Below are 72,089 nucleotides of genomic sequence, written 5' to 3'. Positions count from 1 at the left end.
ATGCATGTTTTTTTATATAAATTAAATTTGATATAAATTCATATATATATACTTATGTATGTTTATGAATCCCTAATTATTTGCTCATGGCACTGTTTTAAGAACATGCTAGAGCACCAGAGTCAACTCATAATTTACCGTTGTTTCTGAATGTTGTTTTTTTCACTCTCTCCAGCCTCAGGAGCCTCCGAGCTCTTTAAAGTCGATGGCAGAGAGGGTTGCCCAGGGCTCAGGGTTAGAAGAGGAGCTGTCTGCACTACATATCTCAAGTGGTAAGTATCAACAAGTTCTCATTACTTTCAGCTTATCTTGCACTATTCTCTGTTGTTGGCTGCATTCTTTCTTTCATCGTCTTCTAGATATATTTCCCAGCTCCACGGCCCCTTCAGGCACTCCTGCAGCTCCTCAGTCTGCTCTGTCGGAGGTGAGCATCCCCCCATCATTGGGCGTGTGTCCACTGGGCCCCGTCCCCCTCTCCAAAGAGCAACTCTACCAGCAAGCCATGCAGGAGTCCGCCTGGACGCACATGCCTCACCCGTCCGACTCTGAGAGGATCAGGTGAGCACACACACAAAAACAAACACAATTCCTTAGTGTTCACTGATTCTGACACATGCATCCAAGTCTGGGAAATTCCTGGAAACTTGCTCTCTGATGTGACCATGTTTTGCCTTACTTTGTTGTCATTTAAAAAAAATCTGTTTTATTCTACTGTATCTAATGCAATGTTATGTTTGGGGGCATTGCAGAATGAGGTGTATTTGCATTGTTTCTGTTCACCTTTTTGGCACTTAAAAAAGCCATAGTGCTCAGAATTAAATAAGTAAATTTAATATTAATAATAATAATAATATTTCAATGTACCATTTCCTTTGATAATGTTCTTGCACAAACATTTCATAATATTGGCTTTCACAAAACTGGTACTGAAATGAATGAGTGAGTGAATGAATGAATGAAGTTTAAAATATATATATTTTAAATTTATAAACTATATAAAATTTGTTTCCACCTGTCACTTCAATGGCTGTGATTTAATTAATCAGAGTGATTTAATTATTTAAAAAGAGGTGCATTTAATCGGTTTACATATTATTGATTTACCAAAATGTGCCTATTAGTCCATTTACTTGTTTGTTTGTTTTTATTTGAATTATAATTTTTTTAATTTTTATTTGCATGTATTTTTTTTATTTTAAATGTATGTGTTTGTTTTTAAAGGTATGTTGAATGCAAAAATGTACTTAATTAGTAAATTATTAATTAAAAACTAATAAATAAATTAAATGTACCTTTTTTTAATATCTTATTTTTGAATTATATATTAAATTCACAAAAAAATACTGTCTCATCCTATCCTATTCCAGTTTATCGGGGTTGTTTGACTTGTTTTGATTGTATTCTCATCAATAATTTTTTAATTGTTTACTCTGTTTTGGACATATAGGCAGTACCTGATGAGGAACCCCTGCCCAACACTGCCTTTTCACCACCAGGTGCCACCTCCTCACGCTGACACTGTGGAGTTCTACCAGAGACTGTCTACAGAGACCCTCTTCTTCGTCTTTTACTACTTAGAGGTGTGTGCGTGTGTGCCCAGTGAAGCCTCAGTAATTGCAAACAGGTTGTTTCGTTCTTCAGTAAGCACATATGGCTTGCATTTGATTGATAGATAGTGGTCCTATTGATCTCTGAGTGTGATGTCAGGATTACGCTCAGATTACAGCCCCTTTTTATTAGTGTATTTCTGGTGAATGACAGATTGTTCCTTTACACCCCCTAGGGTACAAAAGCGCAGTATCTAGCAGCCAAGGCCTTGAAAAAACAGTCATGGAGGTTCCACACCAAGTACATGATGTGGTTCCAGAGGCACGAGGAGCCCAAGACCATCACTGATGAGTTTGAGCAAGTGAGTCACACTATAACACAGGCTGTAGCTTGGAATTCTATCCTGTTTATTTTTTATTTTTTTTTATAATCATATTTTGGCAAAGAAAAGCTTACTTAGACAGGAATATGCCTGACCACAATATGTTGAGTGTCCCACCACAGTTCATTTTGTTTTTATGAAATTAACTACTTTTATTCACCAGGGATGCATTTAATTGAGGAAAAGTGATAGTCAAGACTTTTGCATTGTTAAAAAAAAATTCAAATAGATGCTGTACTTTTGAACTTTTCATTCATCAAAGAATTCTGAAAAAAATTTTTTATCATGGTTTCCACAAAAATATTAAGCAGCACAACTGTTTTCAAACTTGATATATTTCTGAAGGATAATGTGACACTGAATATTGGAGTAATTGATGCTGAAAAAAATATATTTTGCTATCACAGGAATAAATTATATATTAAAATAGAAAATAATTACTGTAAATTGCTATAATATTTCACAATATTACTATTTTGTACTATATTTTTGACCTTGGTGAGCATAAGAGACTTTTCAAAAACATAAAAAAATCTAACTGATCCCAAACTTTTAAAGGGGTCATATGATGCTATTTTAAAGATCATTTCTTTCTTTGCGTGCATATTTGGGCGGCATTATGCAAATATTTCCTCATAGTGAGTTAGATATGTGGGGGCGTTTTAGAATGAGCCGTTTTAGGGGGGGCATGGCAGACTCTTAACTTTGATAAAGAATATCTCTTTGGTTTTGAGACTTTAGTCTTTGCAACTTCAGGGATCTTATCTATGCACAATCAGCTTGTAACACTCCAAAGAGAAAGGAAAACTTGAAATCGCATCATATGACCCCTTTAAACAGTAGTGTATATGTGAATAAAACTTAATTTTGCTGAACATTTCATTACTTCTGTCTTTCTACAGGGGACATATATTTACTTTGACTATGAGAAATGGGGCCAGAGGAAAAAGGAAGGATTTACATTTGAGTACAGGTACCTTGAAGACCGGGACCTCCAGTGACGGATGGTCAACTAGAACGGAGGACTACTGTCGACATTCCGGACTGAATCAACACACACATGTACTCTCTCTTTCATTCATCAGGGAGGAGACCCAGATGCACGTGCGAGGCTGTTTTATGTCTCGCTGGTGCATAATGCATCTGGAGCCCCTACCACTTTACTATACCCCCCCAGCCGCTCCCTTTGTGACTCTGCCCTCTCATTCAATCAGACTTAACGCCGGTAAATCACCCATTTCTGGAACATTTTTGCACCAAAGAAGAAGTTGAATTTGGTCAAATAAAGCATTCACCCTGTCAGGAGGATGACAAATACAAATCAGTGTGGATGAATTATTTAGCCATGGCTAAAAAACTGAAGTTCTGCTATAATAATGATAACGTAAAGCCAAATAATCCAAATTCTATGAGCTACAGTGGTGTTATTCAGAAAATTATTTGTTTAAAGTAAACATAAGCAATTAAATTTTTATGCACAACCGTTTTCTTGCATATACCTGTCCACCATAGCTGTAACATCTGCTGTTTTCTTTTATGAAGCTTGTTTTTTGACTAGTTACACCTTTGTCTTGTTAGCTCCGATCAAAGCACAGGTTTTAATTAATACAGATAAGCTTGCAAGTAAATGTTCTAAACTCTAATATTGATATTCATAATTGTGCTATCACTGCGGCGCCAAATAATGAGTCTGAATGAGTCTCTTGCACCAGTTCAAGCACACTATTTTTTTGTTTATAGACAACAAACAACAGGAGATCGAGTACACATAATTCAGTTTGCGACTCATCAAAAAAAGAGGTTTTATTTAGTCTCAGAAAGGGAATTAATGAATATGTTCATTTATTAGGATAAATGTGCATCTCCAGCTGAAATTCTTTTGAGAGCCTCAGTAGACTTGCATGTCTTACAGATTTCACTAAAACTTCACCGATTCATTTCAGAGTGGCACTCATACATTTTACAGGATTTTATTCCCCATATTTGTTTGTGCTGTGTAGATTAACAACCACAGAAATAATTTTAATAAGAAGGAAATGCTGTAGAGGTGAATGTAGTCAGTCATTTTGAAATTTCTTTACAGTTCAGCAAGAATGGGGCGTTAAGTACCCAACCTTACGAGATGCCCATGCACACAACCTTGTTTTTATCTTAACCTTTATCTTTCCAGATGAGTGTGTGGAAGAGAGCAGAAATGTGAATTATATATATATTTTTTCCTAACTGGAAAAGTGTTGTACAGAACATTTGTTCTCCTTCTGTTGACCCCCCCCCCCTCTTCCATTTAAATGGCATGGAAAATTACACTTGCAAAGTGGACTGGAGTAAAAAAACATAGTAAATAAAGTAAAGACTGTAAAATATAAATAAAATAACTACTTTTCAAAAAGAGGGTGTCTGGGTTTTCATCATCGCCGAGCATCTGTTTTGAATTACATTGTTCTCATGAGACTGTCTAACGTAATTTATTGACTGCCTCGTGAAGAAATTGATTATCATTTTAATTTAGTCTCATTATAATTCAGTTAGTTCCAGTCCTCGAGTGCTGTTCCAAGAGTGTTGATATACAGTACAACAGCACTGGGACTTTTCACTGTTCGTATGCTTCTGCTTGAATTCTTTGCAGGGTGGAAGCAGGGCGAAGGCCGGTTTTGAAATCAGAGCATCCGTGTTTTCTCTTGGTTCATGTTGCTTAAGGTTTCTCAGTAAGGAAATGGAGCTGAAGCAGCAAAACTTAAGAGTGCAGAGGAGAAATCTGTCACTCCACATAAGCTGTTCTAGACTGGCTTTCAGTCTGTGCACTGGTCAGTGAGCGACGCTCAAGTCTCTGGCTCATTAAGAAAAAAGGCAAGTTGGTTAAATGTAGAAATCATTTGCATTGCTGGTTAATTACAAAAAAACTTGGGTCAATGCTCTGTTTATTAGCATAAAAAGTTTGGTGTCAGAAGCTTTTTAAAATATTTTATTTAATATTTTAAGGATGCAATAAATTGATGAAAAGTGACAGTAAAGACATTTATAATGTTCTTTTTTTATTATTTAAAGAATGCCAAAAAATGGCACAATTTCCACAAAAATATTAAGTAGCATAACTGTTTTTAAAATGTATAATAAGAAGAAATGCCGATAACACTTTACAATACGGTTCATTAGTTTACAATAGTTAACTACTTTAGTTAACATGAACTAAGCATGAACAATACTTCTACAGCATTTATTATGCATTTATAATGATTGTTAACATAAGTTAATGCACTGTGAATTAACAAACTAACAATGAAACACTATTTTCATTAATTAACATGAATAAATATTGTAATAAATGTATTGTTCATTGTTGGTTCATGTTAGTTAATACATCAACTAACATTAACTAACGGAACCTTATTTTAAAGTGTTACCGAAATGTCTTAAGACATATTAGAGTGATTTGTGACCCTGGACCACAAAACCAGTCTCAAGTGTCAATTTTTCGAAATTGAGATTTATACATCATCTGAAAGCTAAAATAAATAAGCTTTCCATTGATGTATGGTTTGTTAGGATCTGACAATATTTGGCCGAGATACAACTATTTGAAAATCTGGAATCTGAGGGTGCAAAAAAATCAAAATATTGAGAAAATCGCCTTTAAAGCTGTCCAAGTGAAGACCTTAGCAATGCATATTACTAATCAAAAATGAAGTTTTTATATATTTATGGTAGGACATTTACAAAATATCTTCATGGAACATGATCTTTACTTAATATTCTAATTATTTTTGGCATAAAAGAAAAATTTATAATTTTGACCCATACAATTACTACAAATATACCCCAGCGACTTAAGACATGTCTGAAGGCTCGTGATGCTGAAAACTGAGTAATGGCTGCAGAAAATCCAGCTTTGCCATCACAGGAATAAATTAATAAAATTACAAATTTATTAAAATTGAAAAATATTTAAAATTGTTATATTTCCACAATATTACTGTTTTACTGTATTTTTGATCAAATAAATGCAACCTTGAAAATTCTTGAATTTTCTTGAAAATGTTATCAACACAAAGATATTTTGAAGAATATTGGTAACCAAACAGTTAACAGTAGCCACCGACTTCCACATTATTTATTATTTACTATTTACTAAATACTATAGAAGTCATGCTATAGCTACCAACATTATTCAAACAAAAAAAACAACTTTTGTATTCAACAGAAGAAACAAACTCATACAGGTTTGGAATAAGTGAAGGGTAAGTAATGGCAGAAATTTCATTTTGGGGTGAACGGTCCCTTTAAACCACAGTTAAAATTGTTATTACATTAGAAAACAAAATATGAAACCAAGTGGTATCTGCAAACAAATGTTGAGCTTTTCTCAGACCTAACTTCTTTTCAGTTCACTTTTCTTCACTTTTAAACCTTAAATCTGATGTTTTCATTGAAATGTTTAAAACATTTCAAACCTAACACTTTTTGTGATAATGAAAAAAAATCCTTTATTTTGTTATCTAATGCAATGACATTTGTACATTTCTTAGAGTGGCTTAGAAGTCCAAGCTCTTTTGAGGGCCACTGTACTTTAATAGTATTCATTGTGTAAAAGATGTATTTCAGGCAAGTACACCAATGCATTGACACCTGGCAAAATCTTGCAGTAGCATCCCTATTCTTTAGGCTTTGTGCTGCTTTATGCACCATCTTTGAACTTGTCCCACACCTGAACCTGTTTTTCACATTTTTCATCTGTTAACGCATGTGTGAGCGTGTGATTCCATGTTTTTGTGTCTGATTATTTTTGTGTGTGGCTCTGTGACGCATTTGGTTTGGGCCAGCGGCTGCAGGAGTGTTTGAGTCATCTGGCTGTGTGTGAGAGCGCGTTTGTGTATGTTTACATGTGTGTGCGAAGACTATGAGCACTTCTGGCAGGTTCACTACCATGAAGCACCCACAGCGACAAGACTGACCCCACCATTGCCTCCAGCAACACAGGGAGTCATGTCATGCCCCAAATACAAACATTCGCTCTCACGTCACTGCAGATCGGAATGTTCATACCCCCAATGTCCTAAAGTGTGTTGCCTTCAGACTGCTGTATGTTACTTGAGAACAATGCTGTCTCCTTCAGAAAGCCTCCTAAACCATCTTGCCTTTTCCACGATGTTAGATAACCAATGCCAGCTCCTGAGGACTTCACATGCATGCAGCCTGGCATCTCTGCTACTGCTAGAACCACTTTAATACATTCACTTTAGGCTAAGTGACTTTAAAATCACAATCAACATTCAATTATTTTAATTACTTAGGAGGAAACATTCTTCAGTAACACAGGTAGTAGTAGGTAATATATATCAAATATATATTAAAAACAGAATGTGAAAATTAATAATTATCATTTATCATTTTAATGACCTTTTTGCTGTTTTGCAGGTCATTTAAATAGTCCTGTGTGGGGGATTTTTTTCCCCCAGGAAGTTTCTCAATATGATAAAACAGAAAAAAAATTTATAAAGCAGGAGGAGTAATTATGATACAATATTTAGTAAAAACAATATAGTTGAAAATGGTTTTAGATATGTATCATGTCACATTGCTTTTACCGCTTGACATGTTGACTAGCTATATGCAGTGCTTTTTTATTGTCTAATTTTGTCTGAAGAATAGCTTGATAGTTTAATCATAATATAATAATAATTACTAAATAGTAATAAAAATAATAAATTGTATATCATCTTTTTAATAATAATAATGACAACAACAGTAAAAATAAAAATATTTTTAAAATAAAAATATAAAAGAGACAGTTTGTTATATCTAATATATATATATATATCGGTTTGTTTCACCGCCCACCCCCAATTATCATGTTTTAAGATTTGTAATTTTATTTTACTATTTTTTTTTTCTCATTTTCATTAAAATAATTTTCGTTAATGCAATTATGTCATACTGTCATAAAAGCAATCTTAATAGTCAAAAGCAAAATATCTATAATGTCTTCTTTTTTTATTTGATTTAGACTCAAATCTGACCAGGACATATTCTTCCCTTACAAAAATTATCCATGGTTTTACTACAAATAAAATAAAAACAACATGGTAACCACAAATTAACCATGGTTTTGCTACACTAACCATAGTTTGACCATGGCATTTGTAGTAAAACTGTGGTTATACAAATGATATTCAATACACTAAAATATGCCCTGGTTACTAATGTAACCTCGGTTCCCTGAGATAAGGGAATGAGCGTTGCATCAAGGACGCTTATGGGGAAACTCCTGTTTTCTTTCGTCTGATAGCGACAGTCATCGACTCACGTGCAGCCTTATAGCATGGCAGCCTACACAATGCTCTTTCCCTTATCTCAGGGAACCCAGGTTACATTAGTAACTGGAGCGTTCCCTATCTAACGGTCTCTCCCATTGCGTCAAGGACACTTATGGGGAAATAGCACCATGCTGTAAGCAAGTGCAGAACAAAGCTGCTCTGTAAGCCCAGCCCCGGGGCGCCTGTAATGAGAGCTCCTAAAAAACATGAGCCAAATATGAGGCCCCAAAGCGAAGGGTAATGACTTGTGCTCTGAACGGAGTGGAAAGCACTTTAGGCACATAGCCGTGTCTTGGTTTGAGGACGACTTTACAGTCATTAGGCCCAAGCTCAAGGTATGAAGCACTGAGCTCATGATCTCCGAGCTCCCCTCAAAAACTTTACGATAAGGTAGTTTCTGTCGACTGACTGGCCAGCCATGAGAGCATGGTTCGCCGCGATGGCTGCCACATATACTTTGAGCATGGAAGGGGTGGACCCCTTATACAGCAGCTCTTGCAGAAAGGTTAACACGGATGACAGGTCACAAGAGCATAGTTGTCCTGTACCGAAGTTTGAATAATACCTATGAAGTTGAGGTGACCTGTGATCGAACTAGAGTGATTAACCTCATTCTATGGTTTTAAGAGCCCAGCTTGACACATCCGGAATGGCTTTCCAAGCCTGGAGCTGGATGGCAAGTGGTCTGAGTTTCTCGAGTGGCAGGTGGCCGCACAGGGGTGGGGAGCTGACAATCACAGTACTACTCTTTTGAGTAAGTAGTTCTGCTATTACAGTGGTAATTTGCTTGGGTATGCACTGAGTGGGAAGGATGGGCCCAGCATGAACAACACTTCCATTTCTCAGGGCTAGACAGGGAACTGGAAAGCGAGCACGAGCGTTTAGACACCTGAGGGCACTGACGGAGCCTAGGCTTTGATTTTAGACAAGGCCAAGCAGGAGACAGCGAGGGCATCGCAGGCTGCTAGGAAGACGGAGCCTTCTGGCAACCTGAATCAGCCGCAGAGCTGGAGCACTTAGGTAAGAAGAGGCGCATAAATCTGCGATGACTTCTGTGCTGCAGTGAAGCACTTTGCAAATCCGTCCACGGCAGGGCCGAATAACCCCGTAGGAGAGATGAGTCAAGGAAGGTGACTTTTTCTGCGTCCTAGATCTTCTTCAAATCCAGTCAAAGGTGATGCTCAAGCACCACCAAGCTGGCCATGGCCCTGCTGATTACTTACACAATAGCCTTAGTAGTGCGCAGATCCAGGTCTGTGCGCAGCTCCTTAAAAGCATCAATAATAGGGCCGGACGTCGGTACCTATAGCCTTGTGGGCAGCGTGCCGACATACAGCGCTGTTGTGCTACAGGCATCCAGAGTTCGAGTCCCGACTCGAGGACCTTTCCCAATTCTGCCCCCCATCTCTCTCCCTCTTCGCTTCCTGGCAGTTATGATCTGTCCTATCGTAATATGGGCGAAAAATGCCAATAATTAATTAAAAAAAAAATAAATATAGGGCCAGACTCGTCCAATTCATGGAGGAGTTTGGCTTTAAACACTTGAAGCACCACCACCAAGCTCTGAGCCACTCTTACCTTCAAAAATAAGCGAGGCGCATATCTTTAGCGAAGAGGCGCGGAGAGCCGCTTCTGGGACGCTTCTGAAATGTGCTGCGGCTCCGCTGGTGTGTAAACAAGCATTGACTAGAGTGGCCATGTCGGAGCCATAAGTAACGCGCCACGTCCAGTGTAAATAAGGGGTAAGTCACTCTTGTTGTATTTTAATGTCATACACCGATCGGTCTGCTTCAAGTCGAGCACACAGCTGCTTCTGCCACTTTATGACAATAGATTTACACTTCAAATTAGGTAGTCTGTCATTGATGACAGTAGCTCATTGGAAAAGGATGGAAAATGCCCTTCATTTTGTTTGCACCTCTACTGCCCACTAGAGCCAAAATGGTCCTTTATGGGCCTGGATGGGTGCACAACATTGGCTGTTAGTCCCAGGGCAGATGGTGTGCAGAGATGTGCAGCAACTTCCTCTTCCAGAGGGGTGAGCTTGCCATATCCCTTTTCTTTAGCGGCATCAATAGAGGTCAGGGTGGCAGAATTAGAAAAGTGGACACGTGCCGAGTAAGGGACACACCACGCCTTGGTAAGTTTATCGTGAACCTCAGGGAGGTTCATTGACGACAGCCCAGTGGGCACCGATCGTCTAAGCTGCTGCAGGCAGGCTCTTCCCAAGCCATTCTAAATCGAGATTCTCCACAGCTTTGGTGAAGATGCGAATCAGTTCGCTATCTGCGCCGGCCCATGATAACTCATTAGGGAGAAGGGTGCCAGGATCCTCTCCAGGGCATGCCCAATCCTCCGAATCTAAAGCTGTCAGTCATATAGAGTCATCAGTGACAGCATTCTCCTCTGATCTGTCTTAAAATATCAAACCACTCGTTGCAGACAAGGGGCGCTGATCCTCACATGTAAAAGACACTGGCAGATCAAAGTTCTGTGGGGAGAGTGAAGCACGCGGGACCTGTGCCGGAGTGAGATCACTCGAACCTGGTTGCTCAGCCCTGTGACTCCACTGTTCCTTCCGCCGAGGCAGCTGGAAGGGGAGAAACGGGAGAGTGGGAAGGGTGGGGACACCCTAATTGAAGAAGGCGATCCGTGAACGAAGAAGGGCGAGACTCGTGCACTCGCAGTGAGAGCAGTCCGTCTCAGAAGAACGCAGCCTCAGCGTGGCATTTGCAACAACGCAGAGGAAATTTACTCTAGAAAATGTGCTCTTTGTGATTGCTGGATAGCCGCAGGGGAGAAGGTGCTGAAGAGGAGTGTCTTCCCGCTGCCGCGGCTCTTTGATGGCGAGTAGTAGGCTTCGAGAGTCCAGCGAGGAGATGATCTTCACACTGAAGGAGAAAAATTCTGACGAATGGTGCTCTGAGCTGACTTATATAGCAGTCGGCTCTACCACTTCTGGAGGGCTGAAGCGCCTTTTGTTCGTGCAGCTACACAAACATGAACAAATCAGGCTTCAGTATCAGAGTAAACAGGAGTTTCCCCATAAGCGTCCCTGACGCAACGGGAGAAACCGTTTGATAGTGAACCATGGCTACTACACTTTTACTATAATAAAATCATGGTTAGTTTTCGTAAGGGTAGACAGATTTCGTGAGATTCAGCCTAAAAAGAGACATCAATCCAGATCCATTATTGCCAAGGGATGCTGTTGTTACCACAGCAACCAATGGCACAACTCTTGTTATATACATTTCTGTTGCGCAAATGGAAGAGCTAAACCCTATTAGTTTAACTCATCCTGTTCTTCATTTCTCTCGGACACAAAATAAGTTAAAATCTAAGCCCGTGTTAAGGAGTTCTATGAATTCTCGCGCGCTATAGAATCTGTGAGCGCGTGCCAGTCTGCGCACGAGCGTCAGTTGATTTTCCCTAAAAACCCAGCGCGCGTAGAAAACACGTTCTCGGCCAATAACGCGTGCCAGCGATTGGCAGATCATTGCCAACATTTAGCAAATGAAACCACGTGCAAGCATCTGTTCGCTCCAATCAATTGATGTAAACTGGGGACCTTTGTGGGAGCAATTGCGTTTCCGTGGCGCGGAGGTAGATCTCTATTAGTGAGCGTGGAGCCCATTGAATTTGTGTTGAAAGCGGAATAATACGGTCATATAAATAGTAGGGAAACGGATATTACCGGGCGCGTCTAATTAATCAGCCGTTTAATGCTTATTTGGCAAAATACGGATTAGACTGTGCTTAGTAGCGTTTTATATGAAAAAGTATCTATTTTTACCTGGATGCATGGAGTATTATGCGTTTTCTTTTCTCATTGGACTGTAAATTACGCATGGTTGATATTTTTTGCTCATATTTGGACGTCCACGTATTCCTTTCGTCTTTTTGTGACTCAACGAAAACTATATTTTGAAACACGTTTTTTTTAGTAGACCACCCAGGACGAGTGAAGATTTTATTCGCCTTTAAATGAGATACTCTCCCATCGCCAATGCCACAAAACTGCGTCTTTTTCTACCAACCAAGAGCTGTAAAGAAACGCAAGACCCCATCTCTGTGAATACTGCGCGTGCTTCATCATCTCATTCAATCTGCTGTCAGCCAAGAGAGGGGCAACAATAACTTTGAACGGTTATTGTGTCATATTTCCGCATCATTTTCCACGGATTCCAAGCGGGCAGCTGTTGCAGGTGAGACGTGCCTTCATTTTGTTCCCATCTGATGCGGCTACTGCTGCAACGTGCGCGAGGATCGCATACAGCATAGGTCGCGCGCTCATTATAGCCTTTGCTTTTCCGTTTTTGCTTGATTGCTGTGTGTGAAGATATTTATTATGAGCTAAATAGAGAATATTCATAACGAACATGAGATTTGGAAGTGGATACATGTTATAGGGATTGGTGTCGCACAAGCGTGTGTCGTCCGCCACTGGAATTTTAATTTCCTCGCTGAGATCTGCCATGATGCTGCTGTGTGTAGTGTTTGCTTGTGGAAGGGGGTTTAGGATTTCTAGACTGAATAACGTCTAAATGAAAACCTAAAACTGCAAATAGGTGTCCTAAAAAGATAAGTTTAGGGGGTGGTGGGCTGAAAATGTAATTATGTCAGTGTAACAACAACAATAGAAGTCAATGGAAAGTCCTCACCGTGATGGAAAAACAAGCATGTTTGTTTGTTAACGGCTTGTGTTACTTCTAAATGTGGCGCATTGTCAACACCAGCATCCAAATGCTGCAAAATGCACATAATTAAGCAAATCCCTTAATTTGTTCGCTTATCAAATGACAGTTAGATGTGTTTGTTCATTTCTTTTGTTTGTGTCCATCTGTAAATGACAGCACAACGCTTTTTTGTACTAGGACTTGTTGCTAACTAACAGACTTTTAAAATCCTAAGCTACTTTAATTTTGTCTCCCAAGGCCTACTGCCCTCTTTCTGCCCTTCATCCCTCCTTCCCAATTTCGGTGTGTGCTCGCTAGTAAAATGGGAATGGGCTGCATATTGGCCTGACATCTGTCATCTCCACCTGTTTGTAGATGGGACAGATGCCTCCCATCCTCCTGAGTCAGAGAAATTATGATGATGATGAGGAGGACGAAGGGGGTGGGGAATGGAGAGGAAGAGGTGGCTGAGTTGAGATGTGTATTGTGCTCGCTTATAGGAAGAAGTATGTAGGATATTTACCGCAAAGGGAGGATGAAACGAGCAAACTAAGCGAGGTGATCCATCTGCCCATCTCAATGTCACATCCTTCTCTATCTCACTCACTGCAGCAGAGCTATTCTAAGAGAACACATTCGACCCACGCTCTGACAAACAGATCGAGAAAAATAAAAAGTGTATGAGAGAGAAGGAAGGACGAGAGCCTGTAGTGTGGCAGGCCGTCTTTGGAGAGTTAGTGTGCATGTGTGTCAGAGGAGTATGTGCAGATGCTGTAGCGCACATCTGTAAGGCAGCCCGTGCTTCCAGGACCCTGTCCCTTCTCTTAACATCATTAGCCACACAAGGCATTGCCGATGGCAACTCCAGAAAAGAGGCGACTCGGTGAGCGTAAAGCACGTTTTAAAATGAAAGGGCATAAGATGCATTTGGTTGCTGCATGTGAGGGGCCGTTGAAAGGTGCGTAGCCTTGCTCTTTTTCCCTCATCCCCTTCTTCCATAAGGGTCCTTGGTCCCAAAGACCCTTCCTCCCCCATCCCTGCATCCTTCCTGTCTTCTCTTCTCCTCTCAATAGGGTCTCTCTCTGCCCTGCCAACCCCCCACTCAGCACACATCTGTGGCTGTGTCACCCCCCCGCTTCCTCTCTCCCTTCGTCCAAAACTGCACCTCTTTGAATGTATTAAGCCTAAAGTATGTTCCCACAAGCCTTTTTAGTGGCACTTACACTGTTTTGTACTGCTTTTTTGTGCCTGGTGCTGTCATTAAGGGTTTTAAGATTCACTGTATTGCATCAGTTATGCTAACATGTGCATGTTATTCACTGCCATAACGTGTGACTCAGTATGTGAGAAAGCTGAGGTCGCACTACTATATGCAGGAAATATGGTGTGCATATTGCATACGCTTTGCACCTTGTCGATCGTGGAGGATGATGTGATTCAAAACCATATGATTTTGGATGACTTTGATTTTGTTGTAAAGAAACAACATACAAATATAATCGAACCTGAATGCACAAATTTGATATTATTGTTTAAATAGTTTATTGATGGTTGTAATTTCATGGTTGAATGTGTACGTATATGTCAGTGTCAGAATAATAATCTCAAAATCTCATATCACAGAGTGAGTAATTTTATATCACTGTTATGGTGTATATATAGCTATTTTATTGTACAGTACAGTTATTTTTAAAGAGAAATATAAGAAAAATGGTTTATGTATTAAATAACAATATTGAGAAATATAAAAAAAATGGTTTATATATTAAATAACAATATTGTAATACAGTGTATAATTTTGGATACTTCAGTAAATTACATTAAAAAACAACTTCATTTAATTTTTATAATTTTCACTTTTATATTTAAAATGTGAAAAAACTAAGATTATTCATAACAAATGAATAAATCTGGCATCAGTCCAACAGCTGCTTCATGCAATATCTGAGTTAAAGCGTAAAACTATTTCTTCTGACTTTAAATTTTAAGAGGATGAGTTATGTTTAAAGGACGATTAATGCACATTGTGACGTAGATTGGCACTTGCAAACAATGCATTGCTTTGTGTTGTGCCCAAGACTCCTTAATAACAAGATATTTTTCATTTCTCATCCTCCAAGTTTCTGATGGACATATGAGCTCATTGCAGATTAGATATTTGATTCATTCTTAACTTTCTTTTGTCTTTCAGTGAAAATCCAAGACTAACAAAGGAAAACAGAAGCCAAGACAAAAAGCCATCAGCCTGGATGAAAACGAATGGAGTCCTGGCCAGGAATACAAGTCGTCTTCTTTTCTAAAGCAGATGAACTATCACTGTTTTTGTGAGCCAGAGGCTTTTTGAAAGGATGTTGATTTGCACAGATTGAAGATTTTCTCTTTGACTTTTTGCTACCGAAACCAGTGCCAAACACTAACCGTGCCAACCAGAAGCAAGAATTTATTTCACTAGTATTTTTGCATTTTTGTTGATCCATTTAAGCCATTGAAACTCAATTTACACCAACATTAGTTCACAATTTTTACCTTATCTTCACTACTAGTCTTTTTCACTATAATAGCATGTAACGGTTCCCAAGGTGAAAAGTTTATATGTCCATCACTTAGTTTAAGTCAAAAACAACAAGCAGCTTTTGATCCCCAAAATAGGGAGAACAGTGCATTATTGGTTAAACATGCTTTATGTAAGAGTGGCCTATACGAATGCATTAACCTGAAAGAGTTTGGCTCCTGATCGATTGATCGATGGATGGATGGGCTTATGGATGGCTGGCACAAGCCTCATTAAACTTTCCAAAGTGAGCTGCTGCTAATTCTGTTGATTAACCGTCTGTTCCTTGTTTAACTCTTTCTCTCCATCAGACCTCTTTAGTCATCCATCTTGTTTGCTCCTCCCTCTTCTACAGACTCTGCACATTTAGAGCAGAACCCTCAGAAGTCTCTGAAGGGTTTAGATACTGAAGCCATACGTCTCATAGCCATACTAACGTCAAGATCCTTGCCATCATTGCAAGGATTCAGCTTGGTCATTCGGAAAGAACAGGTGCATGGGTATATTCAGGAATATCTTTAGAGCTGTGCATGTTCAACGGTGGTCCAGGTTTGACGTTCCGTAATCTGCCATATTCACCAGCGAGCCATTGACGCATTTACTGTGTTGACAGTGGGACGACGTTTAAAATTGTCACACTACTTGAAAAGACACTCTTTAACACTTAGGATAGGTCTTTGGTGTGTCTGCTTGACGATTTCCACGTGTTCCACATTGACGGATGAATCCTGACTTCATGCCTGTTCAGTGGGCTCAACCATGCTGTCCTGCCAGAACTGGGCCCAAGCCCCCATTCGTTTTATTCTGTTGGGTTGAGCTAAATCCAGAGCAGAGACACTCACGCAAGAGGGTCCAACACACATAGACCCTCAAACTTTTTCAAGTTCAACCTTCCATTTCCTCTCTTCCTTTCCTGAACACTTCTTCCTTTCTGGCCTGACTTGTGTCATCAAACCAGGAACTAATATTTACCTGCTGTTTGTTACACTTTGTGAGTGCCCTAACCGACCTACACTCTTCTATAGCCTTCGTAATGAGCCTTTGTCCCGTGGTGCCACCTTTAGAGAAAAGATCAGCTGTTCCCAATTTCTGAACACTTGCTCATTCATTGCTTCGTCTTACCTTTATCTCTAGCCACAATGGCTTCCTTCTGAAACTCGAAAAGATGAAGTACTTAGTATTTTTCTTGAGAACTGACACTGTTAGCCTGATTATGTGGACTGCACAACAGAACCTCAGTGACCTTGAAAGGTATTCTTGTTAGTCTCACAAGACATTCTCATTGCAAAGCAGCAACCAACTGAGATTTGTTTACAAGACAACATCAGTTCTTAGAGCTGATAATGACAATTGTTTACAAGTCCATGGAATAGATTCTTTCTATACGGTTGTTTAGTGAGTTGACAACTGAAGTGCCAACCAGAATAGAGAACATTTGGTGAGATATAGTTTACACTCGAACAGAAATGTTTACATGTTGCCCATAAGGTGAACTCCGATTGAGTCTTGAATTAATAGTTAGTGCCATAGATCAGTTCAGTTACACAGTCTTAAACAAACCACCTTTAAGAAGAAGCTGTACCCATGACATTCTGACACTTTAAAAGGTTTACATTGTTAAAATATACATTTTGTTTACAGGACTAAATTGCTTGCAACAAAAGTCAAGATTCAAATATTTGTTCCTTTTGTTTCTCATTTGAGCCATTTTCATATATTTAAATAGAATTTGTTCATTGAGAAGATTCAACATTTTTAATTTTGTGCCAAATCAAAATTTAAAAAAATTTCAGCTCTCACACATTAAAGCGTAAAATTGTATATAGATTTACCTCATTCTTTGAGGTTTATAATTTCCTCAGAAATATGTTTACACCCTAACTGAGTCTCATACTATTTTCTTTAACCCAAACTCCTGCACTTGGATGCGCATTCTGCATATTAAATAATTTGCATACTAGTGTATGCACAGTCAAAGAGATTAACTTTGTCTTATATATCGCCACACTGACTTGCAACTTTTGATAGACATCAGCTTTTTGTAGGCCTCAGAAGTCTTTTGTACTAAGGCTTCACATTTTTTTTTCATCTTTGATATTTTCTTTAACCCAAACTCCTGCACTTGGATGCGCATTCTGCATATTAAATAATTTGCATACTAGTGTATGCACAGTCAAAGAGATTAACTTGTCTACATGTCTTATATATCGCCACACTGACTTGCAACTTTTGATAGACATCAGCTTTTTGTAGGCCTCAGAAGTCTTTTGTACTAAGGCTTCACATTTTTTTTTCATCTTTGATCGATGCTTTTCATTTTCCCCAAACAGTGTAGTTAAAGTGAATTTAAACGTAAATGTTATTTAGACCTAAAAACACGTTCACACTACATGTTCAAAAGTTTGAGGTATGTAAGATTTTTAAATGTTTTTAAAAGAAGTATATTATGCTCGCCAAGGCAGCATTTTGTTTTTATCACAAATACAGTCAAAACAGTAATATTGTGAAATGTTATTAAAGCGTGAAATAACTTTTTCAATCAAACCACCTTTAAGAAGAAGCTGTACCCATGACATTCTGACACTTTAAAAGGTTTACATTGTTAAAATATACATTTTGTTTACAGGACTAAATTGCTTGCAACAAAAGTCAAGATTCAAATATTTGTTCCTTTTGTTTCTCATTTGAGCCATTTTCATATATTTAAATAGAATTTGTTCATTGAGAAGATTCAACATTTTTAATTTTGTGCCAAATCAAAATTTTAAAAAATTTCAGCTCTCACACATTAAAGCGTAAAATTGTATATAGATTTACCTCATTCTTTGAGGTTTATAATTTCCTCAGAAATATGTTTACACCCTAACTGAGTCTCATACTATTTTCTTTAACCCAAACTCCTGCACTTGGATGCGCATTCTGCATATTAAATAATTTGCATACTAGTGTATGCACAGTCAAAGAGATTAACTTGTCTACATGTCTTATATATCGCCACACTGACTTGCAACTTTTGATAGACATCAGCTTTTTGTAGGCCTCAGAAGTCTTTTGTACTAAGGCTTCACATTTTTTTTTCATCTTTGATAAAATAAAGCCCCTTGTATCAAGATGCCACCCTCTGCCATCTTGCTTTTCTTCCTGTTTGGCCCTGTGGTCTCCACAGTGACTATTACCTCTGAACGCTCCTCTGTGAATGGGGGCCCGTTGCTGCTTCTGTTGCGGGGACGCAGCCGTAAGTTCCCTCAGCCCGATGTGCGGGGCAAGGAGGAAGCTGCCATGGCAGCAGATCCAGAGGCAGCCGAGATCCCTCCGAGACCCCTGCCGCAGATTATGCTACCCCGCAACGTGACGGCCGATGCCCTGAAGCCCCCACTGGGTGCAGCGCAGGTCGCCCCTCCTCCTCGGCGACTGGTAGACGTGGACGTGTGTCAGGGCTACTACGATGTGATGGGACAGTTTGACATCACTTTCAACTGCACCAAGGGCACCTACATCTACTGCTGCGGCACCTGCCATTATCGCTTCTGCTGCGAGCACCAGCGCAACCGTCTAGACCAAGACTCCTGCACTAATTACCGCTCACCCGACTGGGCCGTCACGACGGGACCTATCACCCAGCCTCCCATCCGACACGACCCAGATTTCGACCCGCTGCAGCAACAGAACAACAACACGGCTTACGTCATTGGAGGAGTCATCTCTTTTACCATGGCTATGGCCATTGGGGTTAAAGTGGCCTTCCATAAACTGTCTCGACGACCGAGGAACAGAGACATCAACATGCCTAGGTGAGTGAAAGGCCCATTATGACCGGGCTCATGATGTGGAAGGAGACAATGCTGTACACATCTGAGTCTGCATCAGTGACTGCCATCTGAAGAGATCTGTAGTGATTTTGATGTCAGACTCTTTCAGCTTTCGCCTTTTGATTCCGTCATGCACTCATCCTTTATTTTTACTGTTTATATCTCTCTCTTCAGAGCGCTGGTGGACATTCTGCGTCACCAGTCCAGTCCAGTTCAGCAAGGAGAGAGGAACAACAGCACGGTCCTAACAACCGCCACCTCCAGCGAGGGCACGCTGGGGCGGACGTCGAAAAACTTCTACGCTCCCATCCTCCAGAGCAAAGACAACCGGAGTAAGTCTATCTCACCCACTCATAAGAGTTTTAGAACGAATAAAAAGCTAATTTGTATGCAAAGGGCATAATTGATGTAGTCACAACGTGTATAAATTTGTAGGGGTATGTATAATCAGATATAAGTAGAAAGGGGGTTTGAATTGTAGAAACAACAGGGCAGAAATGAAGTCTGGAGGCATGATTTAGTTGACAGATCGACTGTGTGAGATTATGAGGTAATGTAGAACAGAGAATGTGTCAGAAATGAGTCAGATTAATTCTGTTTCAGAGGCAAATGATGCTATGTAACCACATGAAACTAGAGCAGCAAGTAAAGTAGGAGGTGTTTTCCACCTTTAAAGCTAAAGTGTTATCGACTAACATCCAAAATAGGAATGCTCAAAAGTATAAAACTCGGGGGCAACTTTCAGGAAGTGAGGAGTAGTCAGCGGCCAGTAAACAAAATAGAAAAATCTTGTAGTAATGCTAGTTGTTTATCAGCTGGTTTTGAGGAATGCAGTAACCAACAATTACACATATGTCTTAGACTGGTTAAGTGATGTTTTTAAAAGATGCTTTTCATTTTCCCCAAACAGTGTAGTTAAAGTGAATTTAAACGTAAATGTTATTTAGACCTAAAAACACATTCACACTACATGTTCAAAAGTTTGAGGTATGTAAGATTTTTTAATGTTTTTAAAAGAAGTATATTATGCTCGCCAAGGCAGCATTTTGTTTTTATCACAAATACTGTCAAAACAGTAATATTGTGAAATGTTATTAAAGCGTGAAATAACTTTTTCAATTATAATACATTTTAAAATAAAACTTACCCATTACTCCAGTCTTTAGTGTCACATGATCCTTTAGGAATATTTAGGCATATTATTTTCAATGTTGAAAACATTTGTGCTGCTTACAGTAATATTTTAAAACCATGATCCAATGTTTTAGGATTCTTTGAAAATAAGTTCAAAAGAACAGCAATAGAAATATTTTGTAACATTATACATTTCTTTAATGTCACTTTTAGCTATTTATTTCATCTTTGCTTAAAAGTTTTGAACAGTAGTGTATATGCTTTTGTAAAATTCATAAATCTATCGTTCTATCTATCTATCGTTCTATCTATCGTTCTATCTATTGTTCTATCATTTTGTCTCTTTCTATCTATCGTTCTATCATTCTGTCTATCGTTCTATCATTCTGTCTATCGTTCTATCTATTGTTCTATGTTTTATCGTTCTATCATTCTGTCTATAGTTCTATCATTCTATCTATTGTTCTATGTTTTATCATTCTATCATTCTGTCTATCGTTCTATCTATTGTTCTGTTTTATCATATTATCTTTCTGTCTATCGTTCTATGTTCTATCATTCTATCTATCTATGATCTGCTAATCTTCAATGCCCTTTATTTTTTTCAAGTTGAAATGATCTATCTATCTATCTATCTATCTATCTATCTATCTATCTATCTATCTATCTATCTATCTATCTATCGTTCTAACTATCGTTCTATCTATCGTTCAATCTATCTATCGTTCTATCATTTTGTCTCTTTCTATCTATCGTTCTATCATTCTGTCTATCGTTCTATCATTCTGTCTATCGTTCTATCTATTGTTCTATGTTTTATCGTTCTATCATTCTGTCTATAGTTCTATCATTCTGTCTATCATTCTATCTATTGTTCTATGTTTTATCATTCTATCATTCTGTCTATCGTTCTATCTATTGTTCTGTTTTATCATATTATCTTTCTGTCTATCGTTCTATGTTCTATCATTCTATCTATCTATGATCTGCTAATCTTCAAGGCCCTTTATTTTTTTCAAGTTGAAATGTTTAATTTCTTTAAATGCTACCTCAATTCAAATTCATACAAAAAAATTGAATTTGAATTTAAAATGCATTGTCATTTCAGTTTCTAAATGGTTCACATCCCAGATATTTTGTCTGTTACTTTTTTAATTTCTTTTCTTTTCTTTTATTATTTTGCTTCTGGGAGGGTGGGTGGTGGAAAGAAATTTGTAAAGCCAAAAGAGGAATTTTGTTTATTAACACATCTTGTATAATGTACATTTTTCAGTTCTTCCTCTTCTTTGGATGGATGGATGGATAGAATATTTATATGCCACTTATATCATTAAATATAGTATATGTATATATATATATGAAGAGTTCAGATTTGATGTTTTTCTTTAAAATTAGCATTTCTTTCTGGCTACTATGTATAGGTTTCTATGTAAGTACTGGTACTTCTGAATGGGTTGAGGCTGGGATTTAGCGCATTTGAAGTGAAAGTACTTGATAAACATATATATGTGGAGAGCATTCACTCAGTATTGTTATCTCATTTTTGACCAAGATGGCTTTTAGAGGCTTTTGCATTGGAACTCTTCATATATATTGTATGTATATTATACACAATATTATGTATGATATTTACATACAATATTTTGTAACATATATGTGAGAATCATAACAGTTTTATTCTGAAGTAATATTAAAAGCCTTTAACTTCATGAGACACAATAACACAAATTGCATGCCAGGGTGAATTTGGGCTGGTGGGCTGAACTGGACTGCTAACTTCAAGGTACCTAAGTTGTAAATCTCAGCAAGATGATCTATGAACTGGAGAGTTGCTGAGATCCCCTTGTGACCCTTGACTACATTTAATCTGCAGTGCTTAACCCAAGGTTGCTCCGGGGGGACTCTCCCTGTAGTACGTGCAGAGCAAATTACTTATAAAAGTGTCAGTGGAACAAATTACTACATGAATAAGGATATTATCATTACATAATGATATAATAAATTTGGTGGAACGACGAATAAGACAATATTCTAGTCACATATCTCTACACAAATACTCCAGTTCCATTGTATTCTAGGTAATTATTAGACATCTGCGTTTGAAACATTCAGAGACTCGGGATACAGCTTCAGTGTAATCAGACACATATATCATTTAAATCATTTTTAGGCACATAAATCATTTAATCTATATTCTACATTCGACCCAGATAGATATGCTTTGAACACATCAGTTGTTGGTGTTTGTCTTATTGTCTTTTGTTCTTCTCTCTTAGAGAGAGTTCCACGCATAAACAACACCCAGCTGGCCTCCACAGGAACACTGCAGTCCAGCAAGCACAATAATTCTGGCTTTCACCCTTCCTTCTCTCACTCCTTCCACAACCTTGCCCAGCTACCTCCATCATACGAAACCGTCATGAAACCAGAGCTCAACCGCTACAGTTCCCTCAAGAGACTAGGTGAGTGTGCGTCTGAAAAAGAGTGTGTAGTTTCAGAACTGCTACTACTCAAGAGGGTCTTTGTGAGGGAGTGTAGCATGGGGTCAACTGCTGCTGTTTTAGGAAGGATGTCCTGTGGCATTGTAGATTTTTTACATGTATAATTTCATCAGCATGTTGGGGAACAAATATTTCAGTTTGATCATATTTATATTCAATCAATGCTTGAAAACTATAATTGAAAGAATTTGGGAATTACTGCAACAAAAAGGTGACTTACAGTCAAAATGAAAGTGGGATAAAAATCCCAGGATGCCGAGGTCACACCTCTACTCTTTTCGAAAGACATCCTGGGATTTTTAATGACCACAGAGAGTCAGGACCTCGGTTTAGGTGCTTTTTGACAGTATAGTGTCCCCGTCACTATACTGGGGCGTTAGGACCCACACAGACCACAGGGTGAGCACCCCCTGCTGGCATCACTAACAGCTCTTCCAGCAGCAACCTAGTTTTCCCAGGAGGTCTCCCATCCAGGTACTGACCAGGCTCAGCCCTGCTTAGCTTCAGTAGGTAACCAGTCTTGGGCTACAGTGTGATATGGCTGCCGGCCCTTAATGCCGGGCATTAAGAATCATGAACTAAAAATGAACCATTTTTACAGCATCTAGTTTAAAATGAATTCATAAATATATATACTTGTTCTTTGTTATTAAAACATTAAGATATGTTAACATATACTTCGTTAATTTTAAAATATATGCTTTATTTACATTAAATATTAAGTATTTAAATATAAAAAAATAGTAGTACAAGTAAATTAACATTAACCACCATGAATAAATGCTGTAAAAGTAATGTTCATTGTTTGTTCATAAGGCCTAATGCATGATCTGTTTACGAACTGAACCTAATTGTGAGGTGTTACCAAAGAATCTGCAATGCAGCGTTTTTAGCGATTATTTTTACCATTGCATATTACATGCATAGCTGAATGCAGAAAACACATTTGCTTGTTACACCTTCATTAAATGTGGTTTACATCTGTCCCAGACCAGAGGTTCAATCACATTGCATCATTTACAGTTTTTCTCAGTTGCTTTGGTGCATTTCTCGAGTCATCCTTAATATTTGCAAAGAAGTATGTGCATTTCTCAAAACAATTTGTACAAACAGCGCCACACAATGGATTACCTGCAAAAGCCTGTAACTTTCTCAAAATGTTTAGTTCATCTCTTAAAAGTAAGTATTTATGACAATGAACATATCAGTGCCATCAGAATGAATGTGAAGTCCTTGTGTCATTGTTCACAAACAAGCTTAGTCATGTTGTCAATATAACAATGCAATCTGTTAGTATCACCTGATGTAAACTATATGGCAACAGTTTGGATGACAGTTACTATTACTTTAAATACAAAATTAGAAATGCAAACACAGGAAACACCAGAACGTTGCTTTTGCATGCAGCACTGTATGAGGAATTGCAGTGCAGTCTGTCTACACCTCCTGACGTGCCAGTCTGTCGGCCTACAGATTTTCATCTACATCACAACGAATATCTTTGCAACGTGGAATTGGAGTCATGTGAACCATCTCACAACTTCATATATGTGGCTAAGGCTGGCTTCAACCTGACCAAAAGCAGAAGGCATGGTTGAAATGTCATCGGCCACAGAGCTTCTGTTGATTTACCAGGCCAACAGGGAGGAAATATCCATTGTCAGAATTTGTAAATCTTGTGTTGTCCTCTGTCTATATATGCTTCTCAATTGAAGGTTCATGAGATGCACCTTTGAGCTACTTCAGAGAACTGGTTTATCATTAGCTGATCTACATTCTCTTCATTAGTGAAAGTCAAGATTCCCCTGCACAATTCATGGCAAATTTACAAAAAGTCTAATAGAAATGTCTAGAAAATATACTTGACAATTTATGACAACTAGATCAACCATTTTGCATTTAATGACTTATACGATGAACTAATGACTAGATGTTTTGGGGGGTAAGACTATTGCACAGAGAACAATTTAATACATTTTGAGCAACATGACATTAGCAACTGATAATGTAGGAAACAGCAGACAGATGTACATAATCAATTGCATGAATGTACCAAAGCAATCGCAACTTGTTCAAAAGAATGAGAAACTGCTTTTTTTGATGTGCACAAGTGACTAGATGATGTGGAGGTTGAACAAGTAGTTTTGAGAATTTCATTTCTAATCTGAGAAATGCACCAAATCAACTGAGTAAATGTGTCAAACTGTAAATGTGGTCAAGTGAAATCTGATCACCAAAATGCTTGTTAATGGCAGGTGTAATGGGTGAAATTTATGAAAGAAACTAATTTTCATATTTCCTAACTACAGAGAAAAACTTGGATGAATATTCCGGATATTACACCTCCAGGCGAAGGCCAGACAATGCACCACCCAGCTTCCACTCCTCCCAGCACCACCTGCCCTGGGGTGGTGACTTCACACTGGGTGCCCGAGGTACCCTCCCGCTAAACACTTCCCACACGCGCATCCACGTGCCCAGTTCCACTTCCACCCCCAACCCCTACCCATTACCCCAGATGCAGTACAACCCCACATTCGACACGATGAGTAAACCGCCTCGCCGGGTGATGTCCCAAGACCAGCTTCTGGCGCTGGGGGAGGGGAACACTCTCTCACGCCTCTCCAGGAACCAGCAGCATCTGTATTACAAACCCATGGCCACCAGCAAGAGCTCCAACACCCAGACTTTGCGCAAGTCTCACGAACGCCTCCTGGTGTCTCCGGACCGCCTGGAGGAGCGAATGATGGGTGATTACGGCGGGATGGTGCCCACCATGTCCCGTCTCACCCACCACCATAAAGCGCAATCCCAGCAGAACGTGTGTGTGACGCCCTCGCTCGACCGCCATCACATGATCAAAATGAATTCGCACCCTACCTCCGGCCGCGAGCAAGACCACACAGTCGCCACTATGTCCTCCGGTCATGGGGCCGGGAGTTTGGGATGGGGGGAGGTCCACGGCTCCGGAGGAGGACCCGGAGCGATGGTGCACAGCGCTCGACGGATGGCCTTCGCCTCAAAACGCCAGAACACCATTGAACAGCTGCATTTCCTCCCCGGGGGAAGTGGGGGAGGGGGCGTAGGGGGTGGAAGTCAGGCGCTGAGGACGGGGAGCAAGAACGAAGTAACCGTGTGAGCGCAAAAAGAAAGATAGTAAGGAGATGATGGATAGATGAGATGATGGATAGATGAGGTGTGATCCAAACTGAAGGGTGGGAAGATGGAACAAAGAATGGAAAGGAGCAAGGAAATAAGAAAGGGGTCAGAAATTAGGCCCATATGAAGGGAATACACAATGTATTGCTATTGAGAGAAAGAGGGATGTAAAAACTATAGCATAAGTGATTCTGTAGATCCCTAAATTGTCAAATTCTCAATAAATAGAAATGTGAAGAAGGGCCCAGGTCTCCTCTGACCTGTGAGTAGCAAATAGTGTTTCCATGGCACTATTCAGACATGATCTGGGGAGATACCAAAAGGAAAAGATTAATTATTAGAATAGGCCATGTTTTCTATAGTTAGTACATTCCAGCTGATGTAAAAAATAGTTTTAGGCGTTAATTTGTTTTTTTCCTGAATCCAATGATACAGTTGACCTTGCCTCCAAATTTTTGGTTTCATTCAACGCAAAGTCATTCGCAAAGAGGTGTGTCACATTCATCAGAAAAACAAGGGAACAATGAGATATACTGGATGAAACTGACAAGTGTCCAGTAGTACACTGAATTACCTCACGGAAACAATGATTTGACCAGTCTCAAATCTTATATGACTTACCTTGGCAATGGATTGTGACTTGGGGAGTATTGTGCACATTAAGCAGTTTGCCATCAAGTGAAGAAAATACTGGTAATTCATCAGAGAGAAGAACTTGAGGACTTGAAAAATGTCACTCGTTTTGTGACCTGACACTTTAGTCTGCACTGTTAATATAAATCCAAATGTCATCAGCCATATTAGAGCTTATTCATATGGAGTATAATGGAGGAAAACAGTCATTGAGAGACGGGTGTTATACTGATGATCAGAGATTTTTAGCCTCTTATACTGAGACTGTACATCAAAGCTGACAAGAATACTTGTGGTTTTGATTTTTTTTTTGCATTGTGGATAACATTTTGGCTGTTTTATGATATGATCAAAAGGCTGTCAGATTGATGGGTAAATCAGGTCTGGACTAAAAATGCTCGAGCAGACAGACATTTGGAAGTTTAATTCAGCCATTGAAATCTGATAGAAGTCATGCCTCTTTATTGCATGTTTGACCAATCAGAGAACAGCTTTATATGACGTCTTGGAGTCATTACAGATGTTCTGTTATTTATAAGCATTAAGAGCTGAGATTTAATCATGGGCATGCAGTAATGTCAAATAAGACAGCATACTCTTCATACTTAATTTGCAACTCGAGCTGTTGTATTGAAGGGTGAAAGGGGAAAGGGTTTGGTTATACAATGGACAATTTATTCCAAGGGCTATTCTGAAACTTCATGTGTGTCTGTGCTTCCGTGTTCTGACGGCTTTTTATCTTTTCCCTTGACACGGCTGTGCGGAACATAGGCTATATGCCAATGAGTGTACAAAACAGAAAAACAGAACAAAATCTGCAAAGCTACTTCAAACACTCGGTGTCACACTAGGATGCATTATTATCTAACCGATGAGTTAGGATTTAGGATTAAAAGGTGTCTTGTTTATCTATATTATATTTAAAAAAAAAATGTATTTTTTGTTAGCAATTTCTGTGTTTTTCAGCTGTCTCCACATCAAATGGACACTGTTGTGGTGGAATGTCTGAGAATGACCTGGCTGAGCAAGATTATTGGGCCATAATATAGTTTTTTAGATCACTCTGCAATGTTTAACTTTTATTAACTTTAACTGAATTTAAATACGTTAAAAAAGGTTTTTAAAAAATCAGTTAAATCCCGAATGTTCAAATATGTACACATGCCAATTTATGTGCATATATATATATATATATATATAGTCATCAATATTATTCATATTCTTAATTATAAACATTGTTTTGTTTATTCTCTCTGACTTTAGAAATTGTTTTTATTCTTGTTTTCTGTTTATATGAGTTTCCAGTGGATTCTAACCTTTGTAACTCTACAAAAAAAAGCAGATGCAATCATAGTGAAAAGACAAAACGCATGAAGATGTCAAAGCCAGTGTTGATGATGTCATATTGCTGACTTCTGATGTCAAGGTGTGTGTGTCCAGTTTGTGTGTCTGTATTTGTGTGCTTGTGTGTATTTCAGTGTCTATTTTGGAATGCTTTATCTCGCATTTTATCTGACTTTTGCTTTGTGTGAAGTCAGAGAATGTGCATTTCAGAAAACCCAAATTATAATTCATTTTTTTAAGTGAGTGTCTCTTTGAATGCAAAACAAAAACAAATAATAATAATAATAATAAAAACATTTTCCATTGCTGCATTCACCAAAGTTACGGAAAACTAAATAATCACAAGAGTGTTTAAGACTATTTTTATTTTATTTATTTTTTTAATATAATTGTTTTTTTGCCATGAGATACATAAACCTTGTTGTAAATTTTCTGGGGGGTAATGCCAAAATGCCATGCATAAAATATTAAAACTTAAATTATTATTATTATTTTTAAATAAAATCCTCGCCATTAAGAAATACATTTCCTGGAGATTGATGTGTACTTGTGTATTTTTTCCCTCATGAATTATTAAACATGTTGGTTGGTTTTACATGTTTTTGAGATGTTTACATCCTAATATAGTATCCCCCGGTTTCACAGACCAGGCTTGAGCCTATTCCCAGACTAAAATGTAAGTCTGAGCTGTTTCAACTGAAAGAAACTTGCACTGACTGATGTTAAAATATATCAGTGCCTTTGTTTTGTCTCAAGATGCACACCAGTAATGTTTTTTTCTAAGGCACGTTTATAAAAATTACTTAAATGTCCTAATTGAACTATGGCCTAATCCTGGCTTAGTTTAAGCCCCGTCTGTGAAACCGGGCATATGTGCTGAGTATTTTGATCTTGTATTAGATTAATTGTTTGTTTACACTGGGTGAAACAGCCAGTGATCTGTTAAACAGATGCAACTCTGTTTATAGATTTGACCGCTATAATGACTTAGGGTCAATTTGGATTAGTATTTGTGGATGGACGTTAACGAGAGAGAGAGAGAGAGAGAGAGAGAACTACGTAATGGCTGATGTATTGTCTCAAGGTTCAAAGTTGGTTCCGCACATTTGCATACCATCAATCTCAGCTTCTCATTCACTTGCATTCATTCATGTTTTTCATTTTCTTTATATTTGGTGGTCTAAAATTGTGTTTACTTAACTTTTTTTATTTATGTATTTAGTTTTCCATTGCTATGATGTAAATTATAATTTTATTTGACATCAAATCCTTTTTTCTGCAGTATAATATTCGGTTTTATTGTATTTATTGATCCAAACTAGGCCGTTTCAGGTTCTTAAATGGTTCCTGAGGGAGACGGACGAGGCATCACCGGCATTCGCCATTTTGAGGGGCAGGGTGGGCGAGGACCTTATGTTCGAGTAGGGTGGGGGGAGACGGCGGCGGCATGTTGGTAAAATGGCTTCAGAGAGGTGCTGTGCCCTGCATCCTTTCCAAAATATATGTGCGGTCTAAAAATGCTGCGCGCATTCTCTCTCTGTCGTTCTCTCTCAAGGTGACATAATTGTTCTAATTACTCTGGCTCGCATATGTGCGGAACAGCTGTTCCGACTGCTATTTTGCATTAGTCAACGCGCAGCGCGAGAGAGATGAAATGTGTTAGAGGGAGACGGACGAGGCATCACCGGCATTCGCCATTTTGAGGGGCAGGGTGGGCGAGGACCTTATGTTCGAGTAGGGTGGGGGGGAGACGGCGGCGGCATGTTGGTAAAATGGCTTCAGAGAGGTGCTGTGCCCTGCATCCTTTCCAAAATATATGTGCTGTCTAAAAATGCTGCGCGCATTCTCTCTCTGTCGTTCTCTCTCAAGGTGACATAATTGTTCTAATTACTCTGGCTCGCATATGTGCGGAACAGCTGTTCCGACTGCTATTTTGCATTAGTCAACGCGCAGCGCGAGAGAGATGAAATGTGTTGGTTTTGAGTCTCGCGCGGGCAGCTCGTGAAATGTGTGCTTTGAAAATGTGTTACTACGTCACACAACACTGGGACATTTAGACGCGCCGCGCGCCATTTGTTTTCGACGCGTTTAGACTCTGGTTTACTAACCCGTAACATTTACGAGACTACGAATTCCGTAAAATACAAACTTCTGACCATGTCCCTGTCATCCAACTTCAATAAACTCAAACAAATTACAGCCTGAACTCACGAATGAAAAAGCCTTTCTTTGACCCCACTTCATCTCGAACTGATTTCAGTGCGCTAAGCAGGATAATGTCGGACGGTTTAACGTGTAACACCACCCGGAACTTGTATAACTGCCCGGAAACGACCACTGTGAGGCGAACAGAAGTACCCGAAGGAAGACGGGGGCACTAGAAATTGACACGGGGCGGAAAATATTTGGCCGACCATAATCCGCATAAAAATTAAGCGGAAAACGGCCTGGAAGAGCAGTTTCAGTCGAAATCTTATGGTGAGAACGCCATCGCGCGAGGTTGAGCGTCAGCGAGCGGAAACTGGGGTTTGTTTAACGGATCGAAAGCGATGGAGAGGCCTGCGAGAGTGTTTTTCCACGGGATGAGTAAAAATGACCTGCTAAACTGAAATCGGAAACCGCCTTTGTGCACGTCTACGCTTTCGGCGCCCTTTTTAGCATTATTATTTTCACGCATTGCTCTTCAAGAGGACTTTCTCCGTTCACGAGCAGGTGGGATACCAATGCTTTTGAATGCATTCTTTTGCAGTGTAAAAGGGTACGACGTCTTTATTTCGCTAGCTAAGAGACTAGCAGAGTGAAGTGGGTTTATAGCCTGGATTCATCTGACGGGCTGTCTGCACTCACAGACACTTTCTTGTTTCTGTTTGTTTTTCTGTCATGTTGTTCCTCTACGCAACGCGTAGCATGCGGACGTTTGAACCAAAATCAGTGCATGATAACGCCAAGTTGTTTGTAATTTTAACCGCTCTGATTTTGCTCTAATTTATTATTTTGAAACTTTTTGCTGTGCCATAGAGGGATGTGATTGAAAAAGGGAATTCGGCTCTTCCCCTCTCCCTCATCCCCTCTTCACAGTCCGCACAACCATCCCGGAGAACAATCGGCGCTTTTCTTTCAACCAAAAAGCATTTGGTAAGTTTAATTTCAGTTATTTAATTCAATTTAATTGTAGTTGCGTGGATATTTTGTCCGTTGTCTCTGATGTTGACATTGTGCCGTCATTTGATTTTCTTTGCTGAGCCCTTGATTTTTATGTTTTTTTTTCTTCTTCAGTGAATTGCTGATTATTGATCATTTTGCCATGCATGTTCTCGTATTAGAGTTATTGGTATTGGAGTCACCAGTGTTTTGGGTGCATTTCAGTTACTTTTGTCAGGTGTGAAGGCTTGACAGATATAAGGATTTGATTAAAGCCCCGTTCACACCAAGACCGATAACTATAAAGATAATGATATTAGCGTCCACACCAGCGAACGATATCGCCTGTTTATGCGTCTGCCGCTTTAAATGCTTGAGCTCGTTACAGCAGGACGGATTCTGATTGGCTGTCAGTGTTTCATCGGTTCGTCAGCTGAAAAAAAAAATCGTTTTGAAAGTGATTCCAACGATATCGTTATAGTTGTGGCGTGAACTATGCTATTCTTTAATATTGAGAACGATTTTTTGAACTATATCTTTATAGTTATCATTCTAGGTGTGAACGGGGCTTTAGTCATGTTTAAGGACTTCTAAAAACCAGATTGTATTGGAATGTGTGGATGAATGTCTGGTTGGTGTATTTTTTTATTATTATAGCTCAGTATGTATCTGTCTGTCTTTAAATTTGTATTAGTATATTTATATGTAATTTTAAAATATATTTATTCAAGGTGAAAACAATGTAAATTGATTCACTTTTGACAGCTGTTTGTTTAATACATAAATAGCTATACAAGTGTGAATTTGGGTACTTTTTGTTTATGCTGAGAAACAACCAGTGGTATTTTTAAGTAGTTTCAGCTCAGTTACTTTTGTTTTGACTGATATAAGGATTTTATTTGTGCAGATAAAAGCATTTGATATTGACCGATTTAAGGACTTGTAATGACCAGTTTGTATTGGAATGTGTGGCTGAACTGTTTTGCCTCGGTATTTATTTATCTACCTGTCTGTCTTTTAGAAATCTATTGAAGGTAAATTCAGGAAAATTGGGTCTTTTACATTGAGTAAATCAACCAGTGGTCATTTAGTTTAAGCTCAGTTACTTTTGACAAATATAATATCTATCAAAATATGTCCTTATTAGAATTTCTAAGGACCACTTTGTTGGGAATGTATGAATGTGGACAGTTTATTTATTATTGAAGATACGTATTGGCTTAGATCTTAAGTTATGTATATTATGAAGTATACTTAATATTATGAAGTTGCTTAGAATAAATTTGGCTTGTGTCATAACAAAGCTTGCATATCTGACAATGTGATGCACAGTTCATCTCAGACCTAGATGCACCTGATAACGTCACACTGATTTTAACCTGCTAACATGTTATTTGGCTTAGTCCTCAGATATTATGGTTTAGTTAATCTGTCATATATATATGTCATATACATAATTATTAAAACGTACTCAAATTTACATTGAGCAAAGCAACCAGTGGTATTTTAAATAGTTGGAGCATCTTTCCTTTTGAAAGCTGTAAGGACTTCTAAGGACTCATTTAGGTTTGAGTGTGTGTGAGCTGGTCTATTTATCTATCTGCTTCATCTACACTAAAGACTGTAATGTTGTGAAATATTATTACAGTTTAAAATATCTGTTTTCTATTTTAATGTTTTGTAAAAGAATGTATTCCTGTGATGGTAGAGCTGAATTTTCAGTAGCCATTACTCCAGTTTTCATGATCCTTCAGAAATCATTCTAATATGCTGTTTTGGTTTTCAAGAAACGTTTATTATCAATGGTGAAAACAGTTGCATTTTTTTTATTTGGGTTTTTTTTTTTTTTGGTGGAAATTGTGATACATTTTTCCAGGATTCTTTGAGTAGAAATTTCAAAGGAATTTATTAACTTGCAAAAGTGTAAAATGTATGCTTTCTGTTTGCATTGAATAAAATGTAAAATAAATAAATACCTAAAAACAGCTGAAGCTCAGTTACCTTACAGGAATGTATGAATGAATGTGGACAGTTTATATTAATGAAGGTGCTTTTTATTTGTGTTGATATAAGGATTTTATTTGTGCAGATAAAAGCATTTGATATTGACCGATTTAAGGACTTGTAATGACCAGTTTGTATTGGAATGTGTGGCTGAACTGTTTTGCCTCGGTATTTATTTATCTACCTGTCTGTCTTTTAGAAATCTATTGAAGGTAAATTCAGGAAAATTGGGTCTTTTACATTGAGTAAATCAACCAGTGGTCATTTAGTTTAAGCTCAGTTACTTTTGACAAATATAATATCTATCAAAATATGTCCTTATTAGAATTTCTAAGGACCACTTTGTTGGGAATGTATGAATGTGGACAGTTTATTTATTATTGAAGATACGTATTTGCTTAGATCTTAAGTTATGTATATTATGAAGTATACTTAATATTATGAAGTTGCTTAGAATAAATTTGGCTTGTGTCATAACAAAGCTTGCATACCTGACAATGTGATGCACAGTTCATCTCAGACCTAGATGCACCTGATAACGTCACACTGATTTTAACCTGCTAACATGTTATTTGGCTTAGTCCTCAGATATTATGGTTTAGTTAATCTGTCATATATATATGTCATATACATAATTATTAAAACGTACTTTTTCCAGGATTCTTTGAGTAGAAATTTCAAAGGAATTTATTAACTTGCAAAAGTGTAAAATGTATGCTTTCTGTTTGCATTGAATAAAATGTAAAATAAATAAATACCTAAAAACAGCTGAAGCTCAGTTACCTTACAGGAGTGTATGAATGAATGTGGACAGTTTATATTCATGAAGGTGCTTTTTATTTGCTTAGTTCTCAAGTTATCGTGTGTATGTTATACATGAATAATGTTTGCATGTCATAACGCTATTTGGCAACATAGATGGAGTTATTAGCCTCATACAGATTTAAAAATTATAAAAAAAATTGTCTTAGATGTCAGGTGTTTATCTGTCAATACTATTTTATTGGTAACAATATTGAACTATTGAAAAATTACATTTAACATGCTCCTTTATGTAAGTAGTTATTAAAGCTAAATATTAATGTACATATTTAAAAATTAAATTGAACTGCTATAAGTTTTTTCTGAGTAATTAATTTTGGTATTATTGTAATACCAAAGTAATAGAACTTGTGATATCCCGGTTTTAAGATTTTAAGTGTTTTTTATAGTATAACTGCTCATGCTTCTTTTTGGTAAAAATCTATTAAGATTGTTTTATCTCTGTGTTATCTTATGATGTATGTCTTTTATCTGTCTTTAGGATTTTTTGTGGTAGAATGTGATATATTTGTTGAATTGTGTTAGAAAGTTATGTTTTGCTTTGCTTTGTGAGTCAGTGCTTCTCATCTCTTGTGCCAATCTTTTGATATTGTTTTGAAATATTTATCCTTCGATTTAAAAAATCTTCTTACTATTTTTGATCTCTCTTTTCTTTAAATCAGGCCTGACAGGGTTCCCACAGCAGAGAGGAGGAAGAACTACTTGGTCATACAACTGTGCTGTGTTTGTGGTTTTCCAGCAGCGGTTCTATCGACAGAGGTTGGATACACCCTGTGGACTATCTGACCTTTCACTCCAACTTGGAACAATTGAAAAAAAAAAATTGCTCACCAGAATTTTCCATTTAAATGAAGACATTACTGAGGAAATCAAAAAGTGGGACCATTTTATTCAGAAGTTGTCGAAGGAATACACCAATATAAAGAAAGAAAGACATTCCCTCATTGCTTTAGTTTTAAATGGCTTTCAACACTAAATTATTTGCTTTGTAGTGATGAACGCATTTTTTGAAGCAAATTTTCATATGGTATTAGTACATGTATTAGTAGATTAATACGTGGTATTAGGACATGTTTTTACCGTTTTAACTGTAGATATAGTGATATTGAAAGACTAATGCAGACCTGTGTTTATTGCATGATATTGTAAATCACCTTTTACCCTTTTTTATATTTATAGATTATTATTTAATCCAAGACTTCCAGAGTTTTATCACATGTAGTGGCCCACTATTATAGCCAAAACTCTGTTTGTTTGGGATGGACAGTCACAACATCTGACAAATTACTCCCACACAGGCATTTTTTTTAACTGGAGCTGCTAGCAGATTTCTTTAAAGCTTTATATTGATTATTAGTGGCCCTAGTGCCAGATTTGTTAGGTTAGATTAGGTTAGATTGTCCACTTTATTGCAGTAACAAGTGAACAGGGGGGGGAAATCCTAGGATCACCCCTCAACAGTGAGAGGGAGATGTTCCAGTTTGGAAAGTACCCTATGGACATTTTAGAAATGCTCAGTGGACACCAGGCTCACCAGTTCAAAGGACTGGGGCTGGAAAGACAACTGCAGCACCAACAGCAGGTCCAACTTCAGCACCAGCAGCAGCTTCAACAGCAGCAGCAACAACAGAGCGAGGCATCTGGTGGCCTCCTGTCTGGGCTTAGCCTTGGTTCCCTTCAAGGATCTAGAAGTAATGCATTTGCGGATTCTTCATCCTTATTTGCCAAAATGAGTGCACCCCCCCCACCTCTTCCACAACAAACTCAATCCACATCCTCACAAAGCACACGTAAATCAAGCAAGATGAGCAGCAGCAGTGGGAGTGGCAGTTCTGCCTCTGGCTATCCACAGTTCTTACGCACATTTCACCCTGCTGAGGCTGCACTAGCGCAGGAGCAGCTTCACTCAGGAATGGGGCGTTTTGATTTTGCAGGAGGAAGTACTGGAGGAGGCTCTGGGGTAATTGGAGGAGTTGTAACATCAGCACCACCGCCACCACCCTTGCACCCTGGCCTCTCTGTTCCTCAGCCATCTCCTGGGCCATCCTCATCATCGCCCTCCCCTTCGAGTTCAACCACCACTTCTAATAATACCCCCAGCAGTAGCAGCTCAGTGGCTGGATTAGTCGGAGCCCAGTCTGATGCAAGAAGTTTGCACCAGCAGTTCAGTTGCATGCTCGCTGCAAACCAATACCTGTTTTCTGGAGTGCCCACAAATGCTAGTTTAGAACAGTTTCTAGTTCAGCAGGGTCCCCATAATCATCTCGGTCTTGCAGATTCAAATACAGGTCTTGCTCCTCCTCCAGCCCTCCATCCTTCCCACACCCATGGCCATCCAACTCCCCAGCCCCAACAACAGCAGCAGCAGTTGCCACCTCATGCGTTGTCCCACCCTCACAGTCATGCGCATCCACACCACCCCCTACACCCTGCCCCCCAACCTTCACCTCTTGGTGGTTTTGATTTCCAAGGTATTCCTGTTCTTTCGTCTAATCAACTGGCTTCCCTAATGCAACAAGAAGCAGGCTTGCCTTTGCCACTCCCACTCCATCTCTCCATACTAAAAGATGATGGGAAAGGAGATAGCGGATCTGGGGCTGGAGGAAGTGGAGGTAGTGGCAGCAGGAGAAAGAAAGCCATGGCTGGCTACCTGCCCCAGAGGAAGACAGATAATAACAGTAGCAGCAGTACAAGCAGTGCTAACTGCCATGCCAGCTCTGGGGCACATGGTCATGATGGGTCCTCTGGTCTTGTGGGAGGAGGTGGAGGGGTTGGAATGAGGGGTCTTGGTGGTGACCCCTCCTCCATCCTCTCTTCGTCAACACCGTCCTCCTCTTCTTCAACTGTCTCCTCCTCTTCTTCCTCTGCCCCAGCTTCAAATTCTGCTTCTGTGCTGGTATCAAATATCTCTCAAAACCCCAAGCCCGAAAATCAGCAATCAATGACTCCCAATATCACACAGCCTGAGCAAGAACCTCTCTTTCATTGTGGAGAGTGTGGCAAGACTTTTACCCACCTCCCAAGCCTTCGCCGACACATACGCTGCCATGAAGAAGATGGTGGTGGTCCCAACAGCAGCACAAACCCAAGTCATCAGCATCAGTCAGATCATCCTCACTCAACACAAGATGGAATTTCACAAAATGCTCACCATCAGCATGAGAATACAGACCCCATGTCTTCCACTTGCTCAAGTCCAAATAAGTCATACTGTTGCAATGAATGTGGAAAGGGGTTCAAGAAGAGAGGACACCTCCTTCAGCATGGCGTTATCCACTCTGGAGCTCGACCATATGCCTGCTCTGTCTGTGAGCGTTCATTCAACCGCAGAGAATCTCTCACTCGACATGAGAAAATTCATGAAGAGAAGCCCTACCGCTGCCCTGCTTGTGGCCGCTGCTTTAGAGAGAGCACTTCTTTGCTTAACCATGCTGCATCAGGTAACTGTGGCAAGCCAGGGAGGAGATCTAGAAGCAGTGATGGTAGCTCAATAAGTTCAGTAGAGGGCAAGGTTGAAAGTGAATTTCCAGGTGGACAAATGGATGACACAAAAGAATTGGTATTCTGCAAAAATGAGGATGGCACAGCAGGGATGTCTTGTGACAGTCTGTATTCACAGGGAAGAAGTGTTAATCAAAATCCTGTGGGCAAAACTGAAGAGAAGTATAATCCTGAGTATTCAAGAGATCCTTACCAAACGTCCTACAGAGTCGATGACTATCGTCGTCAACAGGGCAACCCATCATCCTACTCTGGAGACTCCTGTAGCAACAGCATGTCAAGTCCGGCCCTTAGAAAAGCTCCTTTAGCCCCAACACTTCTTCCACACCCTCAAAATCAGCAGCACCATCACCAACCGCAGTCGCATCTGCCTCTCTCCTCACTTTTGGATGACTCTGAAGATGAAGTCACTAGTAGTGCCATGTCTGCCATTGCTGCAGCTGCTGCTGCCTCTGTCTTGCCTGCTGAGATGAACAATACTGGGGGACGAGAGGAACGGAGAGACATTATCGGAGGTCTGTTAGGAGGGCTTGGGTTTGGGTCTATGGGGGCCTCTTCATCTACATCTGCAGGAAATGGTGGGAATGAAGAATGCCTGAGTGGTTCAATGATACCCTTATCTCACCCCACCCAACAGCAGCCTAACTCACAGAATGCCAACAATCCTAATGCCAAACCCAAGCGGCCACGGAAGCCCAGACAAAAAAGAGAGCCGAGACCTGGTGGGGCTCCAGGAGAAGGAGTGAAACGTCGGAGAAGCAATGGCTCTGCTGGAGATGGTTCTGAAAGGCCTTATTTATGCACTGTTTGTGGTCGGGGCTTTAGCAGACGTGAGACCTTACGTCGACACGAACGTGTGCATACAGGGGAAAAGCCATTTCATTGTGACATCTGTGGTAAAGACTTCCGTGAGCCGTTTCACCTTACCAAACATCAGACTGTTCACTCGGGGGAGAAGAACTACAAATGCACCCTCTGTGGAAAAGATTTTGGATATGCACAGAGTCTGAAAAGGCATGAAAAACTGCATCTACGGGGAGATTTCAAGCCAAGGCGGAGTAAAACTAAATCTGCTGCAAATCAAGGGGCACCCACTAATCAAGATCAACCCGATCAAACCAATCAAACCAACCCTGGCTCTTACTACTCCTATTCTCAGGATAAAGTTCAAGGATCTAATGCTAGCACAAGCAACCAACCCCCTCCTAAACTATATACATGTGAGATTTGCTGGAAATCTTTCCGCCATCATTTCCACCTGACTGCCCATCACCAAGCCATTCATGAACACGGAGGGGAGAAACTGTTTTCGTGTGAAGTGTGTGGTAAGGCATTTTCTTACTCCAACAGCCTGACCAGACATAGATTATCTCAACATGGTTTGACTCGTACTGGGCCTACAACACAACCAACAGGAACTGAATCTATTGGAACTGCTCCATCTGTCTCCGAGAGTGAGGCTGCAACCAATGCACTCCTTCATATAATACCTGAAAGTGGAAGTCATGGAGTACAACAGCCCCATTCAACCATCGCTCTCACGCAGCATCCTCATACTGCTGGCTATTCTCCACTCTTCTACAATCCAGAATCAGGACATCATAGTTCAAATGTGACTTCACACCCCCAACATCTGCACTACTCAAACCCCACTATGGGTCCCCTCCAGCTTCAACAACCAATCAGCGGGAAGCAGCTAATTTATTCAGGGGTTCCAAGTAACAATGTTCATTCCACTCCACCTCATATCCACATTTCACCACCCCAGCACTCTCAACATCACCAGCAACAGCACCCTTTTTCGATGCAGTCTCAACATCCACAGCAAAGCCCTCAGGCCCAGGGAGATGTCACCCAGAGGAAGAAGAAAAAAAAAAAGAAAAAATATAAACTGACTAGTAGCATACAGTTGATGACTGGATTCAATACTTACGAAATTGCCAGGAGGCATATGTATTTAAAACAAAAGAAGTGCAGGCAGCAGCAAAAGAGGAAGAAGTGGATAGCTCAGCTGAAATGGGCCAAGTTTACTGGAGGAGGGCTTGGCTTAAATGTAGGTGGAGGCACATGGCGTGTGGGGCGATTAAGGTTTAGAGGCCTACGGTCTCTTATTGTTCCCTTAAAGTCATATACTTGCCCTATCTGTCCCTTTACCACTTTTTCAAGCCGCATAACTCTTTCAGTGCACCGTGTATCCAGGCATCCGCCAAGAAAACATGGCCGTCAGACTCGCCTGCGCTGCATAGTCTGTGGAAAACGTTCTCGAAGGCTACTGACAGCTCTCCGTCATCGGGCCCACCACCTGTCTCAAGGGGCTTTCTCTTGCTCTCGATGTCCCTCTCGATTCTGGAATGGCACCCTCCTGCAGCGCCACAAATTTGCTTGTCGGTGTGTCAGTAGAGGAATCAGAATGTCAATAAAGGGGACAAATGTTCAGAAGGCAGAGGACCAGACTGAAAGATCAACAGTTGTGACAGGTTACAGGCACTAAGTAAAGTGGCATCTGAGATAGTAGAAGGCCTATAAAAACTGATGTTTTCGAGGCAAGGATCACGTGCAAGTAGGCATAGAGGACTTTGCTGGAAATCGCCACACATTCAACTCCTTAAACGTGGTCAGACTATAACCAAAGGAATGCCTCTTGAAAATAAATGAGTCAGTTCACGTGAAAACAAGCCTGTACCTAAAGAACCATCCATTATAGACATGGATCTCTAACACGGTTTCTCCAAAGGGGAAGAATATTCTAGATTATGGAACTGTTTTTTTTTTTGGTAGCACCTTTGTTGTAATGGTAGCATCTCTATCCTCTAAAAATGCATTCATTATGTATTTTCGTAACTTTATTTGTGCTGCAATGATGGATGCATACCAGTGAAAGTGAACTAATTTGAACAGTAACAATCTATTCTCTTAACTAGTTTCCCCCCAGTACTCCGAGCTTAACGGTATAGCCTTTGTTTACTCTCAATTATACGTAGCTTTTTTGTTCATTGTGGTGTTGTTTTGTTTCCCCCCAACTTTTGCTGTCTTCATGTTAAAATGCAAATGTTTGACCTGGAACTGAAAGTTACTGGTTTTGGGAAGAGAATCAAGTACATAGTGTGTGTATTCCCTATGAACAACCTCAATTATGACACTCCATGTTGAATTTAACAGTGTCTCAAAGAGGACTTACTGCAGTGAAACTGTCAAAACGTGCAAAATATTCTGCAGAGCTGACGCGGAGGGGACAGAATGGTGTCGCTAATGCCATGTTCCTGTGTTTAATGTCATCTGTTTTTTTAAGAAATATGTAAAGAAACCTTTGCAGGTGTTTCTATGGCAAGTGTTAATGTCTTTGGTTGTGAGATTGGCTAGCGGGAGCGAGGAATAGCCAGTCTGTACTGTATAATGCGTATTATATTTTATTAAGTAACAGTTGTTCTTTCTTTTTTATTATTCAAAGTATACTTTTTTTAAAATCATTTTTACTATTTTAGGGGTGGGTGGGTTTGTGGCAGGGTCTGTCATTGTAAGATGTGGGGAATATATGTATCTGTGTGATTTTTGTTCCCTGCCCCTTTGATCTGTTAACCCAAACCACAGTTTAGCCCAGCTTTCCCAACACGATTGTATTAATTCTCAATACTTTACTTAGCTCTACTGTCCCAGTGTTTTCCTCTCAGTAAACTAAAATGCAAAATATAAATACTAAACAGCTGTTTTCTTTTTCTGAGTCAACAGTAATGTTGAGTTTCTCAGAAAGCAAATAAAAATATTGAAAATGTACAGTCTTTGTTTCGAGTGTTTTGTAGGTTCTCCTGAATTTTTATGAGAAGCAGAGTGTTGCCTTTTTGTGATGGTAAGCAGATTGGGTTCATTGGTTATGGCATGTAAGTTAAATGATTTATAAACATCAAATGAGAGGATATGACCAGGTGTTATGCACCTGGTGCCGTGGTGCTGGATGTGGCTGTTTACAGCTCACATGTGTTGGCACAAGCCCTATGCACTGCCACAAACTATTAGAGGTGGAGGGAAGAATGCCCTTAAGGGTACTTTGGTTCGGTGTGTCAGAGGAACACGACCATCTGTTCACTTAGTTTCTCTCTCGGGTGTCTCCAAGCAAAAGTTTAATGTTCAATACAGGACATCATCTCACATGACCTTAATTGAAATGAACATGAAACTGCAAATTGCAAACAATGTACACTAGGTGGCAGTAATGTTCTCTGTTGCAATGTCCTCGGGAATCAAATCAACTCGGATTTGCCTTGAAAGGCTTGTACAGTGCAGGCTGTTGGACACAATCATGCACAATACCAACAATTCAGTTTTTTCCCCCAGGATCATACATATGTTAATTTGTTTCCACATCTGTTACTTTGTACTAACATTTTCTGAACAAAAGTATTTTCAGATTTAAAGTTACTTTGTATTCTCGTGTTTTGTTTTAGAACGGTTCACCTTTACATTCAGGTTGAAAAGTCATAATCCATATATAGGTTTCCTACAGTCAAAGAAAACCTGGATGTATCTGCAATTTCAGGTTAAGTTGTGATATATTGGCCTGAAAAGGTTATAGAAATTTACATAGCGAATGTAAGTCTTTCTAGTTTTTTCTCTCTCTCTCTCTCTCTCTCTCTCTCTCTCTCTCTATATATAACTCTTATCCAGTAGTAACTGCATTTTCCACATTTTCTTTTACCAATTATATTCCATGACCTTTTCAGTTGTTTATCACTGGTTAAACGTCTTTCAAAACCCACTTATGAAGAACAATTTCCAGCCAATGAAATACTGAGCTGAGCATAACTAGAAAAACATATACTCGCTATAGAAATCTCCACACCTTTGTAACTAAAAAAAAAAAAAAAATTGATTCTGCCAGGCCTAAAAGTCACATTTTCAAAATTATCTCATATTTCTAGGTTCTCCATGACTGTGCAGACCCTGAATCATTAAGGAATGAAAGCCAATGGAAATTCACTTGTTAAAGGGGGTCCCATATATGTATATAAGTTACAAGCTTGTTTACTATGCAGTTGAAAATCAAATCCAGAAAAAATCCAGAAAGTTCTTTATATCTTGCCCTTTGATGCATCCAATTTAATAAGGTTTCAATATTATTTCAAAGGGATATTATCATAATTTCACACACTTTAAATTGTGCATAGTAAACCTATCAGCTGTGCAGTCAAAAACGGCAGTCTATGCATAACAATCCGTGGATGGAACCTTCTTCGTATTTGTTTTCATTTTTAAACACGCAAAGGCAGATTCTATTTGATCTCTGCATCTGATAAGAGTTGTCGGCACTAATCAACAAAGATCTCACCAAGCCGCCTTTGCATGTTGTTTTACTCCCAACTCACGCGGCACTAGCATGGGGAGAACTCTGGGAGGAGCGACTGACCTAGTTTTGTCCAATTGGATCTCGCGAAGGGCAGATACTGACCTACTTTAGACCAATCGCGTGAAGGAGAGGCCGCCGGTAGGTAGCGATCGCGCGTGCCTGAGCCATGTGCTTGCTACGAGGTCTAGTGCTGGCCTTAAGGTACTGTAGAAATACATTTGTGTCGGCCAAAGTGACATGCTCACGTTTTTTGACTTCTTCTAGCCAATGACAACTAGCAATAAATTAGAGAATGAATGAATATGATGATGGTTAGAAATAACAGCGTTACTAAGAGTCGCAAGTCTGGACTTGGACCAGACAAATGTTATTGCAATTCCAATAGTAGTCTTTTGTGTCTTTGCAGATATTGATTTTTGTCATATCTGTTTAAATTCGCAGGCACGTTCTCATAGACAGTATAGCTACTGTATACTCTCTATCAACCTCTCTAGCGCATATAAGGATAAATGACGTGACGCTCTGTCAAAGTTGCAATTATGATTCTTACAAAATGTCTAAAATACACATTTATTACGACTAGTGTCAATTCAATGTCCGATTTAAAAGTCATTTTGACATTTTTAGTGAGTCTTAAAAAAACTCATTAAAATGATTACGATTGTTCAAGGGAAAAGGAAGCAAAGTAGGAATACGACTAGTGTCAATTCAATGTCCGATTTAAAAGTCATTTTGACATTTTTAGTGAGTCTTAAAAAACTCATTAAAATGATTACGATTGTTCAAGGGAAAAGGAAGCAAAGTAGGAGTGAGTAAAGCATTTCTAGACATGAAATCAAGATTTTTGAATGCAACAAAACAAAAATGCTAAGAATACATTTCTAAGAACTTCCTTTTTGTCATTGACCCGCGCATGTAGCTTTGTCCTTTGTCCTGTTGTTTGGATGTATGTAGCCTCCCGTTCAAATGAGTTCGATCTGTGAAAATGTAACGGCACAGAAGAGGTTAGTGAAAACAGGGGTGGTCTGACATTAATATGTAAACAGGGACACCTTCTATTGGCCAGAGCGGCTCGTTTATCATATTGTGGGCGTTAACCGAGGAGGTGTGTATAATGAATAATAAATAGCCCCGCCCTTCAGTGCCGTTCCCCCGTGAGAGGTGATGTCACGAGCGCTGCCCGTGTACGTTCCAGCTGACTCTTGCTACGATACCGAGCGCTCGCTTTACCGAGTGCCCGAAGAAAGAAAGAGAAAGAAAGAGGTTGCGGAGGTTAGCTACAAAAATAATGAGAAAGAGAGAGAGAGAGAGCAACAAAGAGGGCAGAGGAATAATAACAGCCATCAGTCTTAACCGTCACAGCTCACGTTTAATTGTTAATTAAATTCTGAAGAGGGGAACCATCTTTTTATTTGCTCTCTCTCGATTCGATTTAGTCTTGTATTATAGTTTACTCGCAGTTTCCTGCCGACTGTGTGGGACTGAATCGTCTGTGCCTTCATGGACGCCCGTCTAATCCAACTCATTCGTTTTTTCGGGGAATATTTCTGTCCTGGACGCGAGGAGCACCAGTTAAATGCGATGACATATGTCAACAAATAAGCGGCGATCCCACGGAAGGTTTACTGAAAGCAACAATCGGCACAATATTCTTTAAAAGGAGCCAGTGCGTTTGAAGAGGATGTTGATCTTGAACTCCGGGATCTTTCTCACTTGAGAGGACCATACAGGACGCCAGTTCACTTCAGTTTCCTAATGGGAACGCATTAGGACTTTGAATACGAATTGTAAATGCTCAGAAACTTCCATACACCCCCTGATCCAAGGCGCGAGGCGTTCGTTCGACTGCCAAACTCTTCTACTTTTGATTGGAACACTTGATTCAGTCAACCAGCTCAACTGTCCAGTGATCTGAAAAGTTATTAACTGGTTGAACCTGGACTAGGTGTTACACCGAGGAATGTCCAGGCCAGTTTCTCAGCTATTGCCACCTGACCATCCAGCAGGGACCAGTCCACAGCTCGGTCCTGCTAACCCTGCAGGTACCACCACCAATGGCCACCTGAATAGTTCCATGGCCAGTCTGAAATCCCTTCTTCAGCTGCCTATTAAAGGGGACCAGAGAGGGAAAGACTGCTGTGCTGAGATGAAAGGTGACTCTTTCTCTATCTAATCCACTATTACAGTCTCTTAAATAGTGTCTTTGTTAAGATTATTTGTTATCCACGATGTCATTTTGCTTAAAAAGAATGTTGGTGTAGGTAAATCACAAATAGAGAGCAGCAATATAACTTTTGCTGCCTCACACGAGCTCTAGACTGATCTACCTCAGTTCTGTGCAACCAGGAAACATCTTCTATTCTTCACTCAGTCAGGCTGCTTCCTCAACTCGATGGCTAACTCGTTGACAAATGATGTGAATTGACGGGTTCACTACAAATTAAAGAAATTTAGGACCTCTCCCCTCTCCTAAAGGGATTTCTGAAGCTCCCATTGGCTGCCATTAAAGGGATGCCATCCTAAAATGCATTGAGTTGTTGCCTTAATACGGATGTACACATTACTAGTTGCTCAGTTGCGCCCTCCTGTGGATGATTAAATCACTTCGGCTTTATAAAGGTTAAAAGTAATCAGGAAGGGGTGGATAAATACTGTGACAACACTTTAAAGGCACAATATGTAATTTTCGCCACTAGAGGACGCGTATTCAAAATAAACAAATAGACAAAGGCGTAGTTTGATGACGCCGTGACTGAGTGTGGAATCATGGGAGTTGTCGTCTTCATCCCCACAGCCGATGCAATCCGACGGGACTCGGGCAGAAATCATGTTCATGGATGAGCTAATGATTTATTAACGTAGTAGAATGAAGCAGGGTGAGGCTGAAAGCCGTCGAAGCGAAACGAGGCCACTGAACGAGTGTGACACACGGCTCGAAAGCAGCGGAGCTTTTATTATGTCACAGTCGACCGCTTCCACTCCTTCTGGTTGTGCGTATGTGGGGTAAAGCAGCGCTGTTTTATCATACTAGATACATTTGAAAGTTTTGTTATAATGCTACTCTGTGCGGTCGTCACTGGTCTAATAAAACGCACAACATAATAAAGCGTCTTTGGTGTTTCCATGTTTTCTACAAAACAAAACCGGAAATCGAGGGGTTATGACGCCATTGGCAGGCGACACAATGACACTATGGACACGCTCCGTGTCACTAGTTAAAATTGCTTATTTCTCTGGATTTAAACATTCGTCAAAACATTTGGGATAATGTAAGTACACAAGTCAGCAAAATATATAACACAGTTCTAGTGGTTTTTGGATATTTTAATTAAAAAATCTTACATATTGTGCCTTTAAGCAAATGGCCAGCATTGTATTATCAAAATGTATTTGTTCATTCTTTAAATATGAGTTTGTTATTGGTAAATTTTCCACTGCTGTGCTTTGTTTGGCTCTGCTGAAAACTCTCACTCTCCACCAATATCCTTCTTTCTCATTCCATTTATTACTGCGGTTTCCCACTTTCCATTTGTGTTGTAGAGTAAACCACCGCTTTTTCCCAGCTATCACAATGCAATGCATATTCCCAAAGCTTCATCTTCAAAAGCCCCTGTGCTGGAGATGACATCTCAGCTCTCATGGAGCACTCACATTTACCAGCAACACCCCCCCCCCCCCCCCCCCCCCCCCCCCACACCCCCATCTCTCAATCTGAGCGATGGGCAGAGAAAGAGACTTCCATCTTTGTCCCTGGCATTCCAGCCGTGTACATGGCATTGTGTGTTTCCAATCCTACTGGAGCTGTGATACTGCAGCAGTTCAAGGGTCATGCACTCATGAGTTTTGTTTATTCATTAAGCACACTGTACGCCTTTATGCCTGGGCGCCATGTTTATTTGTGGAAATATGTTGGGATGCACCAATATTAAAACTGTGTATTATTTTCATGTAATGGTTATAAACATGTTATAAAGCACTAATAAGACAATCAGTCATTTTAAATGCTACAAGTGAATATAGGCACCCAAACATTATAATGTACAGTATGTTAAATTCATCTTGAGATTTGCTTAGGATTGCATTTAATAGCATTATTCAATTATTAGTGTTTTAAAGATGGACTTTTAGTGAGATTTAGATGATGGCAAAGATAATCTAAATGTAAAAACAATGGACGGAATTAAGTATTCAATTTTATCCAGAAGTGTTGTTGTTGTTGTTGTTAACAACTAAAACTACTGAAAATTGTTTGTGTTAATTAAAATAAATGAAAAATAAAAGTAGCTAAAATAAACTAAAACTTTAATAAAAATAAATTAAAACTATATATATATTAAAAATAATAAATATTAAGATTAAAACTTTGAAATTATATAAAAAATAAATACGAAAATAGTAAAATGATTCATATTAAAATAATGTGTAATTAATATTAAAATACTGTGTAACTTTTTCGTTAAATTTATATAAGTACATCATGAATCAGTCTTCCAAACTGTGCTTTTGTCTTATCCTTAATCACTACAGTATGCCTATAATAAGTGTTTATATTCAGACTATTCTTCCGCAAGACACATGCAGTTTTGTTTATTAACCACTAGAGCTCCAAAAGTTACATAGTGTACCTTTAAAAATCTTGAATATCGCTGATAATCGTTATGGTACTGATATGCATCCCTTGAAATTTGAATTCTAAAAATATGGTAAATATATGTTTTTTGTGTGATTTAAATCCAGAATTTCGTTAATTCATTTAGCAGATTTACTTTGCATGAAATATATGCTAATTTATTTATGATAGAATCAAAAGTGAACATATTTGATAGATTATTGTTCTTTTTACCACTCTCAGATAAAGACAAACCTCTGGACTCCGATGACGATTCATTAGGTGGAGTTGGGGGCATGAACGGTGGGAACGGCACACTGCGTTCCGCTAACCAGTCCGCCTTCCTCGGCCCATTGCTATGGGAACGTTCGCTGCCGTGTGACGGCGGCCTGTTTCAGCTACAGTACATGGACCTGGAGGAGTTCTTGACGGAGAATGGGATGGGGTGCATGCCGTCGGGAAACACCTGCAGTGCGGCCGCTCAGGTTCCTTCTCAGAGCACGCAGTCGGCCGTACCCAGCCAGAGCTCTCAGTGCCCACCTTCTTCCTCTCCGCCCTGCTCTTCCTCTGCCTCCTCCATCTCTTCCCTTTCCTCATCATCTTCATCATCCTCTTTACTGGGTCTGGACGTGCCGCAGGGCCCTGGACTGCTGGGAGGTCCGGAGTGTCTGCATGGTAAGAATGTTTTTCATTCGATTTTGTGAGGAAGCATAATGGCTAACATAGATTGCTAATGGTTTAGTTGCCACATACCGTTTTATGAACCGTCTAAAATAGTTCCATATCGCAGATTTGTTAGTGTGTGTCTGTATGACAACGTGTTATTTTGTCTCCACCACTTTTTTGGTGTATATTTGTGTGTGCATTGGTGTGAATGTGAGCAGGATAGTCTCAGCCACGGCAGTGTAGACTGCAGTGATGCATGATGGGATGTCTAAAACTGTTGGCCTCTGATGCCCTGGGCAATGCAGGCTTTGAAGCTTTAAGGGCACAGCTGTATGTGTGTTTGTGAGTGTACTAGTGCGTGTAGAGTGGAAATGTTTCTTTACAGCACAACCATCAGAGCAGATAATAACCTCATGTAATATTTGGGGAAGCACCAAATTTGGAAATCCTACTTAACTAGTAGTGTATTACTAATAATGTAATGCCATTAGTGATTGCATATAGTGCAGTACTTCTACTATGTCTTTAGTTTTTGGACATTGTTAAATTGAGACTAATATAAATTAGTGTACAGTATTCTGCACTCATTCACTAAAAGAACCATTTGAATCTTCAAAATGCTGCACAGAAAGAGGGAGAGAGAGGACTGCTGGAGATGGTGGGTGCATTTCTATTGCATGTTTTGAAATCTCTCTCTCTCGCTCCCCCTCCCTCCTGCTCTCTCACACGTTGGGGCCATGTGCAGTAGACTTGTCACGTGCTGATGCAGAGAGCAATGGAGAGAGAGAGTGAGGGGAAAGAACGGACGAGGGAGGAGAAAGAGGGGCAAGAGGAATAGAAAAGAGAGGAGGCTAAAAAGATACAAGTTTTAAGAGATATGTTTGCCTGGGCCTGGTATTTGTCTTTTCATCATGGTAAAACAAATGTTTGATTGTGTTTGGATGTCTGAAACAGAAACCAGATGTGTGGCGCTGGCGCCAATAATGTGGTTATAATTGTATATTTAAAGTACATTAACTTATATGTGTATAGATAGATAGATAGATAAACAGACAGATAGATTGATATATAGATTGATTGATATAAGAGAGTGATAGAACGAGAGGGATGGATTGTATTGGGTTTGTCTGATGCAGAGAGCAATGGAGAGAGAGAGTGAGGGGAAAGAACGGACGAGGGAGGAGAAAGAGGGGCAAGAGGAATAGAAAAGAGAGGAGGCTAAAAAGATACAAGTTTTAAGAGATATGTTTGCCTGGGCCTGGTATTTGTCTTTTCATCATGGTAAAACAAATGTTTGATTGTGTTTGGATGTCTGAAACAGAAACCAGATGTGTGGCGCTGGCGCCAATAATGTGGTTATAATTGTATATTTAAAGTACATTAACTTATATGTGTATAGATAGATAGATAAATTGACTGATAGACAGAACGAGAAATATTGCATTGGGTTTGCCTTTGTATAGATAGATAGATAGATAAACAGACAGATAGATTGATATATAGATTGATTGATATAAGAGAGTGATAGAACGAGAGGGATGGATTGTATTGGGTTTGTATAGATAGATAGATAGATAGATAGATAGATAGGGCTTGCCTTTGTATGGCAATATAAACATTGTATGTCATTGTGTGTGTTTGTATAGCTTGTACAGTGTGAATTGTGCACACAGCTGTGTCTCTTGTTTATGTCTCCTCCCGCATAGAAAGGAAGAGGCCCAAAGGACAGCTGGTCATGTACATGCTCATGGGGAAAAAAACACTTTTTTCCCCTTGCTAGATTTTAGATAAGATGAGAATTACTACAGGAACTGGACAATATGTCGGTTTGGTGGGAACGCACTTTACATAACGATCTTCCTATATCACTTTGTGTTGGTCTTTGTGCTTTGTCTTAATGAATGAAAAACAAATCTTTGGCAGGCCTCCGGAGTGCTCAGGCTTAGAAGCTCATTATTAAATTACAAAGAATTTGATTGTTTACATGAGCAAATTGGGCTTTCGAGAGCTGTCTTAAGTCTGTAGCCGGATTGTTCTGTTGTTGAAATAAACAGAATTATCTTATTTGAACATTTACAGGCGATGTTTAAAGGTGCATACAACAGCAAACGCTACATGCATATAATTAGCTCTTAATTGTATGTGTGTATTCTAAATACATTATATCTGTGTAAGAACTTACTCAGGAACAATTTAAAGCAGCGGCTCTGAACCGCTTAAGCAGAAACTGCCATTACAGCTAATGTATCATAATTAACGTCAAGTGCTCGCCTTCCAATCGCAGCCTTATCAGCTGCTCTAAAAGCATATTTCAAACTAAAAAGAGGAAGAATATATGAGAAGTCAGCCATGTAAAGTGCTGGGAAACGAGGCCCAATGAATTTTAACAATCTCGACTGAGAACAAAATGTGAGTGTTTTCAGGGTCAGTTTCATGGTGTTTCTCTGGATGTTTATCACATGAGTTGTAACTTCAGGTAGGCTTGTCGACCTTGCCTGCCAGCTGCTGAAATTGGCAAGTGTCCACGTTGGTTTTTGGTGCACCCTTGTGGCTAAAACGAGCCACTGCAGCTAGTCAGGGAACATGCATCTATTGTTCATAATCCTCTTTGGTTTAGCCCAGACACGTGATGTTTTCATCTGTCTGGTAACATGTGGCCTGCGACATGTGACAGACTATTTTTTCTTGACTTGTCTTTCTCAACAGGGGCTCAAACTGTACCACCTGACCCTTCTCCGAGCCCCTCCTGCCCACCTCCACCTGTGGTGCCACCCACCAACGTGGCTGATGGCATGGTGAACTTTGATCCTGACCCCGCTGACCTCGCCCTATCCAGTGTGCCAGGCCAGGAGGCGTTTGACCCGCGCAGGCATCACTTCACAGAGGAAGAGCTGAAACCTCAGCCCATGATCAAGAAGGCCCGCAAAATGCTGGTGCCAAATGATCAGAAGGTGCTACAGATAATTTTATTTTTAGAGATTGTTTTCCAAATTTCTTATCATGCTGCTGGCAAGCGTCTATGAATAATCAATTAAATAAATCAATGAAAATGTAATATTATAAAAATCTCTTAAGGATAATATACAGTTTTAGTCAGCATCATAAGAGTCCATCTTATAAAGAAGGTCAACTGTATTGTTGTTAACATTGTAACTATATGGTTCTGTCCTTGAATATGCTGCCATTATTATGATTATGAAATATTATGATAGAGAGATAGATTGTTTTGCAAATTCCAGAAAAACTTAATTGTTTTATCATGCTACTGGCAAGACGTCTACGAATAATCAGTTAAAATTAAGTATTATAAAAATCTCTTAAAAAGTCCATCTTCTAAAAAACGTCAAGCCTATACTTATTAACATTGTAACCATTCTGTGCTTGAATAAGCCGCTATTATTGTGAATATTATATATTATAATAAAGTATGTACCAATATTACCATTCTGGCTGATATTTAAATTTACATGAAGCCAGTAATTATTAATAATATTATGGTAAATAACAGATAAATGGCCAGTGTTAATATTCTACACCTTTTGGTGTAAAGTAAAAATGAAACACACACACACACACAAAAAACCCACACAAAATCAATGGTATTAAATGCTACAATTGAATTTAAGCATCACAACTTTAAAATGTACAGTATGAAAATTGATATTAATTTTATGAGGATTACATTTAACAGTGTAATTATTAAACTACTTATTTTTTGTAAAGATTAACTTAAAGTGAGCATCAAATGATGCTAAAGCTAGTCTAAATGTAAAAATTGGTAGAAATTAGCACGCACAATGTTTAATAACCCATATGGTACTCAATGTTCCTGTGGCTCAGTGGTAGAGCATTGTGTTAGCAGTGCAAAGGTTGTGAGTTCAATTCCCAGGGAACACACATACTGATAAAAAATGTATAGCCTGAATGCACTGTAAGTTGCTTTGGATAAAAGTGTCTGATAAATGCATATATTTAATTTAATTTATATATCATGTATCCGTAATTATGATCTGACCCTTTTCCCTTTTTTCACCTCCAAAGGATGACAGGTACTGGAACCGACGCTTCAAGAACAACGAAGCAGCAAAACGTTCTCGTGATGCCCGCCGACTGAAGGAGAACCAGATTTCAGTCCGAGCAGCATTCCTGGAACAGGAGAACGCCACCCTTCGCCAGGAAGTCGCCGATATGCGAAAAGAGTTGGGCCGCTGTCGCAACATCATCAGCAAATACGAGAACCGCCATGGAGACTGATGAAGAGGAGAAAGGAAGAACAGAAGGAAGAGAAAGACACAATTACTGAATCTCTCTCTCTCTCTCTCTCTCTCTCTCTCTCTCCCTCCCTCCCTCCCGCTCTCTCACACGTTGGGGCCATGTGCAGTAGACTTGTCACGTGCTGATGCAGAGAGCAATGGAGAGAGAGACTGAGGGGAAAGAACGGACAGGGGCGGAAAAGGAGGGGCAAGAGGCATAGAAAGAGAAAGCTAAAAAGATATACGTTTTAAAAGATATGTATGCATATGCCTGGTATTTGTCTTTTCTTCTTTGTAAAACAAATGTTTGATTGTGTTTGGATGTCTGAAACAGAAACCAGATGTGTGGCGCTGGCGCCAATAATGTGGTTATAATTGTATATTTAAAGTACATTAACGTGTGTAGATAGATAGATAGATAAAACGAGAGAGATAGACTGCATTGGGTTTGCCTTTGTATAGATAGACAGATAGATAGATAGTATCAGAGAGAGACAGAGAGATAAAATTAGGTTTGCCTTTGCATATATAGACAAATAGATAGATAGATATACAGACAGACAGACAGATGTATAGGTAGAACAATAGATAGAATGATAAAACTAGATAGATAGATAGATAGATAGCATTTGGTTTGTCTTTGTATAAAACAATAGAATGATATATAGAATCATTGAACGATAAAAAGAACGATAGAATGATAGAGAGATAGCATTTGGTTTGTTTTTGTATAAAATAATGGAATGATATATATATATATGATAGAACAATAGATAGATGGGCTTGCCTTTGTATGGCAGTATAAACACTGTATGTCATTGTGTGTGTTTGTATAGCTTGTACAGTGTGAATTGTGCACACAGCTGTGTCTCTTGTTTATGTCTCCTCCCGCATAGAAAGGAAGAGGCCCAAAGGACAGCTGGTCATGTACATGCTCATGGGGAAAAAAACACTTTTTTCCCCTTGCTAGATTTTAGATAAGATGAGAATTACTACAGGAACTGGACAATATGTCGGTTTGGTGGGAGCACGCTTTATGTAACAATCTTCCTATATCACTTTGTGTTGGTCTTTGTGCGTTGTCTTAATGAATGAAAAACAAATCTTTGGCAGGCCTCCGGAGTGCTCAGGCTTAGAAGCTCATTATTAAATTACAAAGAATTTGATTATGTTTACATGACAATTTGCTTTCGAGAGCTGTTTTAAGTGTGAAGCCGGATTGTTCTGTTATAAAGTCTGAAATAAACAGAATTATCTTATTTCAACATTTATAGCCAGGCGATGTTTAAAGGTGCATACCACAGCAAATGCTACTCGCATATAATTAGCCCTTAATAATATGTGTGTATCCCAAAATACATTATATCTGTGTAAGAAGGTACTCTGGAACAATTTAAAGCAGCGGCTCAGAACCACTAAAGCAGAAACTGCCATTACAGCTAATGTATCATAATTAACGTCAAGTGCTCGCCTTCCAATCGCAGCCTTATCAGCTGCTCTAAAAGCATATTTCAAACTAAAAAGAGGAAGAATATATGAGAAGTCAGCCATGTAAAGTGCTGGGAAACGAGGCCCAATGAATTTTAACAATCTCGACTGAGAACAAAATGTGAGTGTTTTCAGGGTCAGTTTCATGGTGTTTCTCTGGATGTTTATCACATGAGTTGTAACTTCAGGTAGGCTTGTCGACCTTGCCTGCCAGCTGCTGAAATTGGCAAGTGTCCACGTTGGTTTTTGGTGCACCCTTGTGGCTAAAACGAGCCACTGCAGCTAGTCAGGGAACATGCATCTATTGTTCATAATCCTCTTTGGTTTAGCCCAGACACGTGATGTTTTCATCTGTCTGGTAACATGTGGCCTGCGACATGTGACAGACTATTTTTTCTTGACTTGTCTTTCTCAACAGGGGCTCAAACTGTACCACCTGACCCTTCTCCGAGCCCCTCCTGCCCACCTCCACCTGTGGTGCCACCCACCAACGTGGCTGATGGCATGGTGAACTTTGATCCTGACCCCGCTGACCTCGCCCTATCCAGTGTGCCAGGCCAGGAGGCGTTTGACCCGCGCAGGCATCACTTCACAGAGGAAGAGCTGAAACCTCAGCCCATGATCAAGAAGGCCCGCAAAATGCTGGTGCCAAATGATCAGAAGGTGCTACAGATAATTTTATTTTTAGAGATTGTTTTCCAAATTTCTTATCATGCTGCTGGCAAGCGTCTATGAATAATCAATTAAATAAATCAATGAAAATGTAATATTATAAAAATCTCTTAAGGATAATATACAGTTTTAGTCAGCATCATAAGAGTCCATCTTATAAAGAAGGTCAACTGTATTGTTGTTAACATTGTAACTATATGGTTCTGTCCTTGAATATGCTGCCATTATTATGATTATGAAATATTATGATAGAGAGATAGATTGTTTTGCAAATTCCAGAAAAACTTAATTGTTTTATCATGCTACTGGCAAGACGTCTACGAATAATCAGTTAAAATTAAGTATTATAAAAATCTCTTAAAAAGTCCATCTTCTAAAAAACGTCAAGCCTATACTTATTAACATTGTAACCATTCTGTGCTTGAATAAGCCGCTATTATTGTGAATATTATATATTATAATAAAGTATGTACCAATATTACCATTCTGGCTGATATTTAAATTTACATGAAGCCAGTAATTATTAATAATATTATGGTAAATAACAGATAAATGGCCAGTGTTAATATTCTACACCTTTTGGTGTAAAGTAAAAATGAAACACACACACACACACAAAAAACCCACACAAAATCAATGGTATTAAATGCTACAATTGAATTTAAGCATCACAACTTTAAAATGTACAGTATGAAAATTGATATTAATTTTATGAGGATTACATTTAACAGTGTAATTATTAAACTACTTATTTTTTGTAAAGATTAACTTAAAGTGAGCATCAAATGATGCTAAAGCTAGTCTAAATGTAAAAATTGGTAGAAATTAGCACGCACAATGTTTAATAACCCATATGGTACTCAATGTTCCTGTGGCTCAGTGGTAGAGCATTGTGTTAGCAGTGCAAAGGTTGTGAGTTCAATTCCCAGGGAACACACATACTGATAAAAAATGTATAGCCTGAATGCACTGTAAGTTGCTTTGGATAAAAGTGTCTGATAAATGCATATATTTAATTTAATTTATATATCATGTATCCGTAATTATGATCTGACCCTTTTCCCTTTTTTCACCTCCAAAGGATGACAGGTACTGGAACCGACGCTTCAAGAACAACGAAGCAGCAAAACGTTCTCGTGATGCCCGCCGACTGAAGGAGAACCAGATTTCAGTCCGAGCAGCATTCCTGGAACAGGAGAACGCCACCCTTCGCCAGGAAGTCGCCGATATGCGAAAAGAGTTGGGCCGCTGTCGCAACATCATCAGCAAATACGAGAACCGCCATGGAGACTGATGAAGAGGAGAAAGGAAGAACAGAAGGAAGAGAAAGACACAATTACTGAATTTTTAAAAAAGCGTTTCAAGGGCTGTTCAACTCATCCTGGAATGGCATTTTCTTGTAGCGTTTGCTTCAAATAAGCACTACGATACTCTGTTCACTAATTTACATTTCTTTCCGTACGTGCAGGGATCGGTTGGATTAGCTGGTGTGGTGCTTGGTTGAAACAGATACTTGAAAAACGTGGTTCAAAGTTGAACAGTCTCAGCATGAGGGATGTGCACAAGGTCTACCTGTACTGTAAGCACAAGCACATTTCATAAGCTTCGGCTCTTCTCCTACGATACCACCACAAACCTTGACTGAGGATGTGCAATCCAAACTCTCATAAATACTCACGGATCATAAAGGCAGATCATTTATAACATCATGTAGCCCTTGTGAACATCCTCTTTCTATACGGGATGATTTTCTCAGAGAGAGAACTATACAGGAGGTGGTAGAGATGTAATTTTTTTCTATGATAAAAAAACACCTTGTATATTTTTTAACTGTTAGGGTCAGCTGTAATAGAGTAGATGAAGAGGCAGAGGGGGGGAATGAGGATGGCGGCGAGAGCACAAAGAGATTTTGACATAGGAAAACTGTATATTTTTATACTTGCAGAAGCAGGCAGGCGATGAGATTTTGGAAATAATCTTTTTTGTATATTTTATATATGGGTGGGAGGGTGCGGGTAGCTGGACCGAAAGAGGGCTATATGACGAATGGATCGGTATCATAAAATGATATATTTTCAACATCCAGAGCAGTAAGGCAGGTCAGGAAGAACAAGACTAAAGGGACGGACGTCATTAAGAGTTATGAAAGGAAACGGAGCTGATAAGAAACAGAGAAAATAGCGAACATGAACACTGTATAGTTTCAAATTTTTCATCATGGGTTTGTTCAAGCACTTGTTTTGGTATCTTTGATTCCTTTTCTTAAAATTATGTGTGTGTGTTCGTTTTATCTTGAGGTGAGAGAGAGATGGAGAAAGAGAGAGAGAAAGATGGCATTACATCCTGTCACTATGTCTCGGGAGTTGTGAAATCTGTACAAGATTTTTCAGTGTATATATTTAAATATTAAAGCAAATACGTCCACATGCTCTCTTTTTAACACTCTTTTTAACACAAACTGGACATGGGTTTTCATGGCCATTATGATATATATATGCACAGACACTCTTTGAAGATGTGAACAACAGAACTGTTAAACACAGCAATATCGTTTCTCTTTCTTTCTCTCTTCCTCGAGCTTTTGACATTGTGATCGGTGCTGGTTTGGCATTTCTCACCCAGGTTGAGTCGGCAGCGAATGGGTTGCATGCTGGCGCATGTTTGCGTATTTTTTCGCCACAAGAAAAAACACTCTTAATTTTTACGACTCATTTTATATGGTGCTCACCCAGTCTCTTGACCCAGACGCACATAACCCAACAGTTATACCCTGTTTGCCTATAACCTTTGCTCTTGTATGATTTCTTATGATTATCGATCATTGTATGAGGGATCATATATATGTATAGACCTACATGAGTATATCTATACATTTCCTCAAAATTAACACCCCCCTCCCCCCAAAAAAACCCATGCACCCTAATACTACTGTACCATATGAAGTACAATATTATATATTAAATATTAAACTATTCTCTCACTAGATATATGTGTGTACTTGAGTATATGCTTGAATATGTGACTTTAGATGTAATTTGCATAACTTGAATATATAAATGTAGTATCTTTCCGATAAAAAAGACAGATCTGATTTCTTAACTGTTTTCTCAGGTGTCTGGGATGACTATAAAAAAAAAAAATTTTTAAACCACGCCATGCTGATCAGCAATACTGTGGCTTTTTTGATTGATTGTTGTCCAATTTTTTGGAGCCAGCTAATGGTGGCTGTATAATTCCACGGAAATGAATAGTGCACTATCAACTATTTTTGGAGGAAGATTCTGTTATAAAAAAAACAAAAACAAAGGAAAAGGAAAAAAACTGCTGGATATATAACTTTATTACTTTACAGATAGGAATTAAATGTCTTTTCCTTTTGAACTTTGTTGCTCTATTATTACGATTGCTTGCATTATCATTGCTGTTGTTATGATTATAATTCTCACATTTCGTTTCAGCGTTTTCTTGCAACAACTTACTTTTTGATGGAAATGTATTGCTCTCTTCCCTCCCTTGTAACTGCAAGACCATCTTGAATTACTCAGTCGAGCCCATTCACTGTTGGAACCATCCACCGAGACAAGGCCTCAAGTGCAATGGGGGGGGGCCGTAATCTAGTCCTTGTGTGTATGAATTTGATATAACCTGAAACAAACAAATAGTAGACTGACTGTTCCTTTCCTTTGACAGAACTTCTTCTTCTACCACCTTTGACTCGCTACTTTTTGATGCCATGTCAAAGACGTACAGTTTGTTTAAAAGAAGCTTAAAGCAAGTGAAGGTTGAAACCTTAAAGAGCTTAAAAACTTTTGACAGTGCTATTTTTCTATGTAACTGTGTGCACATACTCTTTCATGGGCATTGGTAGCCCGTCGTCACTTTAGCGGTGACGGCGCAGTGCTAAATGTTATTGCGGGTATTGTATTCATCATTTTATCCCTTTCCACATGTGGATTATGAACAGCTCCCTGTTTGTGACTGTTATGAACTATGAATCTCATGAGTGCACCACTACCAAACATCACTTGGTAATGTCTACTGTTCCTGCCTATAGGGATGCTGGGAAATGTGGTCTGGCTCCCCCCCCCACCCCCCAAAACACCAATAAATAATTACCCCTGTTCAATGACAATTAATTCCTTGTGCTGTAAATACACATTTATTTCAGAATTGATGGTTGAAAGCAAAGTCATTTGTAAATAGACCATTTTGAATGAATGCTTTGGAATCTGATCAGAGGCTGATTTTTATAAACCACTGGTAGACCAGACCAGAACATTATGCCAAACTCTGACTCACAATCTGAATGATGATAGAAGTGAAGTAGCAGCTCAGCCCTTGCTTTTGCATTTTGTTTACTCTGTGCTATTGTCAGTCTCTAAGCTAATTGAATAAAGGTTAACAGCAGCTGTGTCACACACCCCATCAGCCAACTATCCAAACCAGTTTCAGGCATGCAAAAGGCTCTTTTAGCCTGCTTGCATGCCATCTGTTTGGCCTTGCACATTGAATGCTTATGTCAACGTGTGACTATTATGCTCCTAAGTCTTCTCATAGAAATATCTAAACTGTAGGTGAAAGTTTGAAACTGCTCTAATCCAAAAGGCTCCAAAAGTTCACAAAGTACAACCTTTCTCATTCTTCGTCTCTGAGAAGCATTCAAATATAGCATCCATTCTCCCAAGTGGCCTTCAACAGACTGAAAGTGAAAAGCTTGAAATTGAAATGTCTTCACGTACTGAAAAGTCTCACTGTGACTCTGTCTGATTTGACAGAGTCTCTGTATGAAAAATGATGTCTGTACAAAATTTTAAAGGTGTATTGAAAACAGTCTAGACTTGGTATTTAATCACCAACTCAAATTAAGGTTTATTATTGTGGCTCTGTTCTACAGAAAACAAAATGTATTTCTCCAGCACGAACATTTAGCATTTGACAGGCAACATTAAACAGTAAATGGAAATACAAAACGAACAAAAAAAAAAAAACATTACCAGGAGTGGGCAACAATAAATGGGACATTAATATGAAATGTAGTGCTTGGTATAGTACATTATTGCAGTGTTGAAGGGAGAATTATTACACTGAGGTACTGCAATTTCATACACATATACAGGCCTTTCAGCACCTAGTAGACTTTTCAGGTGGGAAGTTGGGGGAGGCGATGAGTCAGTGCTATTGAGCAGCTAGATGGTTTGAGGAAAAAGCTTTCGCTGGATCTGGTGGTTGTGGTGTTATGCGGATAAAAATTAGTGTTTTGGTAGGCTAACATAAGACGACTAAAAGTAGTAAACAAGGACAAGCTCATGCTGGTCTGCCAAGGGGCTGTAGTGGTCAGCTCGTGCTGTATTCGCCAAGATGCCAGGGGCTGTAGTTGTCAGCTTATTTATTATATATGAACCAACAGCTCTGCTTCTCATCTTATTTTGGCAGTCTCGAGCCTCAGGCCAGAGGCTTTGGAGGGCCCTGACAGTCTGAGGCCCCGGGTCTCAAGCTCCATAATCCAGGCCTGGCTATACATGCTTCATAACATGCCAAAAGCCTTTATGTTTGATTACAGTGATATCCCAGAACAGGCTGATCCTGAAAAGCGTCTGCCTACCTGTAGATGGTAGTGAAGATCAAGCCTCTTGTGCTGATGTTTTGAATAACCTTATGGAGAAAAGATGTAGGCGGTTCTCCATTGAGGTGTATGAGGTCTATTTAAGTTTCTTTATGGTGCGAGTACAAAATCATTAAAAAAGACAGAGTATTAAAGAGATAGTTTGTCCAAAAGTGAACATTCATCATTTTGTGGAACATTTAAGAAATGCCTTTGTTTTAGAATGTTAGTGGCCACCAAAATGGTTTGGTCAAAGTCCCTTTAAGGTATTCTATAGACTTTGGTTTGGTTACTAATACCTACATTCTTCAAAATATATTCTGTTGTGTTTCACAGAAAAGAGGTTTGGAAAAACACTAGGGTGAGTAAATGATGACAGATTATGGGTGAACTATCCCTTTAAATAGCACATTTTAGTAAACAGAAATCGTTTTTATTGTTAATTTGAAAACAATATATTGCAACAAAACTTTTGTTGCGAATATAACTACACACATGACCTCACGTAAGTCTGACATAAAATATATTTGTAGGTTTGGAAACTAATAAAACAGTTCTCGCACGTGAACACGCACTCCCGCCGAAACTGACGGAATACCATTTTATAAGATAAAGTGAAATATCACTGATAAATCCTTGTCTGTCAATGGAGATTCATTCTGAGAATCATTTTCTCTAACAATATTTCAGCAATCGTGTGTTCTCTGTCAGTTGTTAAGAATCGGACGATATTCGCGAATGAATCACTCTTTTGATTCAGTCTGTCAAACTGAACGGTCGGTCTGAAATTATTCACGATTCAGTTCGATTCATTCGGTCAGTCCATTTACACACTGAATAGTTTCAAGAGGTTTTTCCACATCGAACAGGATACTTTATGAGACAAAAAGCAAAAAGGGCGCCGGATTAGGTGGATTTTAAATTAATTTAATGAAACAAAACTCTTCTGAGAAAAATCTTCTGTCGTTTGTCAGCAAAGGACATCTTATTACACATGCAGCTTCGGAACGACTCTACAGCAGGTAAAGACAATGTATATACATATATCTATTACTGCATTAAAAAGAGTATCAAAATATTGGGACACAGTAATAAAGGATTATTGGCAACCAGTGTTATTCGATTCACGAATAGAGCCTTAATGAATCAATTCATTAAAGAGAACGACTCTTGCACCAGCTCTTTTTCATGAGTTGCTCAAAAAGACTGTGAATCGGACTTCACCGTTCACGCCGTGTTTTTTGTGCAACGTTGAGGAGAAGATTCAGAGAGCCTATTTATTGTCTTTTTTTTTTATTTCACTGCATGCAGTCTTTCTCTTTCAACATGTTAAATCAAACTGCAAGCTCAAAACTAATTTCTTTTGCCGTGGCGCTGTAGATTCAGTAGCAGTAAGTTGTCAGAGTATTTGACCGACATTGGCTAAAGAACATAGGCATTCAAGAACTATTCATGTCATCAAAACCATTGGTTCCACTACAGTTTTGAGGAAGAACTGGTTCTAAATTACTCACCCTCGCTGTATGTAATGTGCAGGCTTGACAGATGATGGTTTTGACTTGCAGTGAAAAGTCTAAACAACTCCAATGGACCTAAAGAGAACATATTTTCACACAGAAGGCCAAATCAAAACAGCATGAATATTTTTATTATTGGCAGATGATTGTGAACATATATACAATGTGTGGAAGCTTAAATGATTGTATGTGTGCTTTTGTATGTACGGGTTCTTGAGAGACAGGAATGAGTGAGAGGTCCTATTCATTAGAAATGTCTTATGTGCATTGCCTCAATAGAAACCATATGTGAGACCTTCCAATACCCTTCCTGCAGTCTATATAAGTCTACTTATTCATTTTCACCCTGCCTCCCTCTCTTTCTGTTACTTCATCACTCTTTCTATCTCACACCTCATCCTAGTTCTCTGCCTCTAATTCCTGTCTCCTTAGCAGCTGCTTGGTAACAGTGGGCTGTTAGGACCCCACGGTCATTCCAAGAGAGCTCAGACAAAGACAATGCTATGGTTGCCTTCAAAGTTGTTTCAGAGTGTGACTAACCGACTATGATTGTGTCATAGTGTCTGCTTGAAACCATCCAATTTTCAATATTGTAGCAGATAATCTCTCAAGTGACATGGATTAGCCCCATATTAGCCAGTATTTCTATTATTTCAGTCTGAATATCCTTAGAAGCAGGGATGGAAATTCACTTTTTCACTCACCAGCCAATTTGGCTACTAAATTTTTAAGTTACTGACCATTCATAACTTCTACTAGCCCAGAAATAAAAACCCAGAAATAAACCAACAGCTTGAGGCTGTCTACATTGAACGTGACAAAGCGACCGCTGCAAATCATTTTGTGTCAGAACTAGGGGTGTGCGATATTGGCAAAAAAATAATATCTCAATATTTTCTGGAATTTTATCGATAAAGATAATTAGACCATATTTTGCTGAGTGTGTTATTGTGCTGATATCTTAAGGACTACCGTGGAGAGCTGACTCCTAAAGTTTTTGATATATTTCATATTTTGTGTGGTCAGTTCACAGCAGTGATAGAAATTAATCTTTTACAATAAGTTTAAATAGATTTTTACCTTTTATGTGCATTTGACCTTTTATAAAGACATTTTTTCTAAAAGTGTGCATCATCTTTTGAGACAAATTCTTACATTTAATCAGTAAATTATAATAATAATACATTTAGGCTGATACTAAACAAATGAAATCAGTATCAACAAAATTAATCTTTGCAGAAGTTCCATACGAAGTGGCATTTAGATGTATTTACATATGTTAATGCAGCTTAGAGGGACATGGAATGCTTTAACCTGCAGTTACAAATGTATAAATAATATTTTGATATTTTAAACATGAAATTTTGAATACTGATATTTGAAATAATTTAAAAAAATGAAAAGATACATTAGATGTAAAATTAAAACAATTAAAACCGCCAGTAGGTGGCAGTAAGTCACTGTTAATAAGTGAGTCATTGCGGCTGATCCGAATCATTTAAACGGTTGACTCATTCAGGAACAAAACACCATCATGTTGCTCAGACACGCAAAACAGTGCTGTGGCTGTGTTTGGAATTATTTTTGCTGGCGAAATGGAGCAAAAGCAAGCATGGTGTCTAAAATGTAAGTCTCTTGATATTAACTTATTGTTTATTGAACTGTTGTATAAAATCAATTCCCAAATCACATTTGTAACCATGCTGATTTTTTATTTAAAACGGCACTCTTCGTGTGATATTGATTAACTGTATGAAATTATATAACTATATACATTTTCTGCCCCCTTATCTTGAATTATGTGATCTTTCTTAATGCATATTAATAGACTGAATCATGCACTGAAAGAATGCACTCTAAATGCCTACTGCACTAAGTTAATATAGTCGCTTATGCGGATGCGTGCACTCTGTAGGTGTGTTTGTTTGGTGTTTGCAATATTCTCGATAATGTAATGAGTTCAGTATTTGCGCTAAACCTGCACAGATTTGGCTTGCACAAACTTCCCCAAGAAATTAATGAATGAACATAACTTACAAAAAGTAACCTGCCAAACTGGCTAGTGATTTGACAGCGTTACCCGCCACAGCTGATTTTAATTTCAAACCCTGCTTAGAAGTGTAGGCTACTTTGTGTGTAGGTTGATGCTAGGGGTGTGCGATAATGACAAAATATGACATCTTGATATTTTCTTGAATTTTGTCATTGAATATTTTGTGTTTGCAATGCAGAGGTGGCACAGAATCTGCATCTGAAGTGTTATTTAGATGCATTCACACAGATGGTTTAATGCAGGACATTAATGTATTTGACCTGCAGTTACAAATGCATAATTAAATGTCCCCATGAAATCAAAATGGAAGTTTTTTGGCTTTTAGTATGAATTTGTTAGCCTTAAGGTTATCTATAAGCTAGTGTGCTCCAAAACAATAAATTCACATTTACAAGACATAAGCATTTAAAGGGGTCATATGATGCAATTTAAATTTTTCCTTTCTCTTTGGAGTGTTACAAGCTCTTGGTGCAAAAAAAGATCTGTAAAGTTGCAAAGACTAAAGTCTCAAATCCAAAGAGATATTCTTTATAAAAGTTCAGAGTCAGCCACACCTACCTAAAACGGAATGCCGGCAGTTCTGACTCACGTAAGTATGTTTTAATTTAAAGGATTTGCCACTGATGATTCAAACACGAGTTTTGAGCAGTGTAGAGTAGCACTTGTTGTTTGTCATTTCTCTGATCACAAATGCAGACAGAGCTTTATGTTTACGTGGCGCGATGCAATGCAATGCAACGCAACGCGTAAAAAGACAGCATAAGTCATTATAATCAGTAATTATGTCCCCACTGGATGCAACAAATGCCTCGTTTGTAATGGGTTTTAATGTTTTTGTCTCGTCGCTCCGGCCGGACACGGCATCAACAGTATGTGAGGGGCATAACATTTCCATCTCACGCTTGAGGTATTCAGCCAATCACAACGCATTGGATAGCTGGCCAATCACAGCACACCTCGCTTTTTCAGACCAATGAGCTTTGTAAAAATCGATGCGTTTCAAAGAAGCGGGGCATAGAGGAGAAGCAATAATGTACAGTATGTGGAAAATAATGTGTTTTTTGAACTTTAAACCACATAAACACATTTCATTACACCAAATACACAAAATAATGTTCTTTTTAGCAGCATCATATGACCCCTTTTAAACTTACAGTCTCTCACTTCAGCTAATCTGGATCAGCGATTTTGATGACATCAACGTGCACTTCAGCTTCTCATCAGATTGCCTGTCCAATCAAATGCTCTCTAGAATCCAAAGCACCCCGCCCCCTACACTATAAATAGACGCTGAAGCTGCGGCTGAAGTCGGTCACTTGTTCTCAGAGTTAGTATTTTCTGTACGGCGAATGGCACGTAGGGGAAAAGGAATGATTCAGACAGTGTACATATGCTTTGCATTTGGGCGAAAGAAGTCTGGTTTCGTGCTGTGTCACACGAAAAAAGATCTGATTACTGTATGTACAGTAAGGGAGGCATTGGCAAAATTTCAGCTGTAGTAAGGCAGTCTGGCCACCAGAAATCTACTGCAATATTTGGAATATGAAAAAAACCCAACAACAACAAAACATTTTGGTTCATTCTAGTATTTTTTTGTTTACTGTACATACAGTAAAGGAGGTTATAGCAAAATTTCACCTGTAGTCAGTCAGACTGGGCACTACAAACTACTACACCCACAGGATTTTTTTTCTCCAAACATTTATTTATTGATTTATTTATTTATGTGTATTTATGTACTCGTATAAAATAAGGTATTGTCAAAATCTAACCTCTATTAATTTACTCTTGAGTACTACAAATTTTACAATTTGTATTATTAAATGTTAAAAGTTATTGTAATTACAGTAATTTTGACATTTTAAACCAGTTGGTGGAATATAGGCAAATTACACGTAGGGGTTTTGAATGACATTTTTATAAAGTAGATATACAATGGTTGCATTAAAACTAATCGTGGTATTGATATCTTTTTAGGAATGTCGACTCTATAGAACAGTGGCAAGGGAAAGTGAATGTCAGACGAATATCGAACCTAAAGCTAACTTTGCGGTGTTTAAACAACAATTACGGTATTATCGTAGATTATATATATCGCACACCCCTATAGTTGATGCAAACTTCTGCAAACAGAGTACAGTAATCAAAACATGAATTTTTAATGTAATCATTCATATATTTTATGTAGTTTCATATTTTAATATCGAAAGCATTGCTCTGGGAGAAAAGAAAAACAATAAAATTAATGCATAAAAGGCATTTTAAAAAGTATAGCAAAATAAAAATATAAACTCCATACATTTATATACATATAAAATATATTAAATGCAAGTTAAGTGTCTTCTTAAATCTTTCAAATCACTTTTGTGAAAATAAAATGTCAAAATATGGGAGAAATTATGTTCCATCATAATTTTTCATTACAGATATATGTATGTAAAAATGAAGCAACATACTCTGACCTGTACTTATTAAAATGTATAAAAGAATAAGTGATCATACTAAATGTTATCACATTTTAAATGATTAAAAACGTCTTGCTGACAAATGGGTAAAACCTAGTGGTTTGAAGGATAGTGGCAAAGATCGGTAAAGATTTAAAATGACAATGAATTCGTATTTTGAGACTGCACTGTGATCCTTAAATAGAGTCTTTTAATGTCATCTAATGGTTCTTGTTCTAAATATGCCTGAATTTTTGGTGTACAAACTATTGTTACACTGTATGACATTCTGTAAATCATGGTAAAAATGTATGATAGTCATTATTTTTTGCTCAGAAAAAATAAAATTAAACAGGACACATTCTAATGTGCGGGGAAAAAAAGCTGTATTAAACTTTTATTGTTTTAATGCTTGAAAACCCCTTTTTGTCTTTGACCCAAAAACACTTGCTGAGTCAAATTTATTTTTACTCAATATCATCTTCCCCTAAAATGATGGCTTGTCGCCAAATTCTATTGCCGGCCCAGGTCCAGGATCACAGCAGGAGCGGGTGAGGAGGAGCACGGCAATGCCGCAATACTGGCAGCACGTGATGGAGCGCATGTGATGTTTATTATGCCTCGTCACTGCAGTCATAAATCTTGCATTGCACCTCGCTTTTGGGAAAAAGGTCTTCTTGCATACACCCATTGTCCTTGAGGTCCTGATGACCTCCTGGCCTTGCGCCTCTCAACCTGACCTTCACATTTCCCATATTCAATGAGAATATCACACTTTTATATTGTTTCATGCCCCATAGACTTCACAAATTCTACCTTGACACTTCTCCTTTTCATCTCTCTTGTTATTTATTTATTTATTTTATTTATTTAATAAAGGCCTCTCAAGAGTCCGACCACATGCCACAGTGTCTGTCTTCACTCATCTGAAGACAGCTCTGGCCAAACAACAAGACCTCTTGCTTGCTGCTCAAACACATTGCATGGCAAACAGGAGAAAAAAAGCCAGAAAGATCCACTTCCTCTCCATTTATTCAGTCAGTGTCTCCAGAGTGGCAGCAACAGAAAGTATAAGCACCTTCAGCTCAATACTAAAGCCTCTCGCCTTCAAATAACCTAGAGAAAAAGGCACATCTGAGATGAATTTCTTAACTCTAAAGTAGCCACACATGGGTCATGAATGAAATCTTGCATTTTGAAGTTGTAAGCACAGATTATCAAAAGCTGTAGTTTCTGATATACTATCATGTATCAGAATATCATATTAGGGCTGAGTGCTTTTAATTTGGGCAAATAAGCAACCACACTGCAACGTGCTATTTATTAAAGTAAAGTAAAGCAGTTTTACTGTGGTTTCTCACTTGTTTTTGCTTTTAATATTACTCATACTTTTCTAAGCACATTTGATTAATTTTTTTTTTTTAAATGACATTGATTTACACTGAAGGATGTATTTGAGTCATATTTGGTGATATCATATAGCAGAATATCATATTGCTTGAGTGATTTTAATTTGGGGCAATAAGAAACCACACAGCAATGTACTAAAACCACTTAGATCACCTTAGCAACACCCTAGCAGATAATTTTTATTATTAATATAAATAAATATAATAAATACATAAATGAATAAAATTAAAAGTTTAAAATATTGTTGATTACAAAATAAATTGTAATTGTTTTCATTATGAGTAAATGTTAATATATAATTTAATAATAAAATATATATGAAAATATTAAATAAACATATTAATAAAAATAAATATAATAATTAAAAAGTGAAATAATTTTTTTTAGATCACATTAAAAACTGAATGGCAACCACCCACACCCCAGCACTTTTTAAATATATAATTTAATAATATAAAATAATTTTAAATAATAATAAAAAACAGTAATTAAAAAAAAATTGTATTACATTTTAATTAATTTATTAAATGAAATTGAATTTCAGAAGTTTTGTGCACATCTTACTTCCTGCTAATAAACTATATTATACATATATATCATACAACTGAACATTTGCCCTTTGACCTCAAGCTTTGCCTTGTTGCTCTGAAATAATTTCTGTCTTTAAGCCTCTTTCCCGAACATCTCGTGCTGTTTCTCGTCTCCTGTTATTCTACTGGCAGGCCTGTTCAGAGAAATGACTTGATTGGCTGTTGCCACGGAGACCAGAATGGTAGTAGGGAGGGCCTGTTTTCCTCTGCCTAGGTGGATGAGGTGAAGAGCCCTGTGTGAATGTGTGCTGGTGTGTATGAGTGTGTGTGAGAGAGCGAAAATGAGAGAATAAGAGCAAAAGAGAGTGGGAGAGGGGCATAATGAGGCTATGTTTGTAAGCCGTTGCTCAACAGTATGACTGAAAGCGTGCCTATGTACATGTATGTTAGGCCGCCTGGAAATGTGGTCAGGTGTGTGATTGTAGCGATCTCGGCATGCATTTTAATTATGAATTTTTATCACCCCATGTGACCCGAACGATAGGTTTTCCTGAGTGAGAAATGCATAAGTGTGTTTGTGTGGGTGGCAGCTGTAGCTGAGCAAGGATCGGTGCCTGATTGCTCATTTAAAGCACTATGCAGCTCTCCTCTCGCTGTATCCATCTCTCTTTCTCTCACCCAGACACACAAACTCACACACATTTACACAGACACACACACTAGTCAACCCAACTCAGCACAAGCTGACAAGATAAGTACCAGAGCACATCAGTTCTCTCCCTCTCATCTCTCAGGAAGATATAGTGCATTTAATTAATAAAGCTATCATGGGCTTGTCAAAATGACTTATGATTAACCTGTGATAATTATGATGTCCTTTAGCTTGGCACTCTGCTGACATGCCAAGACACGCCGTCACAGTCTCTCTCTCTCTTTTTTTTCTCGTATGCACATCTTCACTGCCATAGCATTGCCAGCGGTTGGCAAAGCTACAGTGCTGTCAGCATATTGGTTCACTCCACCTGCACACCCAATACTTGATGCCATAGGTGCCAACAGGAAGCACTAGTTGGCGCCGTGGTCTAGTGATTAGCATGTGCTCCAGATGGATGAACTGCAGTGCTCACATGGGAGATACAGTTTTGAATCATGTTTCAACGCCCCCTAGCAAAATCCTGTCCACCTTGGTTCCCAAAGCTAGTTCATTGGCTGTTTTAGTTACTGTTTAGGAAAATACATCAATGAATAATTCTACAAATGATCAGTTTAAACATTTCTCTAGTTTTTAGTTAAATATTATTAGGTTTGTTACCTAAAAACATAAAATGTAATTTTTTTTAATATGTATTTTTTAAAACATTTATTTAGCAATGATTCATTAAATGGATCAAGAGTTAAGAGATATAGTTATATAGAGAGATAGTTAAGAGATATTTTTACAAAAGCTTTATATTTCAGATAAATGCTGTTCTTTTAAATTTCTATTCATCAAAGTATCCTGACAAAAAATTGTATCATGGTCTCCACAAATATATGAAGCAGCACTGTTTTCAACATTGATAATAATAATAAATGTTTCTTGAGCACAAAATCAGCATGGTTTCCAAATCTGGAATGGTTTCTGAAGAATCATGTGACACTGAAGACTGGGGAAATTATGCTGAAAATTCAGCTTTGCCGTGAATTATGTTTTAAAATATATTAAAACAGAGAACAATTTTCAAAATTGTGATAATATTGTGATAATATTTCATGATTTTACTGTTTTTACTGAATAAATGTTTTGATCAAATAATGCAGCCTTGGTGAGACCTCTTTCAAAAACATTGAAAAATCTCACTGACCACAAACTTTTGAACGGGACAGTGTCAAACATGGATACACAAGTTGTGGAAAGTACAAATTCAAATATTTTTTATTATTCTGAAATTATGATAGCAATAACACTAGTTCCAAAAGAAGCAGTTTATTTCATGAAAATGAAAGAAAATATTTCAAAGTAGTTGCTGCATATCATAGTTGCATGCACGCTGATTCTAGGTCAGTTTGATTGGTAGTAGTAAGTAGTGAGTGTTGTGGTTGGAAACCTGGGGTGCTTCTCATTTCTTATTTGTGCGTCCTCATTTCCTTGCTTCCTTTCCTCACGTCTAGCTCCACCCCCCTTAGAATGCGAGGAACGGATGCAAGGAAAGAAAATGAGGAAGGAGGAATCAAAGGAAAGCTTATTTGTACATTGGAATATTCTCGATCACTCAAACATCTCTTCCAAGTGTCATGAGCTGCGCTCAGGGGATCTGCACTTATTGTGTTAAAGTTTGGTTATTTCAGAAGCCAGAAGTCAGAAAGCTTTATTGCCAAGTATGTTTACACACACTGGGAATTTGTTTTGGCGACAGGAGCTTCCAGTGCAGAAGAAAGTACAGACATCATGCAAACATACATGATACATAAAAATTACACAGTAGAGATGAAATATAACACTAACATAAGAAAAGCAGAAAATTTATAATATATAATATAAATTAATATAATACAGAAGTAGAAATATATAGAAAAAACATATATAATTGTTTTAATGAATGACCTATAACTGTTATAGGGTTGTGCAAAATGTCCTACTATTGTCCTTATGTCCTTTCTCACCACTGGGGGCACTGGAGTGTATTATAATTCTGTTTAAGCCATGCCATGTTGTAGCAGAAGGTATAGCATGCAGAGGCTGAAGCATGGCCTTGCCATGTGCTCAAACTTCTGAGTCCTTGTTGAGAAACTGAAAATAATTGAGGCTATGTTTGGTATGAACTGTGATTAAATTATGTCTTGCACTAGAAGTCTTATTTGAATGTTTAGTATGGTTTCTTTTTTGACTTGTAGAAGGACTTTTTTTGTTCTCTGGAGGATTATAATCCTTGATATGAAGACTGTGGAGGAAGTTTTATAATTTCCTTTTGTTTACAAAACTCTTCATTTCGTTGTTTGCCTGTCATCTTTATACGGATCTTCCAACTTGCTATGAACTTGGGGATTGATTACAACAAGCATATGGATTAAGATTGACTGTTATGCTGGACTTTTTGGGACTTTGAATGGAATTCAGATAAGACTTTATTCACTCTTATTACTCTTAGGCTAATTCATCATCCACGGATAGTGAACAGATTTGAATTCTACCTTTACATATTCCTTTGTTTAGTTTGTTCTGATTTGGTGTAAATATCATGTAAAAGGTTGCAATTAAATGATTTGGTATGTTTTGCTTAAATTTTATTACTGAATATAAAAGACTATATTTTGCATTCAATAAGAGACTCTGATTTAAGCCTTGTTAAATAAACTCTTTTAATGCAATAGGTTACCTATTATAAATAAGTTGTATAGCAGATTTTGGGCTTAGTTGAATCTAAGGCTGTTATAGTACATGTGTTATTTACAAGTGTACAGTTTATGTAGCTTACAAATGTGCAATTTTCAGATGCTATGTATAAATGTGTCAGCCATAATTGACAACGTATAGTTATGAAAGTTTTTATTGTTCAGGCTGAATATAGCCTATGGGGGGAAAAAACTGTTCTTGTGCCTGGCTGTTTTGGTGGTCGGTGCTTTGTAGCGCCAACCAGAGGGCAACAGTTGAAAGAGAGAGTGGGCTGGGTGTGTGGGGTCCAAAGTGATTTTCTTAGCCTTTTTCCTTACTCTGGGAGTGTAAAGATCTTGGAGGTTGGGCAGGGGGGAACCAATCATCTTCTCAGCAGTCCTGAATGTCCATTGAAGTCTCTTGATGTCTCATTTGGTAGCTGAACCAAACCAGACAGTTATGGATGAACACAGGATGGACTCAATGATGACAGATTAAAACTGTTTCAGCAGCTCCTGAGGCAGGTTGAATTTCCTCATTTGGTGATGGAAGTACAACCTCTGCTGGGCCTTTTTAGCAATGGAGTCTATGTGATTGTCCCACTTCAGGTCCTGAGAGATGGTGGTGCCAAAGAAC

The 72,089-nt window shown here is 38.6% G+C and overlaps 5 protein-coding genes and 1 long non-coding RNA gene across 10 annotated transcripts in view; all 6 read left to right on the top strand.

Moving 5' to 3' along the window:
• Positions 1-4,140, top strand: part of LOC107599539 (CCR4-NOT transcription complex subunit 3-like) — a 26,674-nt gene extending 22,534 nt beyond the window's left edge. For all 5 annotated transcript variants that reach the window (XM_016291165.1, XM_016291164.1, XM_016291163.1 and 2 more), the window contains 5 exons: positions 176-272; positions 360-558; positions 1,448-1,580; positions 1,784-1,909; positions 2,833-4,140. In XM_016291165.1, the coding sequence (XP_016146651.1) occupies positions 176-272; positions 360-558; positions 1,448-1,580; positions 1,784-1,909; positions 2,833-2,931 (654 nt within the window). In that variant the 3' untranslated portion in view covers positions 2,932-4,140. The remainder of the gene's footprint in view (positions 1-175; positions 273-359; positions 559-1,447; positions 1,581-1,783; positions 1,910-2,832) is intronic.
• A 7,675-nt stretch (positions 4,141-11,815) lies between these two features.
• On the top strand, positions 11,816-15,150 carry LOC107599538 (uncharacterized). Its single transcript, XR_001610673.1, has 2 exons — positions 11,816-12,449; positions 15,112-15,150. It is a non-coding gene; the product is annotated as an uncharacterized lncRNA (long non-coding RNA).
• A 3,098-nt stretch (positions 15,151-18,248) lies between these two features.
• On the top strand, positions 18,249-27,866 carry LOC107599537 (protein shisa-6 homolog). The gene is made up of 4 exons (XM_016291160.1): positions 18,249-19,262; positions 19,455-19,612; positions 22,691-22,876; positions 25,225-27,866. The coding sequence occupies exons 1-4, from the start codon at positions 18,583-18,585 to the stop codon at positions 26,052-26,054; spliced, it is 1,854 nt and encodes a 617-aa protein (XP_016146646.1). The 5' UTR covers positions 18,249-18,582; the 3' UTR covers positions 26,055-27,866.
• A 2,515-nt stretch (positions 27,867-30,381) lies between these two features.
• On the top strand, positions 30,382-41,252 carry LOC107599536 (uncharacterized). Its single transcript, XM_016291159.1, has 3 exons — positions 30,382-30,763; positions 31,070-31,186; positions 34,681-41,252. The coding sequence occupies exon 3, from the start codon at positions 35,490-35,492 to the stop codon at positions 40,008-40,010; it is 4,521 nt and encodes a 1,506-aa protein (XP_016146645.1). The 5' UTR covers positions 30,382-30,763; positions 31,070-31,186; positions 34,681-35,489; the 3' UTR covers positions 40,011-41,252.
• Positions 41,253-43,775: 2,523 nt separating this feature from the next.
• On the top strand, positions 43,776-58,648 carry LOC107599532 (hepatic leukemia factor-like). The gene is made up of 5 exons (XM_016291157.1): positions 43,776-45,010; positions 47,710-48,141; positions 50,839-51,083; positions 52,174-52,437; positions 55,891-58,648. The coding sequence occupies exons 1-4, from the start codon at positions 44,818-44,820 to the stop codon at positions 52,384-52,386; spliced, it is 1,083 nt and encodes a 360-aa protein (XP_016146643.1). The 5' UTR covers positions 43,776-44,817; the 3' UTR covers positions 52,387-52,437; positions 55,891-58,648.
• Positions 54,070-57,841, top strand: LOC107599535 (hepatic leukemia factor-like). The gene is made up of 2 exons (XM_016291158.1): positions 54,070-54,536; positions 55,627-57,841. The coding sequence occupies exons 1-2, from the start codon at positions 54,237-54,239 to the stop codon at positions 55,837-55,839; spliced, it is 513 nt and encodes a 170-aa protein (XP_016146644.1). The 5' UTR covers positions 54,070-54,236; the 3' UTR covers positions 55,840-57,841.
• Positions 58,649-72,089: the final 13,441 nt, after the last annotated feature.

This window comes from Sinocyclocheilus grahami, unplaced genomic scaffold (assembly GCF_001515645.1).
Source record: "Sinocyclocheilus grahami isolate Dianchi unplaced genomic scaffold, SAMN03320097.WGS_v1.1 scaffold268.1, whole genome shotgun sequence".
NCBI lineage: Eukaryota > Metazoa > Chordata > Actinopteri > Cypriniformes > Cyprinidae > Sinocyclocheilus > Sinocyclocheilus grahami.
Note: the sequence above shows the minus strand (reverse complement) of the source record. Positions and strands in the feature narration are given on the sequence as shown.

Excerpts from the sequence above, each read along its gene's own strand:
- LOC107599537 (XM_016291160.1), top strand. The coding sequence starts at position 18,583 with ATGCCACCCTCTGCCATCTTGCTTTTCTTCCTGTTTGGCCCTGTGGTC. Across the intron at positions 19,263-19,454 it reads AGAGACATCAACATGCCTAG|AGCGCTGGTGGACATTCTGC; the intron begins GTGAGTGAAAGG and ends CTCTCTCTTCAG. Across the intron at positions 22,877-25,224 it reads CAGTTCCCTCAAGAGACTAG|AGAAAAACTTGGATGAATAT; the intron begins GTGAGTGTGCGT and ends TCCTAACTACAG.
- LOC107599536 (XM_016291159.1), top strand. The coding sequence starts at position 35,490 with ATGTTCCAGTTTGGAAAGTACCCTATGGACATTTTAGAAATGCTCAGT.
- LOC107599532 (XM_016291157.1), top strand. The coding sequence starts at position 44,818 with ATGTCCAGGCCAGTTTCTCAGCTATTGCCACCTGACCATCCAGCAGGG. Across the intron at positions 48,142-50,838 it reads AGGTCCGGAGTGTCTGCATG|GGGCTCAAACTGTACCACCT; the intron begins GTAAGAATGTTT and ends CTTTCTCAACAG. Across the intron at positions 51,084-52,173 it reads TGGTGCCAAATGATCAGAAG|GATGACAGGTACTGGAACCG; the intron begins GTGCTACAGATA and ends TCACCTCCAAAG.
- LOC107599535 (XM_016291158.1), top strand. The coding sequence starts at position 54,237 with ATGTGGCCTGCGACATGTGACAGACTATTTTTTCTTGACTTGTCTTTC. Across the intron at positions 54,537-55,626 it reads TGGTGCCAAATGATCAGAAG|GATGACAGGTACTGGAACCG; the intron begins GTGCTACAGATA and ends TCACCTCCAAAG.